Raw genomic sequence first — 55842 nt, 5'->3', positions numbered from 1 at the left:
TGCGACGTGTTGATCTTCCGAGGCCGGACATGACCCAGGAAAGTGTGTCCGGCCAAATGGGATCGAGCGTGTTGGGTTATGTGGTGCACCCCTGCAGGGAAGTTAATCTATTCGAATAGCCGTGATCTTCGGTAACAGGACGACTTGGAGTTGTACCTTGACCTTATGACAACTAGAACCGGATACTTAATAAAACACACCCTTCCAAGTGCCAGATACAACCGGTGGTCGCTCTCCCTCAGGGATACGAGGGGAGGATCGCCGGGTAGGATATGCTATGCGATGCTACTTGGAGGACTTCGACCTACCCTCTTCTGCCTGTTGCAAGACGAAGGTGACCAGAAGCGTAGTCTTCGATAGGACTAGCTATCCCCCTCTTATTCTGGCATTCTGCAGTTCAGTCCACTGATATGGCCCTTTACACATGTACCCATGCATATGTAGTATAGTTCCTTGCTTGCGAGTACTTTGGATGAGTACTCACGGTTGCTTTCTCCCCCCTTTTCCCCCCTTCTTTCGTTCTGGTTGTCGCGACCAGATACTGGAGTCCAGGAGCCAGACGCCACCGTCGACGACGACCCCTACTACACCGGAGGTGCCTACTACTATGTGCAGCCCGCTGGCGACGACCAGGAGTAGTTAGGAGGATCCCAGGCAGGAGGCCTGCGCCTCTTTCGATCTGTATCCCAGTTTGTGCTAGCCATCTTATGGCAACTTGTTTAACTTATGTCTGTACTCAGATATTGTTGCTTCCGCTGACTCGTCTATGATCGAGCACTTGTATTCGAGCCCTCGAGGCCCCTGGCTTGTATTATGATGCTTGTATGACTTATTTTATTTGTAGAGTTGTGTTGTGATATCTTCCCGTGAGTCCCTGATCTTGATCGTACACATTTGCGTGCATGATTAGTGTACGATTGAATCGGGGGCGTCACAGGGGCGCCCCCTCCCTTGCTCCTTTCCCCTCCTTTCCACTAAGGCCCATTAAGGCCCATATACCTCCCGGGGGGTTCCGATAACCTCCCGGAGCTCCGATATTGTCCCAATCTCACCTGGAACCTTTCCGGTGTCCAAATATAGTCGTCCAATATATCGATCTTCATGTCTCGACCATTTCGAGACTCCTCGTCATGTCCGTGATCACATCCAGGACTCCGAACAACTTGGGTACATCAAAACACATAAACTCATAATATAACTATCATCTAACTTTAAGCGTGCGGACCCTACGGGTTCAAGAACTATGTAGACCTGACCGAGACACGTCTCCGGTCAATAACCAATAGCGGAACCTGGATGCTCATATTGGCTCCCACATATTCTACGAAGATCTTTATCGGTCAAACCGCATAACAACATACGTTGTTCCCTTTGTCATCGGTATGTTACTTGCCCGAGATTCGATCGTCGGTATCTCAATACCTAGTTCAATCTCATTACCGGCAAGTCTCTTTACTCGTTACATAATGCATCATCCCATAACTAACTCATTAGCTACATTGCTTGCAAAGGCTTATAGTGATGTGCATTACTGAGAGGGCCCAGAGATACCTCTCCGACAATCGGAGTGACAAATCCTAATCTCGAAATACGTCAACTCAACAAGTACCTTTGGAGACACCTGTAGAGCACCTTTATAATCACTCAGCTACGTTGTGACGTTTGGTAGCACACAAAGTGTTCCTTCGATAAGAGGGAGTTACATAATCTCATAGTCAAAGGAACATGTATAAGTCATGAAGAAAGCAATAGCAACATACTAAACGATCAAGTGCTAAGCTAACGGAATGGGTCAAGTCAATCACATCATTCTCCTAATGATGTGATCCCGTTAATCAAATGACAACTCATGTCTATGGTTAGGAAGCTCAACCATCTTTGATTCACGAGCTAGTCAAGTAGAGGCATACTAGTGACATTATGTTTGTCTATGTATTCACAAATGTATTATGTTTTCGGGTAATACAATTCTAGAATGAATAATTGACATTTATCATGATATGAGGAAATAAATAATAACTTTATTATTGCCTCTAGGGCATATTTCCTTCAGTCTCCCACTTGCACTAGAGTCAATAATCTAGATTACACAGTAATGATTCTAACACCCATGGAGCCTTGGTGTTGATCATGTTTTGCTCGTGGAAGAGGCTTAGTCAAAGGGTCTGCAACATTCAGATCCGTATGTATCTTGCAAATCTCTATGTATCCTACCTGGACTTGGTCCCGGATGGAATTGAAGCATCTCTTGATGGGCTTGGTTCTCTTGTGAAATCTGGATTCCTTTGCCAAGGCAATTGCACCAGTATTGTCACAAAAGATTTTCATTGGACCCGATGTACTAGGTATGACACCTAGATCGGATATGAACTTCTTCATCCAGACTCCTTCATTTGCTGCTTCCGAAGCAGCTATGTACTCCGCTTCACATGTAGATCCCGCTACAACGCTTTGTTTAGAACTGCACCAACTGATAGCTCCACCATTCAATATAAACACGTATCCGGTTTGTGATTTAGAATCGTCCAGATCAGTGTCAAAGCTTGCATCAACGTAACCATTTACGACTAGCTCTTTGTCACCTCCATAAACGAGAAACATATCCTTAGTCCTTTTCAGGTATTTCAGGATGTTCTTGACCGCTGTCCAGTGATCCACTCCTGGATTACTTTGGTACCTCCCTGCTAAACTAATAGCAAGGCACACATCAGGTCTGGTACACAGCATTGCATACATGATAGAGTCTATGGCTGAAGCATAGGGAACTTCTTTCATTTTCTCTCTATCTTCTGCAGTGGTCGGGCATTGAGTCTGACTCAATTTCACACCTTGTATTACCGGCAAGAACCCTTTCTTTGCTTGATCCATTTTGAACTTTTTCAAAACTTAATCAAGGTATGTACTTTGTGAAAGTCCAATTAAGCGTCTTGATCTATCTCTATAGATCTTGATGCCCAATATGTAAGCAGCTTCACCGAGGTCTTTCATTGAAAAAGTTTTATTCAAATATCCTTTTATGCTATCCAGAAATTCTATATCATTTCCAATCAATAATATGTCATCCACATATAATATTAGAAATGCTACAGAGCTCCCACTCACTTTCTTGTAAATACAGGCTTCTCCAAAAGTCTGTATAAAACCATATGCTTTGATCAAACTATCAAAGCGTTTATTCCAACTCCGAGAGGCTTGCACCAGTCCATAAATGGATCGCTGGAGCTTGCACACTTTGTTAGCACCTTTGGACCGACAAAACCTTCTGGTTGCATCGTAAACAACTCTTCTTCTAGAAATCCATTTAGGAATGCAGTTTTGACATCCATTTGCCAAATTTCATAATCATAAAATGCGGCAATTGCTAACATGATTCGGATAGACTTAAGCATCGCTACGGGTGAGAAAGTCTCATCGTAGTCAACCCCTTGAACTTGCCGAAAACCTTCCGCAACAAGTTGAGCTTTGTAGACAGTAACATTACCATCAGCGTCAGTCTTCTTCTTGAAGATCCATTTATTCTCGATGGCTTGCCGATCATCGTGCAAGTCAACCAAAGTCCACACTTTGTTCTCATACATGGATCCCATCTCAGATTTCATGGCCTCAAGCCATTTTACGGAATCAGGGCTCATTATCGCTTCCTCATAGTTTGTAGGTTCGCCATGGTCAGGTAACATGACCTCCAGAATAGGATTACCGTACCACTTTGGTGCGGATCTTACTCTGGTTGACCTATGAGGTTCTGTAGTAACTTGATCTGAAGTTTCATGATCAACATCATTAGCTTCCTCATTTATTGGTGTAGTCATCACAGTAACCGGTTTCTGTGATGAGCTATTTTCCAATAAAGGAGCAGGTACAGTTACCTCATCAAGTTTCACTTTCCTCCCACTCACTTCTTTTGAGAGAAACTCCTTCTCTTGAAAGGATCCATTCTTGGCAACAAATGTCTTGTCTTCGGATCTGTGATAGAAGGTGTACCCAACAGTTTCCTTTGGGTATCCTATGAAGACACATTTCTCCGATTTGGGTTCGAGCTTATCAGGTTGAAGCTTTTTCACATAAGCATCGCATCCCCAAACTTTAAGAAACGACAACTTTCGTTTCTTGCCAAACCACAATTCATAAGGCGTCATCTCAACGGATTTTGATGGTGCCCTATTTAACGTTAATGTGTCCGTCTCTAAAGCATAACCCCAAACCGATAGTGGTAAATTAGTAAGAGACATCATAGGTCGCACCATATCTAGTAAAGTACGGTTACGACGTTTGGACACACCATTACGCTGTGGTGTTCCGGGTGGCGTGAGTTGCGAAACTATTCCGCATTGCTTCAAATGTAAACCAAACTCCTAACTCAAATATTCTCCTCCACGATCAGATCATAGAAATTTTATTTTCTTGTTACGATGATTTTCAACTTCACTCTGAAATTCTTTGAACTTTTCAAATGTTTCAGACTTATGTTTCATCAAGTAGATATACCCATATCTGCTCAAATCATCTGGGAAGGTGAGAAAATAACGATATCCGCCGCGAGCCTCAACATTTATTGGACCACACACATCAGTATGTATGATTTCCAACAAATCAGTTGCTCGCTCCATAGTTCTGGAGAACGGTGTTTTAGTCATCTTGCCCATGAGGCATGGTTCGCAAGTACCAAGTGATTCATAATCAAGTGATTCCAAAAGTCTATCTATATGGAGTTTCTTCTTGCGCTTTACACCAATATGACCTAAACGGCAGTGCCACAAATAAGTTGCACTATCATTATCAACTCTGCATCTTTTGGCTTCAACATTATGAATATGTGTATCACTACTATCGAGATTCATCAAAAATATACCACTCTTTAAGGGTGCATGACCATAAAAGATATTACTCATATAAATAGAACAACCATTATTCTTAGATTTAAATGAATAACCGTCTCGCATCAAAAAAGATCCAGATATAATGTTCATGCTCAACGCTGGCACCAAATAACAATTATTTAGGTCTAAAACTAATCCCGAAGGTAGATGTAGAGGTGGCGTGCCGACGGCGATCACATCGACTTTGGAACCATTTTCCACGCGCATCGTCACCTCGTCCTTAGCCAGTGTCCGCTTAATCTGTAGTCCCTGTTTCGAGTTGCAAATATTAGCAACAGAACCAGTATCAAATACCCAGGTGCTACTGCGAGCTCTGGTAAGGTACACATCAATAACATGTATATCACATATACCTTTGTTCACCTTGCCATCCTTCTTATCCGCCAAATACTTGGGGCAGTTCCGCTTCCAGTGACCAGTCTGCTTGCAGTAGAAGCACTCAGTCTCAGGCTTAGGTCCAGACTTGGATTTCTTCTCTTGAGTAGCAACTTGTTTGCTGTTCTTCTTGAAGTTCCCCTTCTTTTTCCCTTTGCCCTTTTTCTTGAAACTGGTGGTCTTATTGACCATCAACACTTGATGCTCCTTCTTGATTTCTACCTCCGCAACCTTTAGCATCGCGAAGAGCTCGGGAATTGTCTTTTCCATCCCTTGCATATTATAGTTCATCACGAAGCTCTTGTAGCTTGGTGGCAGTGATTGAAGAATTCTGTCAATGACGCTATCATCCGAAAGATTAACTCCTAGTTGAATCAAGTGATTGTTATACCCAGACATTCTGAGTATATGCTCACTGACAGGACTATTCTCCTCCATCTTGCAGCTGTAGAACTTACTGGAGACTTCATATCTCTCAATCCGGGCATTTGCTTGAAATATTAACTTCAACTCCTGAAACATCTCATATGCTCCATGACGTTCAAAACGTCGTTGAAGTCCCGATTCTAAGCCGTAAAGCATGGCACACTGAACTATCGAGTAGTCATCAGCTTTGCTCTGCCAGACATTCATAACATCTGGTGTTGCTCCTGCAGCAGGTTTGGCACCTAGCGGTGCTTCCAGGACGTAATTCTTCTGTGCAGCAACGAGGATAATCCTCAAGTTACGAACCCAGTCCATGTAATTGCTACCATCATCTTTCAACTTTTCTTTCTCAAGGAACGCATTAAAATTCAACGGAACAACAACACGAGCCATCTATCTACAACAAACATAGATAAGCAAAATACTATTAGGTACTAAGTTCATGATAAATTTAAGTTCAATTAATCATATTACTTAAGAACTCCCACTTAGATAGACATCCCTCTAATCATCAAAGTGATCACGTGATCAAAATCAACTAAATCATAACCGATCATCACGTGAAATAGAGTAGTTTTCAATGGTGAACATCACTATGTTGATCATATCTACTATATGATTCATGCTCGACCTTTCGGTCTCAGTGTTCCGAGGCCATATCTGCACTAGGTTCGTCAAGTTTAACCTGAGTATTTTGCGTGTGCAAAACTAGCTTGCACCCGTTGTAGATGGACGTAGAGCTTATCACACCCGATCATCACGTGGTGTCTGGGCCCGACGAACTTTGGCAACGGCGCATACTCAGGGAGAACACTTTTATCTTGAAATTTAGTGAGAGATCATCTTATAATGCTACCATCAATCAAAGCAAGATAAGATGCATAAAACATAAACATCACATGCAATCAATATAAGTGATATGATATGGCCATCATCATCTTGTGCTTGTGATCTCCATCTCTGAAGCACCGTCATGATCACCATCGTCACCGGCGCGACACCTTGATCTCCATTGTAGCATCGTTGTCGTCTTGCCAACTATTGCTTCTACGACTATCGCTTCCGCTTAGTGATAAAGTAAAGCAATTACAGGGCGATTGCATTGCATACAATTAAGCGACAACCATATGGCTCCTGCCAGTTGCCGATAACTCGGTTACAAAACATGATCATCTCATATAATAAAATATAGCATCACGTCTTGACCATATCACATCACAACATGCCCTGCAAAAACAAGTTAGACGTCCTCTACTTTGTTGTTGCAAGTTTTATGTGGCTGCTATGGGCTGAGCAAGAACCATTCTTACCTACGCATCAAAACCACAATGATAGTTCGTCAAGTTAGTGTTGTTTTAACCTTCTCAAGGACCGGGAGTAGCCACACTTGGTTCAACTAAAATTGAAGAAACTGACACCCGCCAGTCACCTGTGTGCAAAGCACGTCGGTAGAACCAGTGTCGCGTAAGCGTACGCGTAATGTCGGTCCGGGCCGCTTCATCCAACAATACCGCCAAACCAAAGTATGACATGCTGGTAAACAATATGACTTGTATCACCCACAACTCACTTGTGTTCTACTCGTGCATATAACATCAACACATAAAACCTAGGCTCAGATGCCACTGTTGGGGAACGTAGTAATTTCAAAAAAATTCCTATGCACACGCAAGATCATGGTGATGCATAGCAATGAGAGGGGAGAGTGTGTCCACGTACCCTCGTAGACCGAAAGCGGAAGCATTAGCACAACGCGGTTGATGTAGTCGTACGTCTTCACGACCCGACCGATCAAGCACCGAAACTACGGCACCTCCGAGTTCTTGCACACGTTCAGCTCGATGACGTCCCTCGTACTCCGATCCAGCCGAGTGTCGAGGGAGAGTTCCGTCAGCACGACGGCATGGTGATGATGATGATGTTCTGCCATCGCAGGGCTTCGCCTAAGCACTGCTACGATATTATCGAGGAGGACTATGGTGGAGGGGGGCATCGCACACGGCTAAGAGATCAATGATCAATTGTTGTGTCTATGGGGTGCCCCCTCCCCCATATATAAAGGAGTGGAGGAGGGGGCCGACCAAGGGGTGTGGCGCGCCCTAGGGGGGGAGTCCAACTCCCACCGGGAGTAGGACTCCCCCCTTTCCTATTAGGAGAGGGAGAGGCAAGGAAGAGGAAGGAGGGAGGAAGGAACTGGGGGGGCAACCCCCCTCCCAATTTGGATTGGGCTTTCTTGCTCCTTTCCCCTCCTTTCCACTAAGGCCCATTAAGGCCCATATACCTCCCGGGGGGGGGGGGTTCCGATAACCTCCCGGAGCTCCGATATTGTCCCAATCTCACCTGGAACCTTTCCGGTGTCCAAATATAGTCGTCCAATATATCGATCTTCATGTCTCAACCATTTCGAGACTCCTCATCATGTCCGTGATCACATCCGGGACTCCGAACAACCTTCGGTACATCAAAACACATAAACTCATAATATAACTGTCATCTAACTTTAAGCGTGCGGACCCTACGGGTTCGAGAACTATGTAGACATGACCGAGACACGTCTCCGGTCAATAACCAATAGCGGAACCTAGATGCTCATATTGGCTCCCACATATTCTACGAAGATCTTTATCGGTCAAACCGCATAACAACATACGTTGTTCCCTTTGTCATTGGTATGTTACTTGCCCGAGATTCGATTGTCGGTATCTCAATACCTAGTTCAATCTCGTTACCGGCAAGTCTCTTTACTCGTTACGTAATGCATCATCCCGTAACTAACTCATTAGCTACATTGCTTGCAAGGCTTATAGTGATTCGCATTACCGAGAGGGCCCAGAGATACCTCTTCGACAATCGGAGTGACAAATCCTAATCTCGAAATACGTCAACTCAACAAGTACCTTTGGAGACACCTGTAGAGCACCTTTATAATCACCCAATTATGTTGTGATGTTTGGTAGCACACAAAGTGTTCCTCCGATAAGCGGGAGTTATATAATCTCATAGTCATAGGAACATGTATAAGTCATGAAGAAAGCAATAGCAACATACTAAATGATCAAGTGCTAAGCTAACGGAATGGGTCAAGTCAATCACATCATTCTCCTAATGATGTGACCCCGTTAATCAAATGGCAACTCATGTCTATGGTTAGGAAACTTAACCATCTTTGATTCACGAGCTAGTCAAGTAGAGGCATACTAGTGACATTATGTTTGTCTATGTATTCACACATGTATTATGTTTCCGGGTAATACAATTCTAGCATGAATAATAAACATTTATCATGATATGAGGAAATAAATAATAACTTTATTATTGCCTCTAGGGCATATTTCCTTCAAGTTCTGTGTCACCCTATGTTATAACTATTACATGAGGAATCGCATCCGACATAATTATCCATCATTGATCCAACGCATATGAGCTTTTCATATACTATGCTTTGCTTATTTACTTTACCGTTGCTACTGTTACAATTACTACAAAATTGCTATTGTTACTTTTGCTACTGCTACCATTACTTCCATACTACTTTGCTACTAAATCCTTTGCTGCAGATACTAAGTTATCCTGGTGTGGTTGAATTGACAACTCAACTGCTAATACTTGAAAATATTTTTTGGCTCCCCTTGTGTCGAATCAATAAATTTGGGTTGAATACTCTACCCTCGAAAACGGTTGCGATCCCCTATACTTGTGGGTTATCAAGACTATTTTCTGTCGTCGTTGCCAGGGAGCATAGCTCTATTCTTTGAGTCACTTGGGATTTATATCTGCTGGTCACTATGAGGAACTTGAAAGACGAAAGAACTAAGATTTACCCCTCAACTACGAGGGGAGGTAAGGAACTGCCATCTAGCTCTGCACTAGATTCTCCTTCTGTTATGAGTAAGCTTGCGACACCTAAACCTGTTTTTGCTATTAATTCTGATATGTCGCATGTTATTGATGATGCCACTTCTACTATGCATGATACTTATGATGAAACTACTTTTATTCTTGATACTACTGTGCCATTAGGTAAATTTCTTGATGAACAACTTGCTAGGGTTAGAGAGAATGAAATTATTGAAGATAGTGATGATGAAGGTTCTCCCCCTAAATATGAATTGCCTATTGTTCCAGAGGGTTATGTTATGGATGAAGAAACTACTAGAGATATTCTTCCTTGCAATGATAGATCTGATCTTAAGAAATTATTAGCTAAACTAAAATAGAAAACTCTGAATGCTAGAATGAAATATGACCCTGCTTTTGCTACTTCACCTATCTTTGTTACTGATAAGGATTATGAATTCTTTGTCGATCCTGAGATAATTACTTTGGTTGAATCTGATCCTTTCTATGGCTATGAATCTAAAACCGTTGTGGCACATCTTACTAAGTTAAATGATATAGCCACCCAGTTCACTAATGATAAGAAATCTCGGTACTAATATGTTCTTAAGATATTTCCGTTCTCATTAAAGGCTGATGCTAAAACTTGGTTTAATTCTCTTGATCCTGTTTGTGTGCGTAGTTCCCAGGATATGATTTATTACTTCTCTGCTAAATATTCCCCTGCTCATAAGAAACAAGCTGCCTTGAGGGAAATATATAATTTTGTGCAAATTGAAGAAGAGAGTCTCCCACAAGCTTGGGGGATGCTTTTTCAGTTACTTAATGCTTTGCCTGATCATCCTCTCAAGAAAAATGAAATACTTGATATCTTTTATAATGGACTAATCGATGCTTCCAAGGACCACTTGGATAGTTGTGTTGGTTGTGTTTTCAGGGAAAGAAGAGTCGATCAAGCTGAATTGCTATTGAATAATATGTTGACTAATGAAAATAATTGGACACTTCCTGAACCAACTCCTGAGCCAATTCCTGAACCAACTCCTAAACCAACTCCAAAGAAAAGGGGAGTTCTATTTCTCAGTCCTAAAGATATGCAAGATGCAAAAAATCTATGAAAGAAAAAGGTATTAAAGCTGAAGATGTTAAGAATTTACCTGCTGTTGAAGAAATACACGGTCTCAATATACCACCTATTGAAGAAACACATGGTCTTGATAACCCGACACAGGTAGTAAAGGTAAATTCTCTCTATAGATATGATAAAGTAGAAATCCCGTCTACTAAGTTTCCTAGCCGATGTTTGGATGAGTTTGATGACTTCATGGCTAGACAAGAAAATGTCAATGCTCGCGTTGGTAGAGAATTAAAAAGTAATTCTTACATGATTGGACGCTTGAGTGATTATATGACTAGAGTTAAAGGTGAACTTAAACTCATTAGTAAATATGCTTCTATGGTTACCACTCAAGCAGAACAAGTACTTAAAGCTCAAAGTGATTTGCTCGATGAATTAAATAATAAACATGATTTTGCTGTTAGAGTGGCTACTAGAACTGGTAAAATGACTCAGGAACCTTTGTATCCTGAAGGCCACCCTAAGAGAATTGAGCAAGATTCTCAGAGAAATAATTTAGATGCACCTAGTCCTTCTAAAAAGAAGAAAAAGAAAAATGATAGGACTTTGCTTGCTTCTAGTGAACCTGTTGTAGACACACCTGAGAATCCTAATGATATTTCTATTTTTGATGCTGAAACACAATCTGGTGATGAACATGAACCTAGTGATAATGTTAATAATAATGTTCAGGTTGATGCTCAACCTAGCAATAATAATGATGTAGAGATTGAACCTGCTGTTGATATTGATAACCCACAATCAAAGAATCAACGTTATGATAAGAGAGACTTTGTTGCTAGGAAGCACGGTAAAGAAAGAGAACCATGGGTTCAGTAACCCATGCCTTTTCCTCCTAAGCCATCCAAGAAAAAGGATGATGAGGATTTTGAACGCTTTGCTGAAATGATTAGACCTATCTTTTTATGTATGCGCTTAACTGATATGCTTAAGGTTAATCTTATGCTAAATACATGAAGGATATTATTACAAATAAAAGAAAGATATCAGAAGCTGAAATTTCCACTATGCTTGCTAATTATACTTTTAAGGGTGGAATACCTAAGAAACTTGGAGATCCAGGAGTACCAACTATACCATGCTCCATTAAAAGAAACTATGTTAAAACTGCTTTATGTGATCTTGGAGCCACTGTTAGTGTTATGCCTCTCTCTTTATATCGTAGACTTGAATTGAATAAGTTGACACCTACTAAAATATCTTTGCAAATGTCCGATAAATCAACTGCTATACCTATCGGTATTTGTGAGAATGTGCCTGTTGTGGTTGCAAACGTTACTATCTTAACGGACTTTGTTATTCTTGATATTCCCGAGGACGATAGTATGTCGATTATCCTTGGTAGACCCTTTTTGAATACTGCAGGGGTTGTTATTGATTGCAACAAAGGCAATGTCACTTCTCATGTTAATGGTAATGAGCATACGGTACACTTTCCGAGGAAACAACCTCAAGTTCATAGTATCAACTCTATTGGAAAAATTCCATCAATTATTATTGGAGGTTTTGAATTTCCTCTTCCTACTGTCAAGAAGAAATATGATATTCTTATTATTGGGGATGTGCATATCCTCGTTGAGGTAACCTAGTATTATTCGAAATTTCTCCGGTTCCATGTTATTTGGAATGTGTTTGTTAACAAGACTTGATCAACCTTGTTAATGGATTCCTTTTGATGAGCATGAGATGGATGAAGTTAGAAGGCACAACCTTCTGTACCCTCCTTTTACTTTCCGTTATTTAGATTAAATAAAGTAAAATAGTATTTTCTGTTTGTTTTCTGAATTATCCATGCAATAAAAAATACCCCGAAAATAAAAGTTCTCCAAATGCCCTGCCAATTTAATATGATTTTTTCTGGAATATTTGAGAATATGTGGCACTGAGAACACAGCAGGGGGAGCTGGCACCTGGCCACGAGGGTCTAGGGCGCGGCCCTTGCCTCGTGGGCCCATGGTGGCCCCCTCCACTTATTCCTGCGCCCACACACTTCTTCTTCCTTCCAAAAAAATCACCATCCAGCTCAAGCACGAGTTCTAGCTCATTTTGCTGCGATTTTTGATCTCCTTGCTAAAAGCTCCATTTACAAAACTGCTTTGGGAGATTGTTCTTTGGTAGGTGACTCCTCCAATGGTCCAATTAGTTTTTGTTCTAGTACTTTATTAATTGCAAATTTTTGCTGCATAGGTGACCCTGTTCTTGAGCTTGCATGTCAAATATATATGTTTTCAAGTAATTTTAATGGATGATATAGGCTCTAGACATTTGTGGGAGTAGTTGCTATCAATCTTGTTGGGTTTGATTCACTTTTATTTTGAGTTACTAAAAATTTCAGAATTTTTCAGGAAATGATTAAGAGATTTTTGAGGGGCTCTTCTAGCCAAGACTCTAAGGATAAGCAAGCTAAGGAGAATGAAAAGGCCAAATATAATCTCCCCCGTGTGGCGGAAATACGGCCGTGTGAATGGCCTTGTGATGATTTCTTGAGAGCAGCCGGGATTTATGATGACTTATATTCTTTGGCTAATAATGTGGGCCTCACCGACTTCCTCCACGACCAGGCTAAACAGTATCTCTTACTCACCAATACTTTCGTGCAAAACTTCTACTTTTATCCTAAGAAATCACCTCCTTCAGTAGCGTTTCATTTATATGATGTGGCTAGGGAGATGTCACTATATGAATTTTGCACAGTTTGCAAGATACCTTTCGGGGGCAGCTTAGAGGAACCACATCATAAAGATGTGGATGGATTTATTGATACTATTACTGTAGGGGAAACGAGGAAGGTTTCCGATGCAAGAATTACTAGCATACATTTTCCTATTTTACGCTACTCTGCGATATTTGCCAGTCGATGCTTAATTGGTCGCAGAAACTGTGGAAACCTTAGTGTTCCTGATATTATTATTTTGTTCCATGCTTTATTTCGTGACAACTCTATTAGTATGGGCGCTATTATTGCTAAACGATTAAGCCTGAACCGTACAAAGGGCCCCATCTTTGGAGATATCTATGTTGCACGCCTTGCTAAACATTTCAGGATACCTATTAGGCATTTTGAGAAAGGGGAAAAACTGTTGCCACCTACTTTTCTAGACTATAAGAACATGGTAGCACATGAGTTTATTGTTCAAAATGATGATAAGATGCTTTTGTATAATTTGAGATTTCATAAGAAACACGGTGAGACTATTATCTTGCTTGCACCCTCTTTGTTTGCTTTAACTGCAGGTCATTACCTCGTCTTGCCGGAGGCCGTTTATGCGTACCGGGGCCAAACATCAGCTCCAGAGCCCGAGCAGGAACCACCACTTGACCCTTATCGACCATCCTGTTATCAGTGGGATCCGGAGGAGATCGCCATCCAGTGGCAGTACGATGACACTCCTCAGTACACCGGGGAGAGTAGCCGCGATCCATGGGCATAGACCAACTTAGGCCAAAAGCCTAAGCTTGGGGGAGTACGTATTTCTCACCGACATTACATTTATGTTCACATACTCATTCTAGTTGTCGGTGCTCATACTTTTTCATTGTACTATCCATGCTAGTTTATTTTCTTTTTCTAGCTTTCTTTTTGTGTGTTTGATAAACCTTAAGAAAAACAAAAAAATTAGTTAGTTTAATTTCCATGCTTGTAGTAGTAATTAAAAGAAAACCCAAAAAGATTTCTCGTTCTTCTTTTGCTTGTTGGGAGATTTCCCGTGTAAATAGTTTTATTTCTTTTCTTTCCTTTGGGTTTGAGAGGAGAAGACCATAATGGAAATGTTTAAGTGGCTCTCATACGCATGATTGTTGATTTAACTTAGAGCCCATATTAACTTGTCTTCTCCCTTGAATTGAATGCTTGCAGATTCCAGCTTAGTCCAATGCACGTGCACTATTATTATTATCCACACCGTTCGGTCGTGCAAGTGAAAGGCAATAATGACGATATATGATGAACCGATTGAGACGAGAGAAGCCGGTATGAACTCGACCTCTCTTGTTTTTGTAAATATGATTTGTTCATCGTTCCTAATTCAGCCTATTATGAATAAACATGTTTGCAATGACAATTAGAGATTATAGTTGCTTATGCCATGCTTAATTATCTAGGAGCTTATAATGGTTTACCTTGCGTGCCAACATGCTATTGAAATGGTTGTGATGTGGTATGATAGGGTGGTATCCTCCTTTGAATGATTCGAGTGTCTTGACTTGGCACATGTTCACGCATGTAGTTGAAACAAAATCAACATAGCCTTCACGATATTTATGTTCATGGTGGATTATATCCTACTCATGCTTGCACTCAGTGTTGATTAATTTTAATGCACGATCATGACTGTTGTCGCTCTCTCAGTTGGTCGCTTTCCAGTCTCTTGCTAGCCTTCACCTGTACTAAGCGGGAATACTGCTTGTGCATCCAAACTCCATAAACCCCAAAGTTATTCCATATGAGTCCACCATACCTTCCTATATGCGGTATTTACCTGCCGTTACAAGTAAATTTGTATGTGTCAAACTCCAAACCTTCAAATGAAATTCTACTTTGTATGCTCGAGCAGCTCATGTATCAACTAGGGTTGTATGTATCTTCCATGTTAGGCGGGTTATTCTCAAGAGGAGTGTACTCCGCTCCTCATTCACGAGAAAAATGGCTGGTCACCGGGATGCCCAGTCCCATGCTCAAATCAAATCAAAACAATTAAACAAAACTCCCCCAGGATTGTTGCTAGTTGGAGGCACCCGTTGTTTTAGGCAAGCCATGGATTGATACTTGTTGGTGGTGGTGGGGGGGGTATAAACTTTACCATTCTGTTTGGGAACCGCCTATAATGTGTGTAGCATGAAAGATATCGAGATCTCTTAGTTGTTACGTTGACAGTGAAAGTATACCGCTCAAAATGTTATTTATATCTATTTTAAAATCGAGCTCTGGCACCTCTACAAATCCCTGCTTCCCTCTGCGAAGGGCCTATCTGTTTACTTTTATGTTGAGTCATCACCCTCTTATTATAAAGCACCCGCTGGAGAGCACTGCTATCATTTGCATGCATTACTATTTGTTTATATTGGGTATGACTAGATCTCTTTTACCATGAATTACAATATTTAGTCAATCCTTGATCTTTAAAGGTGCTCTGCATTTATGTTTTGCGGTTTCAGAAAGGGCTAGTGAGATACCATCTTGTTATATCATATTATAATTGTTTTGAGAAAGTGTTGTCATCCGAGATTTATTATTATTGCTCGCTAGTTGATTATGCCATTGATATGAGTAAACATGAGACCTAAGTGTTATTGTTGATATGGTTAGTTCATAATCTTTGCTGAAAACTTGAATGCTGGCTTTACATATTTGCAACAACAAGAGCAAACAGAGTTTGTAAAAGTTTTTCTTTATCACTTTCTGTTTGTCAACTGAATTGCTTGAGGACAAGCAAAGGTTTAAGCTTGGGGAGTTGATACGTCTCCGTCTTATCTACTTTCCCAAACACTTATTCCCTTGTTTTGGACTCTAACTTGTATGATTTGAATGGAACTAACCCGGACTGACGCTGTTTTCAGCAGAACTGCCATGGTGTTGTTTTTGTGCAGAAATAAAATTTCTCGGAATGACCTGAAAATCCACGGAGCAACTTTTCGAAATTAATAAAAAATACTGGGGAAAGAATCAGCATCAGGGGGCCCACACCCTGTCCACGAGGGTGGGGGGCGCGCCCCCTCCCCTAGGGCGCGCCCCCTACCTCGTGGGCCCCCTGGACGTCCACCGACCTCAACTCCAGCTCCATATATTTGCTTTCGCAGAGAAAAAATCAGAGAGAAAGTTTTATCGCGTTTTACGATATGGAGCCGCCGCCAAGCCCTAATCTCTCTCGAGAGGGCTGATCTGAAGTCCGTTCGGGGCTCCAGAGAGGGGGATTCATCGTCGTCATCATCATCAACCATCCTCCATCACCAATTTCATGATGCTCACCGCCGTGCCTGAGTAATTTCATCGTAGGCTTGCTGGATGGTGATGGGTTGGATGAGATTTACGGTGTAATCAAGTTAGTTTTGTTAGGATTTGATCCCTAGTACCCACTATGTTCTGAGATTGATGTTGCTATGACTTGGCTATGCTTAATGCTTGTCAGCAGGGCCCGAGTGCCATGATTTCAGATCTGAACCTATTATGTTTTCATGAATATATGTGAGTTCTTGATCCTATCTTGCAAGTCTATAGTCACCTATTATGTGTTATCATCCGACCAGGGACGGATTGAAGGGGGGACGAGGGGGGGCGAGACCCCCCCTAATGATCGCATCTCCCTGTTTATAGCGAGTAGTTGTTCGCTAATTTTTTTGCCAGCCAACCGTCTGCCACTTCCTTCGCCCCCCCTGTCTCTGAGTCCCTCGTGAAGCCTCAAGTCAACCCATGTTTTTTTTGAGAAATTCAAGTGAACCCATGTACATGACGCAATTTAGCAGCCTATAATATATATAAAAAGCCCAAAACAAACAGCCACAGGTCGTGTACAATTAGGAGGCTACCAGCACGCAGCCCATCCCCCAGTAGAGGAGGACAAACGGGTTAATTAGCAGGCTAGCATCCCACCTACGCGTCCACGCACAAACGGGTCGCTATCCCTTCATTTCCCAACCGCCTGCACCGATCGAAATTCACATCTGCCGCCTGCCGTAGCGCCGCTGCCTGCTATCAAATCTTTGCACGACTCCGTCGCATCGCCATCAAGAAAAGCGGTGAAGGGACGGCCGCGGGTGAGCATCGATCCACGGGCACTTTGCTGGTAGCCGGTAGGCCGACCGCACGGACGAGCGTCAACAGAACGAGTATACAAGGTATTTTGAGCAATACATTCAAGCCCTAATTAGGTTAGCATGTGATTTCAGAACTATATCGAACTACAATATATAATTGTAAAAACTACAATCATCGAGAAGGAATTAACGGCCAGGTTTAGCTCTGAAGAAATTGTTGATTTCATGCTCACGAAGCAGACTTCAAATTAGTAGATATGTGCATTTTTATCATAATTATAAGTTGGCGCAATATCTCGATGTTACAGCAGCAGGGGCACCCCGCTAAACATATGCCAGTATGTGCTTATGTATTCCATGATTTTCATCCTTCCAGTTCTCGCCCCCCCCCCTATCTCAATTTTCTGGCTCCGTCCCTGCATCCGACAACCCCGAAGTGACAATAGTCGGGATACTTCTCAGTGATGACCGTAGTTTGAGGAGTTCATGTATTCACTATGTGTTAATGCTTTGGTCCGGTACTCTATTAAAAGGAGGCCTTAATATCCCTTAGTTTCCGTTAGGACCCCGCTACCACAGGAGGGTAGGACAAAAGATGTCATGAAGTTCTTTTCCATAAGCACGTATGACTATATTCGGAATACATGCCTACATTACATTGATGAACTGGAGCTAGTTCTGTGTCACCCTATGTTATAACTATTACATGAGGAATCGCATCCGACATAATTATCCATCACTGATCCAATGCCTACGAGCTTTTCATATAATGTGCTTTGCTTATTTACTTTATCGTTGCTACTGTTACAATTACTACAAAACTGTTATTGTTACTTTTGCTACTTCTACCATTACTTCCATACTACTTTGCTACTAAATACTTTGCTGCAGATACTAAGTTATCCAGGTGTGGTTGAATTGACAACTCAACTGCTAATACTTGAGAATATTGTTTGGCTCCCCTTGTGTCGAATCAATAAATTTGGGTTGAATACTTTACCCTCGAAAACTGTTGTGATCCCCTATACTTGTGGGTTATCACCCGTCCTCCGCACTGCCAGTCGCCAACATCCCGGACCACGCCTATGTCGCCCGACTTTCCCCCGCCAAGGCATGATGGCTAGACCCATTTCTCGGGGTCATCGGACGTTGGCGTGATCGTGCCGTCCACCCCACGCCCCTCGGCCGTCATCGACCTCAACGTCACACCTGGGTCCAGCAGCAGCGGCCGGCCATCCGTCGAGATGCAAAGAAAGCAAGCATGACCGCTGTATATGGGCACCATGCCCCCCCTCCGCATCTTGTTCAACAGAATGCCAACACCAACGCCACCGGTTGACGACCCCTACTACAAACAGTTCATGGAGGATGTGATCTATGACGGTGGGCATGGCCCTGCCTACGATCCGAAGGAGACCCAAAGTCAGGATGGCCACGCCCAGTTCGTTGCCGATGAAGAGGCCGACGACCGTGATGACTACGACCATGGTGACTCATGGAATGAAGACGATGACATCTATTGCGAAGGTGATGGTGATGAAGAAGAAGGCAATGCCATTGATATTAGTGGCGAGGCATTGTTCCTAGACGAGCTCACCCAAAGAGCGGAAGCACAAAAGAGGAGGAAGAGCATTCGCACGGGTTCATATACACAAGAGGAGTACAAGTTGATTTGCCAATGTTGGATGGACATTAGCCAAGATCTGAGGACGGGCCCGCAACAAAAGGGCCTAGTTTTTTGGACAAGAGTCCACAAAACTTTCCATGAAAGGAAGATGTTTGAGCCCTACCAAATTACAAGCAACCGTGGCATCACCTCGATTTAAAAGAGGTGGTTGTTCATCCAACAAGAGTGCAACAAGTATTGCGTCTCATTTGAGAGCGTTGAAGCAAGGCCCATGAGTGGTCTCGACGTTGTGGACATGGTATGCTCTCCTCATTCTAGTCCTTTCCTTGATACGACCATGAGACTTCGGCCTTGTATATGTTTGCATGTCCAATTCTTGTTGATCATGTGGTGTAGGCATTTTAATCTTTGGAAGCATTCAAGGCCCGGCACAATGACAAGCCATTCACTCTTACACATTGTTGGGCGATCATCATCAATTTCCCTAAGTTCAAGGATCAATACCATGAACTTCAAAGGAAGAGAGGCAAGAAGACAGCCAAGTTCGCCGGAGGTGGAGATGGCGAGGCGTTGAAGAGGCCAAGGGGCAAGACCAACTCCAAGGTGTACGACATATGTGATGCCTCATCCATGGCCTTGCATGAGACTTTGCATGGCATGTTGTCTCAAAAGGATGTGAGGGACGAGAAGAAGCGGCAAAGCAAGGACGAGCAAATGAAGCAATACCTAGAGCTTCAAAGGAAGAAGCTTGAGATGGAGGAGGCGGTCAAGAAGAGGAAGATCGACATGGAGAAGGCGTCCCGACAAAGGCAACTCGACGTCGAGGCCGCCAATGTCAAGGCCAGGCAGAGGCAGCTCGACATCGAAGCCACCAATGCCGCAACCAAAGCAAAGGAGGTGGACCTTGCGATCATGAGCATGAACTTGACCAACATGAGCGAGAAGACGAGGAGCTGGTTTGAGGCCAGGCAGAAGGAGATGTTCGACGCCGACGGCTTGAACGAGGTCGTCCGATCGGCCGTGGTCGTTCTTTTTAGAGGCTGGCATGGGTGCCGCCCGCTGGGCTGCTGGCTGTGTGCCGGCGAGAACAAATTCATTTTGGAGGCTGGCTGTGTTGCCAGCAACCAAAACTATTCGTTTTGGAGGCTGGATGTTGTGACGCCCCCGATTCAATCATACACTAATCATACACTAAAATGTGTACGATCAAGATCAGGGACTCACGGGAAGATATCACAACACAACTCTAAACACACAAAAAGACATACAAGCTTCATATTACAAGCCAGGGGCCTCTAGGGCTCGAATACAGAAGCTCGAAAGCATAAGAGTCAGCGGAAGCAACAATATCTGAGTACAGACATAAGTTAGACAAGTTTTGGCTTAAGAAGGCTAGCACAAACATCAACGATCGAAGAGGCAAGGCCTCCTGCCTGGGACCTCCTAACTACTCCTGGTCGTCGGTGGGCTCCACGTAGTAGTAGGCACCCTCGGGGTAGTAGTAGTAGTCGGCGGGAGTGGCATGATCTGGCTCCTGGGATCCACCATCTGGTTGCAACAACCAGAAAGAAGGAAGAAGGGGGGAGGGAAGGGGGAGCAAAGCAACCATGAGTACTCATCCAAAGTACTCGCAAGCATCAGATCTATACTAAGTATGCATTGGTATCAAATGGAAGTGTTGTATATGTGGACTGAACTGCAGAAAGCCAGAATAAAGGGGGAAGGCCTAGCCTATCAAAGACTAGCATCTTCAAGCAGCTCCAAGCATGTTGCAGCATGTAGAAGAGTAAAGAATAGCAATTTATAATTACCAAGCATGTTGTAATTTTAATGCCCAGAGATCCTTCCTCGACTCCCTGCAAGAAAGCAATCCCGGAGCCACAAATCCATCACAAGTATCCATTTCTAGTTATATAAGATCATGATATAAGTCTGAACGTCCATTACCGTGGACACGGTATTCAAATATATGTCTTCCCTGCAGGGGTGCACCTTGTTTTCCAACACGCTTGATTACTCTAGCCGGACACACCTTTCTGGGGTCAATGCCCGGCCTCGGAAGATCAACACGTCGCAGCCCTACCTAGGCTCAGCAGAGAGGTCCCCGCTGGTCTACATCCTAAGTGCTCCGGGGTCTGGGCCCATCGCCCATTGCACTCCGGATCGTTGCCTACAGGACAGGTCCAGGCTCCACCACTACAGGATGGTGCCGGCCCAGCCGTGCCGCACTGCTGAACTAGACGTCTGACAAAGCTTCGGCTGATACCACGACGTGGAGGCCCATAACTATTCTCGCGTGGTGGTTGGTGCGTAAAGGCCAAAGGCCAACTCAGAACAAATACCCAAACCTGTTAGTGCATTACTAAAAGAAGTGACGGCTGTCAGGACAAGTCCGGAGCTATCACCCCTCCTGGGTGATACCGCTAAACAGCCAGCCGCCACTGTCACATCGCACGGGTGCTCTCCGGGCCCGCCCGGCTTTCACAACGGTCTCCAGTAAAGCCAAGGTCACTGTGTGTCCAGACATCAAGGGGAAAACCCGAGGAATCACCTCCGGTGGATTCCACTCAATGTAATCATCAAGGTGAACGTAAGAGGGACCACCCTCGAGGTTCACACTTGAGGTGTTGAACGACAGAGCCGTATCAGGAATGGTGAAAGAGGAAATCACCCTCGATGACCACGACCGAATAGCTACAGTACAGAATTATCATCAAGAGTGCGTTATGAGGGATCACCCTCGGCACTCGATAGTAGCTCTGTAGAGTTGAGCAACAAAAGGGGCGTGATGTGATGTGAGGTGTTAGGCTCTGGTCGTCGATCACACTGATTGAGTCGTCGATGATGAAGCAGGGGTAACAAGGACAAGGAGGGGATCACTGATGGATCACTAACCAACCTATACTAAGCAGTTTAGGATAAGCAGGTAGGTAACAATAGCAGATACAAACGCAGGCTATGCATCAGAATAACAGTAGAAAAATCTAATGCAAGCATGAGAGAATGGAATGGGCGATATCAGGATGATCAAAGGGGGGGCTTTCCTGGAAGCTCCGTTGAAACTAAAGAAGGGTTGTCGTCGACGTAGTCGATCACAGGGGCATCAGCAGCGGTCTCGGGGTCTACCGAAGAGAAGAGGGGGAAGAAACAGTAAATAAACGCAAACATATGCACAACATGATTATAAGCGGGGCTAGCGGTGTTCTAACGCAGTGCTAGGCGTTACTGGCGAAGGGGGAAACGTCCGGGAAAGTTTTCCCGGTCCCAGACGTCTGTTAGACAGATGAACCGGAGGGGAAAGTTTGCATGTTCGCTATGCTAGGGGCACGTGACAGATGAACGGAGAGCGTATTTGAATTTGTCTCATCATTCTGAGCAACTTTCATGTATAAAACTTTTTCATCCGAGTTACGGATTATTTTCTACGATTTTTCAAAGATTTAAACAATATTCTAGATTTATTATCAATTCGAATTAAAATAGCAAAAATGCTAAGTGCACCCGGTGTAGTGCACCCAGGGGCTGACCAATGGGTCCAGGGGGTCCCAGTTGACCAGTCAATGTTTGACTGGTCAACAGGGGGTGGGGCCCTCTGTCATAGGCCCATTTGATTAACCAGTTAGTTAATTAGATTAAGCAAGTAATTAGTTTAATTAAGCCTAATTAATTAAGTTAATTAATTAATTAATTATTATTTTTATATACATTTTAAAGCTCTTTTTTTAAGAAAAGGAGGCCGGTGGGGCCTACTGGGCAGTGGCCCATAGGCCAAAACAGGCACGAGCTATCGGGCGCTGGGGTGGGGCATGGGCGCACGCCCGAACGCACGGGCGCGGCTTACGAAGGCCGCCGGGGCGCGACGGGGCGCCGGCCAGGGGGAAGCGGGGCCGCGGCTGGGACTTGAGGCGGCCAGAGGCGGAAGGGGCCGCGGTGGCTGGAGTGGGCGGCGAGGGGCAGATGGCAGCAGCAGTAGTAGGCCACCAGAGAGCAGCAGCGGGACACATGCACGGCGGGCGCAGGGGTGGACGTGTCGCATCGGGACGGACCGGGGTAGTGGGGATGAGCGAGCGCGTGCGTTGGGTGCAGCCAGAGGTATGCAGCACGCAAGCGGGCTCGGGCTGCGGCCACAGAGGCCATGCCGGTGAGCTCGACCGCAGCGGCGGAAGCGCGAGTGCGTCCGGGGTGAGCTACAGCTACGAGGAGAGGCCGAGGAAAGAGGGAGGAGGATCGAGGGCTCACGGCGGTTGTAGAGAAGGCCCGGGGATGGCTCGAGGTGCCCGGGACGGCGCGGGTCGACGGCGAGCTCCGACGCGTCCGAAGGTGGAAGACGATGCTATCGTCGGCGTTGTGGAGCGCTTCGGGTCCCGTGGTTCGACGGAGAAGGAGCGGAGGACGAGGTGGAGCTCGTGGGCACGTCGGCTTGGCACATGGAGGGCGGTGGCCACGTCGAGGCGAGGTGGCCGACGGCAAACGCGCTCGATGGGGGGGAGAAAGGGATCTGGGGAGAGGGAGTGACCGAGGGAGAGAGGGTGAGGTGAATGGGAGAAAATATCTCGGGGGCGGCCTCGGTGGAGGCCTTATCCTCATCGACCTCGTCGGCGAGGTGGTGCGGCGAGGCGCGGCACTGTCACGGCGCAGTCGGAGGAGCAGTGCAGGGGGAGGCGACCCGGTGGGTTGGGTGGCCTGGCTGGGCCGGCCCAGGTGGGAGTTAGGCCCGGGGGGAAGGGGCCTCTTTTCCAAAAAAATTGTAATTTTGCTTTCCTTTTTCTTTTAAACTTAATGTTTCCTAATGAGTTTTATTTTATTTTTTTGTTTTATAAAATATGATGTTAGCACCTAAATTAGTATTTATAATTAGGCCACTGCCAAAAATAACTTGGCACCTAAATAAAATACTTTGCAACTTTTATTAATTAAAAAGCATTTAAATAATTGTTTTAGCCACTATTATATTCACGAAAGGGCATTTAAATAATTTACAAAAGTGTTGGGTCACCGCCATAATTTTTTATGGAATATCTGCCACACTTTGAACATTTTAATTTTCATGTTTGAGAAATTTGAATCTTGGATTTAATTTGAATTTGAATTTGAATTGTGATTTAGATCAAGTGAGGATTAGCAACAGTAATGTGATGACATGGCACCATTAGCGGGGGATTACTGTAGCTTAATTATCGGGCGTCACATATGTGTTGCCAGCCGCCGGCTATGTTGCCGGCGAGGACGTGTAGGCCGCTGGCTCTGTTGCCGGCGTGAACTAGGGCCGCTGGTATTTGAAAGGTTGTTCTCTTTTTAATATGGAGGCGGAAAAGATGGGCCCAAAGGATGCAGCCGCGTGCTGGGCGCACGACCACCGCATCCCAGGACAGGCCCGGACACGACCCCATCGTCCCACCCAAACAGATAGAATCCGGGCAAAGTGGACGTCCGTTTGGGGTCGCGCGGTGGAGGTGGCCTAAGGAATTATCTTGCCTCGTTCCTACGCACAAAATGAGCTTTCAGTGGATGTGTAGATTCCTCCAAAAACATAGAAAATAAATAGTATTCCTACAAAATTCCCGTATGTGTTTCCTACAAACTGAATGCATATGTAGAAAAATTTCCTCTGAAATCTTTATTCCTATGCTTTTTCTGTAAAAATATTTCAAAACGAATAAGGCCTCAGAGGACACACGACTTGCGATGTTTGGTGATGAATTCTAATTTTTGATGCTCGTAACTCCTCAGGTGTATGTTTGATCTTGTAAAGGGTACATGACGCTCATTTATTATAGCACTTATGTACTCTTTTCTCACCAATTTACCATGTGATGGTGTTGAACCACTGACCGTGTTCAGTACCGCATTATTAATGCTCATGATTCGTCTTTTGTGTCTGTTTCGTCTTCCAGAGAGTAAAACCGAGCCATTTTTAGTGCATTCGTACTGCTCTGGTCACCATTTTATCATTTGCTGGTGTTCAACCATCAACAATGTCTTCCATAAAATTCAAAAACTATAGATTTTTTTGAAAAGGATTCGAAAACTATATATAGTGCCTTATTCTATCTTACACCGAAAAAAAGAAGAAGAAAAGGGCAGCATGCCCCAACTCCATTCCATTTTAGAAATGAAACACAGAGTTCCGATCCTTACATAAGTAGCACGCGGAGGAACGGTAGACACACTGCCTTAGCCTCAGCGCAAACATACACGCCAAACAAAAGAAGTACAGAAACCAGAGCTAGCTAGCCTAGCCTATTACAAATAACGCAAGTTCACCAAGTCTTTTTTTACACCACATCTGCCTAGGTACAGGGGAGCCTAATACTCCCTCCGTTCCATAATGTAGCGCATATAGATTTTCTACAAAGTCAAACTTTATAAACTTTGACCAAGTTTATAGAAAAAACTATTTATATTTACAATACCAAATGTATATAATATGAAAGTATGTGTTGTGATGTATCTAAGCACACGTATTTGGTATTCTAGATGTATATGATTTTCTCTACAAACTTGGTCAAAGTTTATAATGTTTGACTTCTAGAAAAATCTATATGCGCTACATTGTGGAACGGAGGGAGTATATCAAAATTCCCCCACCTACCAGGATATCTTTAGTGAGCACTGTTTCACTTCAGCTAGGATTTGACCACATCAAGAGAGGGGGGCTCCTCGCCAGTTGCTCCAACTCCCTTGACCATTCTTCCAGCTCGGTTCTGGCACGACCTGAGGATAGGAATTCCCACGAAGAAAGGTTCGACGCAGTTTTTCGCCAAATAGCCTGCATCCTAGGCCACACAACAGAACTGAAAACCATGTTATTGCGAGTTCTCCAGATAGCCCACAGGCCAACTGCATGAATAATATTGATGGAAGCAAATCTGTCTCCTCTAGACCAACACGAGGAGAAGGACATCATATTGATGTCCCCCGCAAACCTAGTTATCCTAGTGATAGATTTCCAGAATTCAGCAGCAACGACATAGCCAAAAAATAAATGGTAGCAAGATTTCAGTTCAGAGCAGAATACACAAGTTGGATCCGGCACAGTTTGCCTCTTAACTAGATTGTCTCTAGTAAGCAATTTATTATTAGTTAAGAGCCACAAAAAAATCTGGATCCTAGGGGGGATCTTAATAGACCAAACAGCAGGAGTGTTACTAGGTAACACCCCTTTGAAGTTAACAAACTTGTAGAAGGATTTGACTGTGTACACCCCTTTGGAATTCATATTCCATACCAGGGAATCATCCACATCAGTATAAACAATTGATTTAGCAATTTCAAGCAGCTCATGCCACAAACTCATAAGCTTCTGTGTGAAACATCTCCTAAAAGTAATTTTAAGATTGTTATCCACCTAGATTTTGTCAATAGTTACATCATGCACATTGGCTAACATATATAGCTCCCAATATTGGGTAGCCAAAGTAGCATTGCCAAACCAATGGTCCTCCCAGAACCTAGCTTTACTCCCATTGCCTATATTCTAGGAGAAGCCAACCTTTGCAACTTGAGCTGCCCAGAGCACACCCTTACAGAAAGGTGAGACACCGGAGGTAGAACAAGAAAAGATATTATTACTCTGGAGGCTATATTTGGACTCAACAATATTTTTCCAAATCTTACCTTCAGATTTGTAATATCTATTCACCCAGGAGGCTAATAGACACAGATTCATATCCCATACATCAGTAATGCCAAAGCCCCCAAATTCCTTCTTGATGGTAAGGGACCCCCAGGCAGCTAAGTGATATTTGTGATGGCCATCATAGTCATCCCAGAAAATGTTAGCTAATTGAGTATTTATAAGCTTAATTGCCCACTTAGGGAATTTAATAAATCCCATGAGGTAAGTAGGGATGCTTGCTAGACAAGCCTGTACTAGAATAAGCCTTGTGCCAAAAGAAAGGAGTCTCCCTCTCCATCCAACACCCTCTTAATAATCTTGTCCACAGTAGGTTGGAGATCCTCCCTCCTAATTTTACTGTGATGAAGGGGTGCCCCCAAATATTTAATGGGGAAAGAGCTAATCTTACACCCCCAAGATTTGAGCAAAAGGAATAGCCTCATCTCTATTTATATTAATAGGTCACATTCATGAAAATTTATGCTCATGCCAGAAATCTGCTCAAAACAGGATAAAAGCCATTTCAAGTTTCTGGCATGATCAGGATTTTTGTCTAAGAACAAAATGGTATCATCTGCATATTGCATACTAATCACCCAGCTGGGTTTGAGGGAGGGAATACCCCAGCAATCAAATTATTATCAGCAGCTTTAATCAGCATTCTAGTGAATACATCAGCTACTAAGTTAAACAAGAGGGGGGAAACAGGGTCACCCTGTCTAACCCCCTTACCAACTACAAAAAAAATTCACTATTGGTGTCATTCATTCTGACTCCAACATAGCCATTGCAGAGGAGAGATTCAATCTTAAGCATCCACTTAGGCCCAAAACCTCTCTTTCTAAGCATTTTCAAAAGGAATTCTCTATTAATCATGTCATAAGCCTTATCATAGTCAAGCTTAAAGCAAAACCCAGATATATTACTAGTGACAACAGCATGCACCACTTCATGAGCAGCTACAATGCTTTCCAAAACAAACCTCCCTTTAATAAAGGCAGTTTGGTTTGGGGCAATAATATCATTGCACACAGGGCCAAATCTATTGGTGGTACATTTGGAAACAAAATAAAGTTGAAGTTAGTCATAGCCAAAGGTCTAAACCTTTCTAATCTGACAACATTTGGTTCTTTAGGCACTAGAGTAAGCAGGGAAAAGTTAAGTCTATATAAGTCCAAAGCACGAGCTTCCCAATCCTTGAATAATGCAAAAAGATCATTCTTAATTAAGTCCCAGTATTTCTGGTAAAATAGAAAAGGAAAGCCATCAGGGCCAGGGGCTCCCTCAGCATATGAGCCACAGACAACAGCCTTGATCTCCTCTTCAGAGAAAGGTTTTTCAAGCAGATCTATATGATCTGGGCTAGCTATACTAGTTTGATCCCAAAAGTCATCTTTAAGATCAATGTCCATAGTAGGGACAAAGCCAAACAATTCCTTATAGTAATCAACAGCAATCTGAATTATACCTTTGGTGTCTTCTACAGGTCCTAAGCTGCCTTCCAGTACATTTATCTGCTTCTTCCTCCTCTTTTGGTTAGCCACAACCTTGAAGTACCTAGTGTTCAGTTCACCTTCCAAGATCTCCTTCTCCCTGGATCTCTGTCTGACCTTAATTTCCTCCTTCTATATGTCATCCAGATCACCTGCAATTTTTTTTCATTTTTTGTTTAGAGTTAGGTGACAGAGGCTGAGACTCAGCCAAAATATCTAAGCAATTATACTCAGCCACCAGAGCTTGCTTCATGTTATTTTGAGCAGCTTCAAAGTTGGCACACCAGCCCTTAGCAACTTTTCTAGTAGTACGAATCTTAAATTGCCATATATCAATTGCTTTAACAACATGACACTTGGTGTTCCAGGCTTTATCAATAACATCATCAAAGCCGGGGATTTCCGGCCACCATTTTTCAAATCTAAACATTTTATTTGTAGGGATATGTAAAGTAGCAGTGTCTAGAACTAGAGGGGTGTGATCACTGCCAACTCTGGGTAGGGCCTTAACATGGCAAGTAGGGAAAAGGCTATCCGAATCAACTCTGATAAAGATCCTGTCTAAAGTAGCCATAACCTAGTCATGCTGGTTATTAGCCCAGGTAAACTTCCTCCCTGCATTTTTTAATTCTATGAGGCCAAACTTGTTGATCCAATCATTAAAAAGGTCAGCCCAATGATGATTAATCAAACCAGTACTTTTCTCACCAGCTACTCTGATAAGATTAAAGTCTCCCCCACTAAAGTAGGTCCAGACCAGCCAGCTAATACAGAATGGAGCTCATTAATAAAGTCAAGCTTATGTTCCTCATAAACAGATCCATACACAGACACTAGCCTCCACACAGTGTAATTATGCTTAAATTTTAAAATACAGGAAATACAATAAGACTGAATATCACATTGAACAATGTCAAATTTATCCTCCTTGACACCAACTAGGATTCCCCCTGCTGTATTATTAGCAGGAAGCCAGTTCCACGGGAAACCACTTCTAGTATCTACAACATCGAGTTGAGGAATTGTAAAATTAGTTTTCTTAGTTTCAGAAATGCAAATAGAACCAAGGCAAGTAGCTTTAATAAGCTCCTGCAATCTAGTAATTTTAGAGGACCCATTTAGGACTCTGATATTCCAAAAATCACCAATCATATAAAATTTATTTTAGTTTTAGACAAACATTTCCTACCCCTTTGGGTAGACACTTCTATCCAAGAAGTGTCACCCTCTTCCTCCTCTGAAGTGTATTTACTAGAGAAGGGAGGGGGGCTGTGGAATTGTCAACAGAGTTAGAAGAACTAACAATTCCCTCTATAGTGACATCATTGTCAGAGGGAAGAAACATACCAGGGTTATCCTGATGAAACTTAGCAAGTCTCTCAAGCTCTAGGTTTTAGTTAATGTTGATATTATGGCTGATCTTATTAGGGTTCAGCCCTAAGGTCAATCCAGCCTTATCAGCAGTATTCACAAGGAGCTCATTATCTAAACAAGCAAAAGAATTCTGAAAGGTTACAGAGGTTTTAACTTTAGCAACCTCCAAATTCTGAATTTGCTTGAGTTCTTGGGCTTTCACAATAGAGTTCTTCTCATCCCTTTTAATCATGTTGCTCATCCTAACAACAGGCCCCCATTTCCCTTTTTCAGATCTATGGACCTGAGGTTTGGGAGCTGGGCAAGAGATTTTTGTCTCAGAAAAACCAACTCCATGGCCAGCACTTTTGGAAATAGCAGCTTCAAATTGAGGTAGAAGTAGGTTTCCACACTTCTCCAAAGGAGCTCTCTTGACAACTTCCAAATAGCTTTTGGTCATGGGAGCATCCTACCCCTTGGCTAACATAGAGTTGCCAACAGTTGTTACCCCAACAGGAGTGTGAGGATGAGTGCCAACAGTCCTTGTCCTGGACCCATTGGGAGCAAAGGTAGACCTTTTGTCGGCTTTGTTTTTCCCTGCTATCATGATCCATTTCTTCTCCCAACATGTCATCATTGCTATAATCATCCACTTCCTCATTTTTCCTGTGATTTTCCTCATTTCCATCTCCATTTTTAGGATCAGAAGGGTCATCAAAGGGTTTGTGATCAGGGGAATCAGCAGCTTCATCTCCCTCCACTTCAAAGCTGAGGAGGTACAAGTCTTGATGAATCTCCACCACTTTGTTTTTAGGTATCAGTTGTGGGTCTCTCACAGCAACCTGCACTCTGACCACATCATAAAAGCTTCTAAAAATTCCATGCCAATCAACATTAACAATGACACCCATGGATGAGACAATCTGTGCTATAACCTTCCAAGAACACCAAACAGGTGGGATCCCTACTATATTAATCCAGACTTCCTTCAAAGAGTCATAGGTAGGTATATCACCACGCCACTCCTTAAAAGAGACAGTGACCCCTTTCTTTTTCAGGTTAATGGACTTGAAAGCAACAAGATCAGCCACTTTCTTGTTTGGAGGAATCTGACTAGATATTGGGAGTCATCATATGGTCTGATTTGCCAAGGCCAATTTGTCTTCCACATTTTTGCAAAGCAGCTTAGATCATTAGCACTTATCACACCTTCCTCAATAACGGCGAGGCCCACATTCCCAAAATTAAACCAATCATTCTCACTCTTTTCACCAGCCTCAGTATGGAAAAAACCTAGTCCATTATTGACTCTCCCTCAAAATTGTGCAGCTGGGTATGGTTGGTACCATTTGGGGCAGACATCCATATGATGGCCTGGGGTTCTGTAGATAAAACACACCTTAGGCACTTGGCACATGCCAACAAAATGACCAGGGGGGCCACAGTTGTAACAAATTGCTCCTATGTATTTTGGATCAACCATGTAGCCTTCTGGATCAACAGAATTCTGAGTAGAGGAGCCCTCACCCAGCCCAGGAACAACAACTTGCTGCTTTTGTTTGCCACTGGCTTTCTGTTTCTTTTTGTTCTTCCCAGTCCCACCTTGTCCACCTCCTCCAGATACTCCGCTGCTAGAGCTAACCTGCTGCGGATATGGTTGTTGGAATTGCACATGCATATTTTGCAGTGGCATATAGGGGAAAGGGAACTAGGGCTGTTGTTGCCACGGCGCCAACTATTGATATTGGTAGGCAGACACGGGGAAACCAGAATACATAGCCCCCATAGCCGGATGACCCATGTTAGAGGAGCTAGCACCAAGAGGGATGATGGGGGGTTTGGCATAGATGGAGAGGGGGGAATCTGCTAGGGAGGAACTTGTGAGGTATTCTGAGGAGCACGAAAAGAGGGGGGCACTTGATCAGCAACGAACTGCTACTGAGTAGGAGCTGGAGGACGAGCGGATTCGTTGCGGCTACGGCCAACGCCGTATCTGCCCCTTCTCGACCCCTGATTCTGCCCTGAATCTGTGCCTGGCATCTTCCTCACAACAGACACAAACGAAGGCTTTGCAAACTTCCTAGACCACAGATCGCGAGAGAAGCTGAATTGCTTTGGCTCAAATAGATGATCAAATGAGCCCACCGGGAAGCAATCTTTAGCACAGAATTCTCCCTTGGCGAACAGATCACAGCAGACCCAAACTAAATTGGCGTACTGTTGGCGGTGCTGGGGCTGGGGACGACGATGAACCCTAACCCTAGCCTCCTATGGATCGGGGCCATACAGACTAGAAGGCGTACTAGCACTTTGTGTCTTATAAGCAAGTTGCTGCCCCGAATCAACGGATGTGATCTCAGGTAGGCACATCCAATGGTCACTCTCTCCAGAGAGGCTGACCGCAGGGGCCCAACCTCCTTTCCCCGCCTCTACCCACTCCCCACTCCGCTGGGGGCAGAACCATGAACGGCGGTGGAGACGATGATCTCCGGAGGTGCCCAGTTGAAACAGCACTAATATTGCATCTCAATCTACCTTGCCCACGATCGAGGGAATTTCTAATTACACAGGACGCACCAGAATCACTTGAAGGCGCTACTCCATCAATGGCAGAAATCATACCTCGACCCGGAACAGTCTCCATCTCCTTCTATGTATCCTTGAGTAGGACACTTCCTCTTCCGCGGCCCAGGATAGGATCAGGTCGGGGGTGATAGGCCGCCCCATCGCAAATATGCTCTCTCGCTCCAAACTCCGTGGTTCTAGACATTGCGTGCAATGCCAAATTCATCCTCAATGTTGCCACTTTGCGATTCGGAGTCTCCACCCTCCTCGCCGCACGCGCCGTCGTCCTTTCCCGGTGCGAGAGCTCCGCCATCAGCTCCTGAATCTCCTGGTCTGACGCTCCTCCGCCTCCCGAATCCATCAGTGGATCTCAGGATCGACGTAGCGACAGCGCTGCCCCACCAGATCTGGCGGGGACCGCTCAAATCACCAAACCAAGCCCCGCTCCCGTATGTGGGTAGGGCTCGCTGTTTGGTGATGCGCGGCCTTCACCCGTCATCGGAGATAGGTGGGAAGGGTCGCCGTCGGGAGCGGTAGCCATGAGGTCAACACCGTGTGGTGGGATGGGGGCGGGGGTGGGGATGGGGGTGGGGGAGCACGAGCGAGCGGTCATGAGTGAGCGCCAAGTGGAGGTCAGTCTTCAAAAGAAGTAGAGTGCCTAAGAGCTTATTTACAACAAGTTCGAGATGATGGTGATCAGTCTGTTGCTGAACTGAATACCTTGACTGCTGAATTGGCCACTTACAGCGAACAAACTAGTAAGTCTTGGAAAGACTCTGGACTTTGGAGAATAAAAGCGGCATCCTTTCCGGTTGTGCATTCAGTTATTTGGTTAATTTTCATGTGACTTCTTGGCTTATTATTATGCTTTTTCTGCAAAAGGCTTATAATTATGCTTGTTCTTGGGAGTCAGGAAACATGCATGGTGCATGGAGCACGGAGGCGCCGGTGGTCGAGTTCAGCAGCATACGCCCCAGCGAGGCACATTCAGGCAGGCCTGGAAGCAGCTCATCCGCCAGAGGAGGGGAGGCGACGATGATGTGTTTTGTGGTCCTAGGGAAGGCCTGGAAGAGCAGCCGTGCTTCTGTGAGAACGTCAGTGTAGTGATCGTGGTAGAAATGGCCGACGAGCTCAAAGGCGTTCAGCTCCTCTATACGACGCGAGCGCAAGGGCATATCCCATTTTCATCATGATTTTGTTCAGTTAGCTTTCCTTGATCCAACAGTTATCCATTAAAAATGTTCACTTTGTGAGTCAGTAGCAATTAGTGTGTTAGGTCTGGGACTTAGAGCATCTACAACCGGGCACCCTATACCCGACCCAAATGCCTGGGCCCGTTGTCCGGTCACTGTTCGGACCAAAAACTAGCACCCAGCTGGGCTTCCCATAAGCGGCCCAAACCCCTGGGCTGTCCTGCAGCCCTCATATCCAACCCATATTTGGGGCGAATACGGGGAGGCCTAGATGCGCCCGGACACCAGTGACACGTCGCCCCGACCCACTAGCCCCCACCATTGTCCCCATAAAAACCTTAGCTAATGAACCCTAGCCCTACTCCGCTCCTCTCCAGCCTCTTCCCCTTCCTCTCCGCAATCTATCCCATCCCCTTTGCCATGGCCGACAATGGGTCCAATGAGATCGAGTGGGTGGGGCTGGCGACGGACTCATCGAGTTGATCCGATGAGGAGGAGCTTGTGCTCTGTATTGCTCTCCACTGCTCGCAAATGGGCCGCGGCGGGAGCTCCTCCTCCTCGACGTCACGGTCGTCGTGGGTGGGCAGCTCCTCCTCAGTTGTGACCCGACGCACTCCTTGCCATCTCCGTCCAAGTGGCAGGGCAGGAGCAGCGCCTAGCAAAGCCAACAACTACCCCTCCCGCGAGCCGCTGGGTGCTGGTGCCCGCATCTCCTAGCCCACAACCGCGGCTATGGCCGCCAGAGAGGAGGGTCGCATCTATCAGCTTACGATGAAGGTGGCGGCGCAAGGCTGTGGATCCTCCAGATCTACGCCGGAGGCGCTGCCACCTGCCTCTGACGATGACGAGGCGCCCCGAGCTGCAATTCGGTGTTCGTGCACGTCGGTGGAGACAGATGCCCGTCGTCAGCGTCGCAAGAACGTAGCGACGCTCTGTCAGGCGCTGGAGGAATCCGAGAAGCTCGCTTGGAAGAAGGCAGGGGTGGTGGACAGAGCCGCACGTCTCGTGGTGGAGCAGAATCGCGGCACGCGTGGCGGTCTATGTGAGCCCCTCCTCTAAGAACGATAGCGGAACGATGGGCTATGACAACGCCACTCCCGCAGTCGATGCATACATGGAGGACAATAGTCAAGACTGCAAGGGAAAGCGGCCGGCGAGGAAGTTGTGAACCCCCCGGTTAAATTATATGTTTTATCTTACATTTAGGTTAAGTTTGAACTATGTTGGCCTTTTTGATGAATTGAATCTATGCCCGATGTCAGATTTGGTATGTTTTTATGCTCTGTGCCATGATCTACGTACTTTGCATGGTTTCTATGAATTTGGGTGCGGAAATTAGGCAATCGTGGTTGTGAAGCGACCAAAATAGGCTTTGTTCGGTAACTGACAGCGGACGTTTCCGTATGCGCCTGCGGGCAATGTAAATGTAGTAAGTATATATGAGAAATTAATGTGTATCATTATAAAGCAACCTGTACTTGAGATATGTTGCATTTACGGTAGAACCCAATGAACCCCTAAAATCAATGTGCATTATTAGTTTGAACATCTCGGAAGTTTCAAAAGGTATTTTACTTTTCCTTAACGCAGTGGTCTGAAGCTTGTCGTTCCTTCACGACAGCGAAGACAATCTTCTCGAGTTTTTTCACTTCAACCAGCACAAGATAAATTTCACGCCCAGTCTTCAGCTCGAAATTTCATGCACATGCATTAGGTTGTGGGCTCGTACCACTACTAAAAAGGAAGGTACTATGTGACGCTAATCTTTTTTTTCCAGGAAAACTATGTGTGGCTAAATGCGTCAAATAGTCTACCTTTCGCATAGGCAGCGAGTGACTGGGTCGGCCCATGAAAGATGCACAGGGCATGTTGGTTTTTCTAGGGTTTTTCTTTACTGGTTTTTTGGGTTTCTTCTCAGTTTTTTTTTTGTTATTTTTCAAATTCTGTTTCATTTTTTTAAAAAAGTGTGAAGTTCCAAATATATGTTCATAAATTCAAATTTTGTATAAACATTTGTCTTTCCAATTTTTGTTTGAAATTTCAAATAATATTCATAATTTCAAGAAAATATTCATATTTTCAAAAAATGCAGAATTTCCAATGTCGTTCCCGTTTGTCCAAACAATATTTGAAAACTAGGAACAAACTTGGAAACTAGGAGCAATTTTCTGATATTCCTAATAGTTTTTGAAAAATAACGCCAATTTATAAATATGTGATAATTTTTTTAAAAAATTGTGAACAACTTTTTGAGAGCACAAACAATAGTTGAAACTTCAAAAAGCTTGAATTTTTTGAACATTTTTTAAAAACTTTGAACAAATCTAGATATTAAAAAAATAAAACTTTTGAGTAAAGAAAAAGAAAAAATAGAAAATCAGTAAATAGGAAATTAAAAATCTAGAAAAAACATGAAGACAAAAAAGATAAAAAATAGGGATCTCCCTTGGACATATATCCTACCTAATGGGTCGGCCCACCTGTGGTTCACTCGCTCTGTGTGCAAAAAGTCAGCAACTTGACGTAGAGATCACGAAGCTCTCGAACTGTTGCGGGTTTGCCAACCCGGCGACAGTTCCAACATAGTAGACTCATTGCGCTAGGCGCGCCCCCCCTGGGGGCCCGCCAAACGCACATCAATGTTTTTTATTGCCGAGTTGTTCTTTGCCTGGTTGGGTTTAACCCTCTTGAGGTCTTGTATCAAAGATGGACTAGGAGGAACATTTGGGGGTGGTAGTGCAAGCAGAGAAGATTCTGCCATCACAGCAGGATCTGCAGCGGGGAGGGTTTTAGGAGCTCCCACGGAGGCCCTCTTCCTAGAATTCTTAGCATCTTCCATTGTTTCATCTGCTTGCTTCTCATCTGCTCCATCGTACATAGCAGCAGCACCATGAAACGGTGCCGACTGTCCTCTTCCCCTGCCCCTTCCTGATCTTCCTCTTCCCCTTCCTCCGTTGTTGCCTCTCTCTTGACTCGGGCTAGGGCCAGGTCCAATGAACCAATCAGCTTTCAGGTCCTTAAAAACCTTTGCTTTCGGGAGATGGATTCCATCTCCACACTGTTTGAACATGTGACCCAGATGACCACATACCAAGCACCAATCCGGCAACCGTTCATATCTGACATGGAAAATTTCCCTCGTCTTATTCTTGACGATAGACACCACGCTTTTCAGGGGCTTGGTGACATATATTCTCACACGAACACGGAAGATTTACCTTCAAAGTCCTGCGACTTAGGTTCAGCATAGATGTATTCTCCTAGAGTAGCCGACAGTGATTTGATCAAGGAAAAAAAGCCATCGGGCAAGTCATGGATCTGCGCCCAGATATCGATCTTGTCCAACCCGATCGAGGAAGGCCGGGTATATCCATCATATGGAGCCATCACTACTGCTTTTCCTTTAAAGTTCCAGGAACCATCCTCCATAGCACGTTCCCAATCACCCAGGCATTGGAATTGTATTGTGTACAGATTAGCCTCCAGCGGCCTTATGTTGACTTCCTTTGCTAAATCCCATGCCACCCTCATGTTCCTGTAAAACCAATACTGGCTGTAGATTTTGTTTGTGTGGACTCGGGCTATTGCCATCCACCTTGTGGATTCCTCTGGGAGATCACCATCTGCCACCACGACGTCCTGTAGATCAGCATCGTTCAATCCAAGTTCCTCCATCATGGCTTCCAGCTAGGTAGAACCCGAGCCTGATGCTTCTTCCGCCATAGATCTCTAGCCCGTAGATTGATTCCATGGGCGGGGGGTTCCCTAACCAACCCCACGTCAGACAACCCTCCGGGGAGAACCCCCACGGTCGCCGACCAAAAGGGGTGTAGGGGATCGACGATCTCTATGCGCGTGGTGATCGGTGTTGGGGAACGTAGCAGAAATTCAAAATTTTCCTACGTGTCACCAAGATCTATCTATGGAGAAATCAGAAACGAGGGGAAGGAGAGTGCATCTACATACCCTTGTAGATCGCTAAGCGGAAGCGTTCAAGAGAACGGGGTTGAAGGAGTCGTACTCATCGTGATCCAAATCACCGGAGATCCTAGTGCCGAACGGACGGCACCTCCGCGTTCAACACACGTACAGCCTGGTGACGTCTCCCACGCCTTGATCCAGCAAGGAGAGAGGGAGAGGTTGAGGAAGACTCCATCCAGCAGCAGCACAACGGCGTGGTGGTGATGGAGGAGCGTGGCTCTCCTGCAGGGCTTCGCCAAGCACCACAGGAGAAGAGGAGGAGGAAGAAGAGATGCAGGGCTGCACCAACGAGAGGAGAAGTTCTCATGTGTTATGGGCAGCCCTAGGCCTCATATATATAGGGGAGGGAGAGGGCTGCGCCCCCATCTAGGGTTTCCCCCCCAAGGGGGTGCGGCCATCCCTAGATGGGGCTTGGGCGGCCAAGAGGGGGAGAGAGGGGAGGCGCGCCTTGGGTGGGCCTTAGGGCCCATCTGCCCTAGGGTTTGCCCCCTCCCACTCTCCCTTGCGCCTTGGGTCCCTTGTGGGGGGCGCACCAGCCCACCTGGGGCTGGTTCCCTCCCACACTTGGCCCATGCAGCCCTCCGGGGTTGGTGGCCCCACTTGGTGGACCCCCGGGACCCTCCCGGTGGTCCCGGTACGTTACCGATAAAACCCGAAACTTTTCCGGTGACCAAAACAAGACTTCCCATATATAAATATTTACCTCCGGATCATTCCGGAACTCCTCGTGACGTCCGGGATCTCATCCGGGACTCCGAACAACATTCGGTAACCACATACAAACTTCCTTTATATCCCTAGCGTCATCGAACCTTAAGTGTGTAGACCCTACGGGTTCGGGAACCATGCAGACATGACCGAGACGTTCTCCGATCAATAACCAACAGCGGGATCTGGATATCCATGTTCGCTCCCACATGTTCCACGATGATCTCATCGGATGAACCACGATGTCAAGGACTCAATCGATCCTGTATACAATTCCCTTTGTCTAGCGGTATTGTACTTGCCCGAGATTCGATCGTCGGTATACCGATACCTTGTTCAATCTCGTTACCGGCAAGTCTCTTTACTCGTTCCGTAACACATCATCCCGTGATCAACTCCTTGATCACATTGTGCACATTATGATGATGTCCTACCGAGTGGGCCCAGAGATACCTCTCCGTTTACACGGAGTGACAAATCCCAGTCTCGATTCGTGTCAAACCAACAGACACTTTCGGAGATACCTATAATGCACCTTTATAGTCACCCAGTTATGTTGTGACGTTTGGTACACCCAAAGCATTCCTACGGTATCCGGGAGTTGCACAATCTCATGGTCTAAGGGAAAGATACTTGACATTAGAAAAGCTTTAGCATACGAACTACACGATCTTTGTGCTATGCTTAGGATTGGGTCTTGTCCATCACATCATTCTCCTAATGATGTGATCCCGTTATCAACGACATCCAATGTCCATAGCCAGGAAACCATGACTATCTGTTGATCACAACGAGCTAGTCAACTAGAGGCTCACTAGGGACATATTGTGGTCTATGTATTCACACGTGTATTATGATTTCCGGATAATACAGTTATAGCATGAATAAAATACTATTATCATGAACAAAGAAATATAATAATAACCAATTTATTATTGCATCTAGGGCATATTTCCAACAATCGGAGTCGCCGTCGCCGAGAGGAGAGCAAAACCCTAACGAGAGGGGATTCAAATGAGTGGAAGGTTTAGTTGATACTCTCGGTTTTAATAAAGTTTTGCAGTTAGTAGTCCAGTGAGAAGTGGAGGTCTTGGAATTTTTTGGAATGATGAAATAAAATTGGAAGTTGTTGGTTACTCCGAGTATCATACTGATGCGTTGATTGATGATCTTATTGAAACACAAGTACGAGTTACCTTTGTATATGGCGAAGCCCAATGGCCCGAGAGATACAAGACGTGGAATATGCTCCGTGGAATTGCAGACACACAAAACACGCCATGGGCTGTTTTGGAGGATTTCAATGAGGTCCTGCAAGGCCATGAACATGATGGGCCCTTGAGCACAAAACTGCGGCCAACCGTGATCATGTTCCTATTCTGCTGAAGCTACGTGAAGTTGGTGCATGCAAAGCGGGGCCCAGATCCTTTAAATGCGAGACTATGTGGGAGAGGGATGACAACCTATTCCAGGTGGTGAGCAATGGATGGAGCAATCAAGCGGGAGACATGGTGCAATAATTGCAAGACAAGCTAAAGAATGTGCCAGGGGACTTGACATCATGGGACAAGAGCCAATTTGGTTCAGTCCGTACATAGATTCGCCAATTGAAGACTGCCCTGGAGATTCTGTGTTCTGCTCAAGGACGGTGAGGCCCTTCCCACAAGGAGACAAAGATAACAGATAGGCTGGTTGGTCTTTTTCACAAGGAAGAGATGCTTTGGCGCCAAAGAGCCCGCCTGGACTGGTTGACGCATGGGGACAAAAATACCTATTTTTTCACCTAAGAGCGAGCCGGCGACGCAGAAAGAACCGAATTAAAATGCTTCAGAAATCGGACGGTCAATTGACAGAAGATATAGCAGAGACGGAGGAGCTAATGACCAACTTTTACACAAATTTGTATACATGTGAGGGGGTCCAAAACATGGAGCAAGTCCTGGAAAAAGGTTCCTGTCAAAGTAACACCCACAATGAACAAACTCCTCAATGCTCCGTATACCCAGTTGGAAGTAAAGAACGCTCTTTTCAGATGTTCCCAGTAATAGCTCCGGGCCCAGACGGTTTTCCTGCTCATTTTTTCCAGAGACATTGGGAAGTTTGTGGGGAAGACGTGACTAAGGTGGTCCTGAAAATTGTGGAGGGCACTGAGTCAGCGGAAAGTATCAATGAAACCATCCTGGTTCTGATCCCCAAGGTAAAAAAAACCACCCTTTTATCCCAATTCCGGCCTATAAATCTGTGCAACATGCTCTACAAAATTGCTTCTAAGGTCATATCAAACAGACTGAAGATGATTTTACCTGATATTCTTTCGGAGGAACGGTCAGCTTTCGTCCCATGTAGGTTAATTACAGATAATATCATAACTGCTTATGAGTGTTTGCACTTCATGAAGAGGAATAAGGCAAAGAAAAACCACCAAGCTTGCGCTTTGAAACTTGACATGATGAAGGCATATGACAGGGTCGAGTGGGCATACCTGAGAGCTATAATGCTAAAGCTTGGTTTCTCTGACAGGTGGGTTGAGATTGTCATGGGTTTGGTCAGCTCAATAAAATTTTCTGTGATGTTCAATGGTAAGAAATTAAAAGAGTTCCAACCATCCAAAGGGATCCGATAGGGGGACCCGATATCCCCATACTTGTTCTTGCTAGCAGCAGAGGGCCTTTCGTGCCTCCTAAAATCAAAAAGTGAGTCATCCAATTTGTGTGGAATACAAGTGGCTACTTTGGCACCGCTTGTTAACCACCTCCTATTCGCAGATGACAGCCTGCTGTTCTTCAAGGCAAATAGTGTGGGAGCTACCGAGGTAAACCAGGTGTTGGGTAAACCAGGTGTTGGATATCTATTGCCAGGCCACGGGTCAACGCATAAACTACACAAAATCATCCATATTTTTCAGCAAGGGAGTGCCTGATAGTGTACCTCATGATATAAAAGCTACGTTGAATATACCGAATGAAACCCTCTCAGAAAATATTTGGGCATGCCTTTGGACGTGGGGAACTCAAAAAACAGTGCCTTTAAATATCTCAAGGACCGCCTATGGGGCAAGATCCAAGGAATGATAGAGAAAACGTTGTCCTCTTCAGGGAAGGAGGTGCTTATAAAGTCGGTTGCTCAAGCTGTGCCGGTGTTTTCAATGTCTTGTTTTAAACTGCCAAGAGGACATTGTGAGCATTTGAACATGCTAATCAAGAAATTCTGGTGGGGAAGCAAGAATGGGCAGCGCAGACCCCACTGGGTGTCATGGGAGGCCATGACTCAACCAAAAGGCATGTGAGGACTAGGATTCAAAGATTTTGAGCTCTTTAACTTGGCGATGCTCGCCATACAAGCATGTCGTTTGTTACAGAATCCTGAAACTTTGAGTGCCCGTCTACTCAAAAGTATTTATCACCCAAACACATCCATACTTGAAGCAACGTTGGGTGGTCACCCCAGCGAAGTTTGGTGAGCCATCATTGAGGGAAGGGATATAATGAAACAATGACTTATAAGGAGGATAGGCAACGGTCAAAGCACGAATATATGGGAAGATAACTAGATACCCCGAGAGGAGATGATGCGACCGTATGGGTGCTTATCTACTAATCCACCGGTTATAGTGTTAGACCTCCTGGATCATACATCCGCAAGATGGGACAAAGAGCAACTTGAAAGTACTTTCCTCGACGTCGACGTCAAGGCCATAATGAGCATTCCAATATGCACAATGAACCTAGAGGATTATTGCAGCTGGATGCATAAGAGGAACGGGGTATTCACGGTCAAGTCCGCATATAGAATGTTGGTAGCCACCAAGCAAAGAAGAGAAGCCTGGTTAGAAGGAGTCCCGGGTTCTTCGAGCACTAGTTTAGAAGAAGGATCATGGAAGGCGCTCTGGAAAATTCAGGTCCCATCGAAAGTCAGAATGTTCTTATGGAGATTGGCGAAACACTCCCTCCCAACAGAAGACGTTCGAGAACGTAGACAGATGTCCACCTCGAGCTCCTGCGGTCTATGCGGGGCGCCTGACTCATGGAGGCACTCCCTCCTAGAGTGCTCGGTCTCGCGATGCACATGGGCACTCGTCGACGACGATATCAGATGCAGCTTGATCGAAACGACGGAACCCAGGGCTAAAAACTGGTTGTTCACTCTCATGGAAAAGCTCCCATATGAGAAGTTTGTACTGGCGGCAATCACTCTCTGGGCTCTATGGTCCTCAAGGAGGAAAGCCATTCATGAGGCCATCTTTCAAACTCCACATGCGATAAAAGGATTCATAGATCGTTTCATGATAGACCTTGCAATGTCGGGAGATCAGAGGCCAAGAAACACTAATGTCCGACCACAAGCAACGGGAACAGCCGGCACACCGCCCCAGAGCACCTCCGACGAACTTCGCAAAAACCCACGTTGATGCGGGGGTACGTCGCCAACGCGTTGGATCGGCTGCTACGGTATGTCGTGATGCTAATGGGCTTTATCTGGGTAGCTCTGCCCTAACGATCTATGGATTCAGCGATTCAGCAACGCTGGAAGCAATAGCCTGCCGCGAAGCAATTTCATTGGCTCAAGACCTCCATATCTGGAGTTTTGTTGTCTCTTCAGACTCAAAACAGGTGATCGGAGACATAGGAAACGACAACCAAGTGAAATATAGAGCAATCATCAAGGAAATAAACGCATCAGCACCTTATGCTTCTAAATTTATTTTTGAAAGAAGAGAAGTTAATTTAGAAGCTCATAGCTTAGCTAGACACGCCCTCTCTCTACCCCGTGGGCGTCATGTATGGTTTGGCCACCCACATAGTATAACTTCTATCCCACTGTTTGTGAAATTGGAGAAATAAAGTTGCTATTTCCCCTAAAAAAAGCAACTTGACGTAGAGAGTGGTATATGGTTTTACCTAGAAAACTGCTTACACGTGGGGTTAGATATGTGTCAGGCAGGCTTGGGGACCTGTCACTGGTAAGATGGCCTGATATCAGTAGCGGGCGCAAAACCAGGCTCGCCACTCAAAATAAATTACTAGTGGCAGAAGTTGAGTTCCACCCGCCACAAGAATTCTGGGACCATGTTAGTCATGGGCAAAAATTATCAGTGTCGGGATGTATAACGGACACTGGAAGTTAGAACAGCAGTGGCAGGCCCCCACTATCGGCACACACTGGTAACATGGCTACTGATCGAAAGTGCTATTGTGAGCTCGAGCTCACAGGCACCCTTTGCTACAGTATAAACGAAAAAAATATTTAAAAAGTTCAAAAAAATCTGATTTTTTTTGGCAACAAACATTGACATATTTTTCACATGCGTACAAATTTTCATGACAAAATGACATTCATGCAGGTCTCAGCAAAAAAAACAAAATCGATGCTCCAAAATGCTTCCAAAAACAGTTTTTTTGGAGCATGATTTTATTTTTTTTGCTGACACCTCCACAAATGTCATTTCATCACGAAAATTGGCACGCATTTAGAAAAAACATCAAAGTTTCTTGACAAAAAAATTCAGATTTTTTTGAATTTTTTTACTATTTTTTCGGATTTTACTGTTCATCCAGGATCACTGGTGCCCGGGATCAATTCCTCCGCGTCCACTACTGATGAAGTACTTTGGTTTTCTACACACACAAAATAGTGTGTTATTTTTTTATGACCATAGTATTGTATGAAAAATGATTTGAACTTTATAGGCTTCATTATTTGTTATATTCAAGAAAAATTAATAAATTTTTATTTAATTTAATAGAATTCAAATTTAAACGGCAAGTACATTTAGAAGTTTCTAAAGATTGGAAGGAATATCCTAAATAAGATAGTTAGCATATATCAAGGGCTTATGAAACAAAAAGTTTGGTACTTTTAAATATGTATATAAAAAAATTGAAACACACGAACTTAGGAACCAATATGATGTTTTAAAAAAAACTGAAACCTATGAAATTTTGCATGGTGTCATTACATGGCATGTAGAGTATATGATTAAAATTTGAAAAGGCTATGACCTAGGTTGTTTAGAAAGTAAAGACGGACTTGAGGCACGCGCATCGCATGACAAATTAATGAACGTGTAGTGTTAGTTGTATATATGACCTATATAGTACTACATACTTCCTCTGTCCAGGTACATAGGGTATCTAAGGAGCTGCATCGTAACCTAGGTGCGTGGATATTAGATGGAGGATATTAAATGAAAAATCAGTGACAAATGACCCTTGCCTGGCCTGCTTGGAAACTTGGGAGGAGTCAACCACTATATTGGTTTCCCATGGTATTGATTCCTAAAGAGAAACATGACATCCGTATTTAATGCATTAGCCAATGAAATTAGCGGCATGCAAATAGAAAGTAATGATCATGGGAAATGAGGTGTTCCTTCCACACACGGTAACTTGTATACTCCCTCCTTCTAGGCTTATACTAGTGTCATGTATATGACACTAGTCTAAGTTACTATTTTTATAGTGGAAAGTAACATAGTAGTAATATCATAGAGTACTTTATTTATTAGCTTATAGACTCGTCTTGTCTTGGAAAGCACTATGTTATAGTAACATATTATGTTACCACTTCACATTAACTACATGGCACATAAGAAATTTTTTCTTGGAATGCACTATGTTACTAGCTAAGTTACTGCCACTATGACTAGCCTTAGAAGGTGCACCGCAACCTAGGTGCGAAGAGATTGGGCTAGGAGAAAAATTGAATGGCAGAGGAAGCTAATCACATCATTCATTTCTTAACTAAAATCATGCTATTAATTAGGAGTCCTCTTCAAATCTCAATAGTGTGCCGCAAAAATTGCATAAGTTGGCCCTCCATTTAATAGATGGGGTCTAATTAATATGCATGCAACAAGTATTACTGTTTTACGTCTTATCGTTTTGGGATTATTTGATTTTCATTAGATGCCCAATGCACCGAGAACAAGGGAGTATTTGGATTATATACCAAATTTTCATTAAATGCCCTATGCACCTGGACGGAAGGAATACTCAAGAACTTAAATGATATATATGTTGTCACCAATACCTGAGCATTTTTTAAATGTGCATGTACCTTAAATTTGGTTTATGTCCATCAATCAAATAAGTATAATGCATTAAATGCCATATATCACTGGAGGGGATCGTGTGGCTCCCTTGCGCCTGTGTACAATGCTGGTGATAAGCTTTTATCATAATCATTATCAAAATATACTGTAAATGGTGCATATCTAGAGAAATTAATGTTTATCATTATGCAACAATTTATAGAACCCAATGAATCCCTAAAACGAATGTGTATCATTAGTTTGAACACCTCGAAAGCCTTAAAAGGGGATTTAACTTTTCCATAACATGGTGTTGAAGCTTGTCGTTTGTGCGATGGTGAAGACAATCTTCTCATTTTTTTAGGTAATACCGCGGAAGTCATACAACTTGCGCTTGATGTTTAGTTTAGTGGTAAAACTTTTGAAAAATGGATTTTTAGTCATCAAACTTGCATTTTTCTCGTGCAAATACGGTCACTCCGCTTGCATCCAGCCGTATGGTCTGCCCACATGGCGCGCCAGCCTAGCGAAGGCCTACCTGTCAGTGGCTAGGAGTGCACAAGGCGTTGGGTGACCCTAGCACGCTGTTTTATTTCGGAAAAAAAATCCATTGCAATTTATTTAGCTACGCACAAAAGCTCTCAAATATAATGAAAAAGAGGCTGGTGCTAATGGGGTTGGAACATGCACAACTGAACTTTATTTAATTACACAAAAAAGCCTTTCAAGTTTGTCTCGAACAATCAGACAAACTGGTCAACATGTCTAACTGTGTGATTTAGTTGTGGGGCCACTAGTCAATGAAATACCAACAATTGGTTAGGCTTACCAAGTAAATAGGTGTACTAAAAGAACGCCCATGCGTTGCAACGGGGCCATATTAACTTTAAGAGTTTAATATTACGACATTGGCGACCTTTTTTACCATCAAATTCTCACACACACACACTCTCCCCCCTCCCTCTTCCTCACTCTCTCTTCCTCTCTCTCTCTCTCTAACACACACATAGCTTATTCTCCCCGCCAATAAGACTTACTCAATTGGCAATAATGTGTGGACTTGTGGTGAGCTTGACTGAACTAATGGATAGTGTGATATATTCCCCAATTATTTAACAATGAAATTTCAGAAATGAGAAGATGATGTAACACCTCAAGTCGTTAGCTACAGTGACCTCCCCCTAATGATGCCATGTCATCAGGCTTGCTAAGCCAAACTGTCACTTGATAAAAATCAAAGCCCAATTCAAATTTAAAATAAAGTCAAATAAATTATTTTGTCAAACAGTAAAACTAAAATGTTCACCATATTCCATAAATTCCACTAATCTTTGACATGTTGATCCCAACATTATTTGACCCAAAAATTAAATCTTGTCAAATTAATAAGAGGTCCAACAGTAGTTAAAATAACCAGTTAAATATAAACCTAATTTTATGTATTTCCTTTTGGCCCCAAACTTTTTGTGACACCTAAAAATATTGTGCTCGAATTGCGTGCATAGTTTCACAATTAACAAAATCCATTTACTTGATATAAGAATAAATAGAAAACAATGTTAAAAAGGAGAAACGGATTAGGATACATTAAAAACCAAAAGGACGATGAAAAAGGGGATTCCCCCTACCCCGGGCCTTGCCACCGAACCGGCCTAGTGGTCCAGTCCCCGCACGGTCGTCTTCTCCTGTTCTCCGAGCCCGTCGCTACAAAGTCGGGCTCCCACCCGACCACCTCGCCGGCATCGAAGGGGAATGGATAAGGGTGACGCCCTACCTCCCCTGCCCCCATGGCCTCACTCCTCCTCGATGCCCCTCCCAGATCCACTTCTCCTCCTCGCTCGCTCGATCCCGTTGATCTGGACAAAGTCAGATGCCACGGCCACCATGACCGACCCCGTCCACACGGCCACTACCCTCCCTGCTGGCCAGGAGCTTGTCGAGGAGCTCCGAATGCCTCCGCTATTTCGTCTGCGCCAACGAGATCAAGTCCAGCACCCCCAAATCGACGTCGTTGCCGTCTTCCTCAACCTTCGGCCATCGCGACATTGCGGTTCGATCCGCGCCGCCCCGAGCTCCCCTGTCTTCCCCTAGGGTGCCATTGACACCGCCGTGATCTCCTCTTGCCTTTCCCTAGTTTCCCCTCTCGTTTGCTCTCGCTAGGTATTTCGCCGTGCCCGAGAACCGCCGTCCGCCATGGCCATTGCAGGGGTAGCCACTGAGCTCCTCGGATTGACCCCGTGGCACATGCCCGCTCCTATGTGCGCCCATGCCTGAGCCTTCAGCTCTTATTTCCGCGCCCGCGGGGCCACTCCCTCTCTGGTTCTCCATGCCCACGCACATGCCACACCACGTTCGTCACGCCTGCCATTGCCATCACGCTCGCCACAGCCACTGCACCACTGTGCCCCGCGCGACGCACACCCTGGCCGCACGTCACACTCTCACTGGCTGCGCTCGCCCCATCTGCTGCCGCCTATCCCTTCGCTCGCCCCGCTGTCGCGCCCCTGCCTCGCACCGCCTCCTGTTGCGGCCATCTTCTGCTGGACGCCCCCTCAGCCATGACGTCCACATCTCTGCCCTCCACCGTTGGTCGCTCGCCTCGCCTGCTGCGTGCTTCTTCCTGCTGCTATGCGCTGCTCTATCACTGGTACGCTGTTGCGCCATGCCCTCGACACCGCCGTGGACAAACGTGGCGGAGGGATTGTCAATGGAGTACAAGGAGGAGGTGGCGGAGAAGGTGTGGAGAGGCAAGAGGTCTAGGGTGGCATCAGTTGGCTGTGGTGGAGGTGATTCTGCGAGAAGGAGCCGGAGCGGAAGGAGAGGTCACAATTGGAAAGAATCGCAAAAAAATCATAACCCGGAGATCTCATTCCAAAAAATGCTAATATCGATGGCGGAGTGATTTCCTTCAATAGGTGGAAAACATAGGAAATATTGGATGTTATCAAGGAAAGGTAAAAATTTAGGAAAGTTAGGATTTTGAACTGATTTCTATGCAAATGGGGTTTTATTGTTTGGTAACATGATATCAGTACCTGCCCGTTTGTGACGTGTCTGATTAGGAAAGTTTTCAAATGTTAAGAAACTATTTATTGGGAGGAAAGTTTGTGACGTGTTTGTTATTTGTTTCCTAAAACAAATTTCGCTAATGAGAGAAATCGATTGATTTAGATAAGTTAGGAAAGTTAGATTCAAATCTATTATTTGTTTCTTAAAAATGTGTTATTTGTTTCCTAAGACAAATTGAACCAATAAAAGGAATCGATTGATATGAATAATTTAAGAAAGTTAGATTCATGATTTGTTATATGTTAGGAAAGTCCTGATTGTAATAAAGAGTGGAGAGAAAAATAAACCGATGGACCAGGATGGGAGGGGTGGTGGGAGGAGAGATGAAAAAAACCAGCGAAAATAAACCATGGAGACTATTCACCAACTGCTCCATTAGGAATAGAGATCTACACAGGGCCCACCTATGAGTGGACAGTGGGTCAACCAGATGTCATTAACCCGAGGGCATGGATTATTTGGCAGAGAAAAGGGGCCCGACGAATCGATCTACCTTAAGCGTCGAAGCGCAGGAGCTAATCACTACACCAAGTACCTGTTAGTGTCTATAAACAGAAACACTTAATTTTACATTTGGACAAAGACTCGTACTTAGGTTTCTTATCCCGGACCGAATTTATGATAACTGATCTATTAATGGAAATTTCGGTGGTCATAGGAAAATTTTGTTATTGGACGAGAATTTTTAATTTAAACAAAAAAACTATGTCAAATATATATCTATTGTATGCATACAATAACATGATAACGTAGTCAGCTTAGTGGTAGGGTATGTGATTCTATTCCATGTATTGTGAAATATATATTTTATGTTATTCATGTCAATTTAAAAAATGGTCTCAGTGCTGCAATACTGAATTGAACTTGCGTCCTTCTATAAGAGGAGTTGAGCTGACTACTGTAATAGGAAGCACTTATTAAAAGTATTTGTTAAACTAAATATATTTAGACATTAAAAATATTTGAATTCAAAATTCTTTTTGAAATTTCAGGGGGGAAACTGGTATTGCTGAGATATTTTGAAACCTATATTTTCTTGCCCATTCAGAAAAAAGGAAATTAAAAAAATATCGCTTGTGGAAACTTTTTATACGTTATGGGTTAAACATTATGTTAGATGATAGGCTAGTTGTGTAACGTGACATATGTGTCACGATGATGTAGTTGGCGTGCGTTGTACGTGTATTATCCGCAGGTTGTTAGTTGAGTTGATCCTCATCCTATGTAGCTTGGAGTAGGGGAAAAAACTCCTAACAACCTGCGCCTGATGTATTTTGTATTGCCTATATAACATGAATACGTCCCTGCTACCGAAGCATACGTTTACCGCAACCTATCTCCTCTTACATGGTAATCAGAGCCCCTCTCGAGCTCATCCATGGCAACATCTTCAAATACCTTCCCATCCTCTCCATTCGCTCACGTCGCCTCAGAGAAACTCACCAAGGGAAACCAGGCACTATGGCGGGCGACGGTTCTGTCTACCATCCGAGGTGCTCAGATGCAGAATTACCTCAATGTCGATCATCCAGTGCCACCCATGGAGCTGGAGGTCACGGACTCCGATGGGAAGACCAAGAAGAAGGCGCCCAACCTGGAGTTCCAAACCTAGTACGCACAAGATCAGCAAGTTTTCTCATATCTTCTGACAACGCTGCCCCGTGAGATGGCAATTCAGGTTGCCACCTGCCACACCTCGGCGAAGCTATGGAACACGGTTCAGGGGATGCTGGCCTCGCAGACCCGTGCCGTCACTGTGAATGTCCAGATTGCCCTCGCCAATCTTCAGAAAGGAAACAGCTCCATCACCAAGTACGTTGGCAAGATCCGAACCCTCTGTGATGAACTTGCCGCAGTAGGAAAGAGGATGGATGAGGAGGACGTCATCTCCCACATCCTGGCCGGGCTTGAAGAAGAGTTCGACCCTGTGGTCTCCGCCATGTGCTCCCGAGTGGAGCCAGTCACCGTGCCAGAGCTGTACTCGCAGCTCGTCAGCTTCGAGACATGGATGAACCTCCGCCATGGGGGATCGCAGTCTTCGGCAAATGCAGCAACACGCAGGCGTGGCCGTGGCGGTGGTGACCGTGGCTGCGGCAGGCAAGGCAGCGACAACTCTGGTGGTGATCGCGACCGTCCCTACACCAAGCAAAACGGTCGCGGCGGAGGTGGCAGGGGCAACTACAACAACTCTGCCTCTGCACCCAAGGTGGTGTGCCAGATCTGTGGCAAGCCAGGCCACCCGGCCTGGAAGTGCTGGGAGCGCTATGACGAGTCATACCAGGGAGAAGAAGAGAAGTCCGCCAACATGGTGACGCCTCAGTATGGGGTAGACACAAATTGGTACCTGGATAGCGGCGCCACCGACCACATCACCGGCGACTTGGAGAAATTGACGGTGCACGACAGGTACACCGGCGGCGAGCAGATCCACACTACATCCGGTTCAGGTATGGCTATACAACATGTTGGTTATTCAGCTATACACACCCCTGATCGCGATCTTCACCTAAAGAAAATTCTTCATGTCCCTGAAGCTGATAAAAGCTTAATCTCAGCCAGTCGGCTTGCCACCGACAACAACACTTTCATTGAAATTCATCCTCGATTTTTTCTTGTCAAGGAACAGGGAACGAGGAAGGTTCTACTTCGAGGCAAGGGTAGACGAGGTCTCTATCCTATCAAACACGTGGGGGGAAACGCCAAGAAGCAAGTGCTAAGTGCCATCAAGATATCTTTAGATAGATGGCACCGGCGTTTAGGTCATCCTTCTTCAGTCATTGTTAGGAAAATTGTTAGCAACAATAACCTCCCATGTGATATTTCTTTCAACAATGAGTTTGTATGTGACGCTTGCCAAAAAGGCAAAAGTCACCAGCTACCATATCCAAAGTCAATAAGTGAATCAAAGTTTCCTTTAGAACTTGTCTTCTCCGATGTTTGGGGTCCTGCTGTTGAAACAGTAGGGAGAAAAAAAATTATGTGAGCTTTATAGATGACTTTAGCAAGTTCACTTGGATTTATCTCATTAAACATAAGTCTGAAGTTTTCCAAAAATTTCATGACTTCCAAAACCTTGTTGAAAGGCAGTTCAATCGCAAAATCCTTGCTCTTCAAACAGATTGGGGTGGGGAGTATGAAAAACTCAACTCCTTCACAAAAATTGGCATCTCTTATCATGTCTCTTGTCCTTATGCTCATCAACAAAATGGCTCAGCAGAACGTAAACACCGGCATATAGTTGAGGTTGGTTTATCTCTTCTTGCCCAAGCTTGCATGCCTCTAAAGTTTTGGGATGAAGCTTTCATTGCCGCCACATATTTGATCAACCGTCTACCTAGTAAAGTTATCAACTTTGAAATCCCTCTTGAATGATTATATCATGAAAAACCCAACTACTCAGCCCTCAGAATCTTTGGTTGCGCTTGTTGGCCTAACCTTCGGCCATATAATAAGCACAAGCTCCAATTTCGATCCAAACAGTGCGCCTTCCTTGGGTATAGTAATCTTCACAAAGGTTTCAAATGTCTTGATATCTCTACAGGACGTGTCTATATTTCGAGGGATGTAGTTTTTGATGAAAATGTCTTTCCTTTCTCTACTTTACATCCCAATGCCGGAGCAAGATTACGTTCTGAAATACTTTTGTTACCTCTAGAACTCTTGAACCCAACTGATCAAGGGGGTGAGAATATTGCTGGTGATCATTTATGTGATAGCCTTACTAATGGTGGTAGCAATAAAAAAATGCAGCCCCAAATCACCGTGATTTTAAGCAGCAACAGGATGCTGCTCAGCCAGGCGCAGGACATGAGGTGGATCCGCCTGCTAATTCTGAACCTGACGGTTCTGGCGCGGAAAGCGATCCCGAGGAGGATCTGAAGGCGCCGCAGACGCCGCCTTCCCCAGATTCTGCGGGTGGCCACTCAGCGAATGACACGTCGGCTGGGTCTGTCGTTCGGTCGGGTGGCGCGGTGGATTCACCGGCTGCATGTGACAGCCGTCGCGTGTCGAGTGGGGACAGGGCGCCTGTCGCCCGAAGCAATGATGGCGGTCGGTCCGTGGACCACGCGCTATCCAGCGACAGCGGGTCGCTTTCACCAGGCCCACAGGCGCGGGATCCAAGCCAGCCCAGGCGTGCGACAGACGAGGGAGATTCGCCTGGGACGGGCAGGTTGGACCCAGTACGAGGTGGCGGATCGGGATCCTCTGTGGCCATCGATTCTGCACCACAGCGAGTAACAACAAGATCACAGAAAGGTATTTTAAAGCCCACAACGTACAAAGATGGGACGGTCAGGTATGAAAGAAACTTTAAATTTGCAAATTTTGCATCTACTGGAGAACCACAGAACCTAACTGAAGCTCTAAACAACGTAAGTTGGAAAAATGCTATGAATATTGAGTATGATGCACTCATAAAAAATCAAACGTGGCACTTAGTTCCTTACAAGCAAGGGAGGAATGTTATAGATTGCAAATGGGTTTATAAAATCAAGAAAAGACCTGATGGCACAATAGAGAGATACAAAGCTAGGTTGGTAGCCAAAGGCTTTAAACAACGATACAACATTGATTATGAGGACACTTTTAGTCCAGTTGTTAAAGCTGCTACTATCAGACTTGTTTTGTCTGTTGCTGTCTCCAGGGGATGGAATCGTCGCCAATTGGATGTACAAAATGCGTTCTTACACGGCGTTCTCGAAGAGGAAGTCTATATGAAACAACCACCTGGGTTTGAAGATGGTTCAAAACCAAATCATGTGTGCAAACTGGACAAAGCTCTGTATGATCTTAAACAAGCCCCCAGAGCTTGGTATTCAAGGCTAAGTGCAAAGCTGCAACAACTTGGGTTTCGAGCTTCCAAGGGAGATACTTCCTTGTTCTTCTTTAAAAAAGGAAAGGTGATGATATGCATGTTAATTTATGCTGATGACATAATTGTTGCTAGTTCATCTCAAGAGGCCACCTCAGCATTGCTAAAACAGTTAAAACATGAGTTTGCTCTTAAGGATCTAGGAGAGTTACATTACTTCCTAGGTATTGAGGTTAAAAAGGTACATGATGGTATAGTGTTGACTCAAGAAAAGTATGCCAGAGATGTAATCAAGCGTGTAGGTATGAAAGGCTGCAAACCCTCTAACACACCCATGTCTACAACTGATAAGTTGTCTTTGCATGAAGGAGTGTTATTGAGTCCAGAGGAAGGGACAAAATACAGAAGTGTGGTTGGTGCACTCCAGTATTTAACTTTAACAAGACCAGATATTTCCTTCTCTGTTAATAAGGTTTATCAGTTTCTACATGCTCCTACCATAGTACATTGGACAGCTGTAAAGAGAATTTTGAGGTATCTTCAAGGAAGTGTTGAAACAGGACTAAAATTGTGTAAGTCCTCCTCAACAGCAGTAAGTGCTTTTTCAGATGCAGATTGGGCCGGATGCCCTGATGATAGGCAGTCTACTGGCGGCTTTGCTATCTTCCTTGGCTCAAGCCTCATATCCTGGAATGCAAAGAAGCAATCAACTGTGTCTCGGTCAAGTACAGAAGCTGAATATAAATCTCTGGCAAATGCAACTGCTGAGGTAATGTGGATAGAAACACTACTCAATGAATTGGGTATTGGGAGATCACATGTTTCACAACTATGGTGTGATAATCTTGGAGCAACTTATCTTTTCGCAAATCCTGTATTACATGCAAGAACAAAGCATATAGAAATTGACTATCACTTTGTTCGAGAAAGAGTTGCACAAAAGTTGTTGGAAGTACGGTTCATTCCAACTGGAGATCAAGTTGCTGATGGCTTCAAAAAACCCTTGCAAGCTCGACAACTTCAAGCCTTCAAGAACAATCTAAACCTTCACATATTGAGATTGAGGGAGGATGTTAGATGATAGGCTAGTTGTGTAACGTGACATATGTGTCACGATGATGTAGTTGGCGTGCGTTGTACGTGTATTATCCGCAGGTTGTTAGTTGAGTTGATCAGAGTAGGGGAAAAGACTCCTAACAACCTGCGCCTGATGTATCCTGTATTGCCTATATGACATGAATACGTCCCTACTACCGAAGCATACGTTTACTGCAACCTATCTCCTCTTACACATTATACATTTGGACGCGGTTTTCTTAATTGAATTTCATTTGAAAAAAATAGCAAAAAAACCAAGATTGTTCGGAAACCGGATTTCTGGCAGAACCCTGGAAAAAATGGAATCAAGGAAAAAATGCTTCCATTGTAAGACCAAGTGTTTCTCTTTATAGGCATTACTATGTACATACTTGGTGCAATGGTTGGCAATGGCTAGTGCGTGCGTTACTACGATGAACATTTAAAAGGCTTAATAGGGCTTAGACAGGCAGGGAATGTTTAATAAGGCTTTTTTTTAATAAGGCTTAGACAGGCAGGGAATGCTTCCATTTAAAAGGTTTAAGGGAATGTTTAATATGGCTTAATAAGACTTTTTTTTGTTATAGGTCTGTCTAAGCCTTATTAAACATTACTATGTACATACTTTGTTACTACGATGAAAAAAGTCAGGCAGGGAATGAAACTCCCGATCGCAATGGCTAGTGCACGATGAACATTTAAAGAAAGATTGAATGAGAAAAACAAAAAAGTCTAGGCAACGAAACACACAGAAGAATGTTTGCACATTTGAAAAAAGTTCATGAATTCAAAAATACTTCACAAATTAAAAAAAGAAAAAAGACCGTGATTAAAAAAATCACCAATTCAATAAACGCTCCCGAATACTAAAATTGCTCACGAATTTTAATAATTGTTTGTGAATTTATAAAGTGTTCACAAATTCAAATGGTGTTCATGAATTCAAAAAAAATGTTCTTGATTTTAAATATTTCTTCACAAATTTAAAATATTTCAACTGGGACAAAAATTGGTCGGCCCCTCCCTCCCCTCCTCCCCTACTTGCCTGCCGAGGATGGACTGACAATTTGAAAAAACGGGTAGGGCCCAATTGCGTATCAAGGATGTACTTGTAACTAGGACAAAAAAAAAGCGACCCCTGGTTGCATGTGTGGGATGAAGTCACAACTGGGACAAAAGGACGGTCCCTCAATGGAGTTGATAAAACATGAGGCAGCAAACAGATCCCCCCTCCCCCCTTCCTCTTCTACAAAAGAGCGGTCCAACAACAAACATACAAACAAAATCGCATGAAAAACAACCAGGAAAATACAAACAGAGGCCGTGATAGAAAAGAAAGCATGGGCCTTCCAAAAACGTGCCTTGATAGAACGGGTCGACAACTTGGTTAGAATGACACACACGATCGTGTGACGCGCATGACAAGGAAATGAACCGGGATCGTCTGCAGAAGATTGCAACACACGATCAGTTGCTTATGAAGGGTGGACTTGCAACTGGGACACAAAAAGATGCCCTCCCCCCAATTGCATGTTAGGGGTGTAGTTGGATTTGCAACTACGACGAAAAGGGTCGGGTTGTAACTAGGGCCATGACAAAACACACACACACCTCTAGTTGCGAGTTGATGGTCGGCATGCAACTGGGGGCCATGTCTAAACACACACACACACACCCTAAGTTGTGAGTCGATAGCCGGCATGCAACTAGGGGCCACAACAAAACACACACACAACCCTAGTTGCGAGTCGATGGTCGGCTTGCAACTGGGGGGCCTCGACAAACACACACACACCCGAGTTGCGAGTCGATGGTCAACATGCAACTAGGGACCCTCGACAAACACACACTCCCATAGTTGCAAATCGATGGTTGACATGCAACTGGGGACCCTATACAAACACACACCCTT

The 55842-nt window shown here is 44.4% G+C and overlaps 1 long non-coding RNA gene and 1 pseudogene across 2 annotated transcripts; one reads left to right on the top strand and one right to left on the bottom strand.

The window, feature by feature from the left end:
- Positions 1–25093: 25093 nt before the first annotated feature.
- LOC119336791 lies at positions 25094–32655 on the bottom strand. Of its 2 annotated transcripts, none has more exons than XR_005162840.1 (3): positions 32117–32655; positions 28117–28293; positions 25094–25824 (listed from the first exon to the last, which is right to left on the bottom strand). It is a non-coding gene; the product is annotated as an uncharacterized LOC119336791 (long non-coding RNA). The 2 variants fall into 2 exon arrangements; XR_005162841.1 differs by lacking the exon at positions 32117–32655 and adding an exon at positions 29679–32059.
- A 17249-nt stretch (positions 32656–49904) lies between these two features.
- LOC119342451 lies at positions 49905–50043 on the top strand (annotated as a pseudogene).
- The last annotated feature ends 5799 nt before the right edge of the window (positions 50044–55842 follow it).

Source organism: Triticum dicoccoides, chromosome 7B (assembly GCF_002162155.2).
Source record: "Triticum dicoccoides isolate Atlit2015 ecotype Zavitan chromosome 7B, WEW_v2.0, whole genome shotgun sequence".
In the NCBI taxonomy this organism is placed as follows: Eukaryota; Viridiplantae; Streptophyta; class Magnoliopsida; order Poales; family Poaceae; genus Triticum; species Triticum dicoccoides.
The sequence above is the reverse complement of the archived record's forward strand: the minus strand, read 5'-3'. Positions and strand labels throughout refer to the sequence as shown.